The 72,089-nt window shown below is 32.2% G+C and overlaps 1 protein-coding gene across 1 annotated transcript; it reads right to left on the minus strand.

Annotated features, from left to right (window-relative positions):
- Positions 1 to 12,262: 12,262 nt before the first annotated feature.
- On the minus strand, positions 12,263 to 20,194 carry LOC145271296 (uncharacterized). The gene is made up of 2 exons (XM_080126846.1): positions 19,959 to 20,194; positions 12,263 to 15,469 (listed from the first exon to the last, which is right to left on the minus strand). The coding sequence occupies exon 2, from the start codon at positions 15,118 to 15,120 to the stop codon at positions 14,173 to 14,175; it is 948 nt and encodes a 315-aa protein (XP_079982972.1). The 5' UTR covers positions 15,121 to 15,469; positions 19,959 to 20,194; the 3' UTR covers positions 12,263 to 14,172.
- Positions 20,195 to 72,089: the final 51,895 nt, after the last annotated feature.

Raw genomic sequence — 72,089 nt, forward strand, 5'->3', positions numbered from 1 at the left:
TTAGTGCATACTGGACTTGCAATAATAAAACGGTCAGATTTCAAAGACCAAGTATAGCCATATGGGTCCATAGGCGCTAAAACTACATATTCATGCTAATACAGTAGACGATATGAGGAAAATTTCGTTGATGCACAGACCGGGAGGAAATATAATGTACAACGAAATTTGAACTGTTTTACCAGTAGAAACTGTGGGAGTTGACTTCTCTCAGCATTACTCGATTGTCGCCCTTTTACTCAGGAGAGCAACCTAGCTACGTCACTTCCTGTTTCTCATATTTCACCCTCTTTTCTGCTGAACACACAACCAGTCAAGATATGACAAACACCGCTCCGGTGGGGCCATGAGCCACCACCGCGTTCCTGACTAGAGAGTCAACCGAAAGTAACGTTACTAATCTCACTGAACTCTTATTCTTCCTATCACTCTTTCCTGAATATTTATGCAATAAATTGCATTTGTTTCGTTGATATATAACGGTATATTTTCGTCTTCATTATGCGACCTTTCGCCTTTTCAATTTCTCTACCATTAAATACATCCACCATTGCTCACATGGGGACGGGGTCGTCTAACTCACTGCAGACTGTCCTGTGTCCAACAAAACAGAACTTGACTGTGCTAGGATGGAATGTCGGGTCGTTACTATAGTGGCTTCCTATTGTTGTGGGGGGAAAGATAGAGCATATATGTATGTAGAGAGGTTAAACAGGTTAGGAATAGCAAGGAGTAGGGTGTCTGTGAAATTGTCTTTTCTAGCCACAGGGAAATGCCACGTAAAAATCTTTTATTGCCAATTTGAATAGAATTTACTCAAGTTATGCTATAAGGGTTTATAATCGATCGAAGAAAGCACTTTATCACCAGATGAAAGCTGAGTTATGATTGATGTCCAGATGTTATTTCTGAAGCGTGCAAATCTGATGAGGTTTATAAGTGTTTGAAGAAGTTGTGTGCGCAGCTATTTTAAGAGGAGTTGTTATTTTTAGATAAGTGAGTATTATAAGAATAGTGGGTGTTTTAAGATGAGTGGGTATTTTTAGATGAGTGGGTATTTTTAGATCAGTTGGTATTATTAGATGAGTGGGTATTTTTAGATGAGTGGGTATTATGGGATATGAGTAAAGAGTAATGGATGTTTTTTTTGTGTAATTATTGTATTCTATTTACAACAGAACCTCATGTTATTTGTCCTTGGGTTTCTTATGAGTGTTGTTGGTATATTTTGCATCGGAATTATTGTTTGAGAAAAACATGTGGTTTCCAATGAAATTTTTAATAAAATAAGAGGAAACAGCTATATGAGTGTGGATATTTTAAGTTGTATGTGGATTGGATAGAAATGTTGGGTAATGATATTTTATAAGGGGCGTGTGGAATTGCAAATGCAACAGAATAACTCACGATGATTTGATTGTGTGAGCAGTGTTGTATTGGTCAATGCTTTGAGTCTCAGTTCGGCAATAGCTGGCTAATGTGTTTAGATGGGGAAGGGTGAATGTTGCTATATATATATATATATATATATATATATATATATATATATATATATATATATTAAAGTTACAATGTTTTCTCGCCAAGATGCAAATTGTGTACAAGTTATAGATTTAATTGTCTCTATACCATAGCCTAAACAATAACTGTGTCGTCTGGTTCTTTGCTAACTAAGAAAATATCTGATTATTTTGCTTCTGTGTTTCATATGAGCTTTTCAATAAACTGTAACTCGTTTGTGAGTTCCATCCTTTCATATTTACAACAAGCAAAAGCTAATATGTGATTGATGATACAGAAACATGAATTGGTTTTATTTTTATTATAAACTTTGTTTTTACTTTATATAAACATTTAAAATATGTTTTGTCTTATCATAATAAAAACAAAACTTATATGTGATTTACAAAATAACATATTTTATTTCTTTTATTTTTATTTACAGATGTTCCTGCTTCATCACATATAATCTATTTTTAACATTCTCTCAATAATTGCTCACTTGTATGAAGAAAAGCAGAAGCAGAAATATATGTTATATTCTTATGAACCAGGTTTACTTTCTGTAATCTTCATAAGAACATATAAATTAAGAATTAAATATAAAAGTAAATGCCATATTCAAAACTACGTTAATACAATCAATTTTAGTGAAACATGCAGGTGCAAAGTGATGAAAAGACACATATTTGTGAAGTGTGTGGATATTCTTGTTCTAAAAAATTAAATTTAATGATACATATGAGAACACACACTGGGGAAAAGCCACATTCATGTGAAGTGTGTGGATATTCTTGTTCTGAAAAATCAAAATTAGTGGCACACATGAGAACGCACACTGGCGAAAAGCCATATTCTTGTGAAGTGTGTGGATATTCTAGTTCTCAAAAATCAACGTTAGTTAGACATATGAGAACGCACACTGGCGAAAAACCCCATTCTTGTAAAGTTTGTGGATATTCTTATTCGGAAAAATCAAATTTAGTGAAACATATGAGAACTCACACTGGCGAAAAGCCATATTCTTGTGAAGTGTTTGGATATTCTTGTCCTGAACAATCAACGTTTGTTCGACATATGAGAATACACGCTGGCAAAAAAACACATTCTTGTGAAGTTTGTGGATATTCTTGTTCTGCAAAATCAAATTTACTGAAACATATACGGACTCACACGGGCGAAAAGCCATATTCTTGTGAAGTGTGTGGATATTGTTGTTCTCAAAAATCAAATATAGTTAGACATATGAGAACGCACACTGGCGAAAACCCACATTCTTGTGAAGAGTGTGGATATTCTTGTTCTGAAAAATCACATTTACTGAAACATATGCGAACTCACACTGGCGAAAAGCCATATTCTTGTGAAGTGTGTGGATATTCAAGTTCTCAAAAATCATCCATAGTTAGACATATGAGAATACACACTGGCGAAAACCCACATTCTTGTGAAGAGTGTGGATATTCTTATTCTGAAAAATCAAATTTACTGAAACATATGAGAACGCACACTGGCGAAACCCCACATTCTTGTGATGTTTGTGGATATTCTTGTTTTAAAGAATCAAATATAGTGAAGCATATGCGAACTCACACTGGCGAAAAACCATATTTTTGTGGAGTGTGTGTATATTCTTGTTCTCAAAAATCAACGTTACTTAGACATATGCGAATACACTCTGGCGAAAAACCATATTCCTGTGAAGTGTGTGGATATTCTTGTTCTGAAAAATCAAATTTACTGAAGCATATGCGAACTCACACTGGGGAAAAGCCATATTCTTGTGATGTCTGTGGATATTCTTCTTCTCAAAAACCACCCTTAGTTATACATATGCGAACGCACACTGGCGAAAAGCCACACTCATGTGAAGTGTGTGGATATGCATGTTCTGCAAAATCAGACATAATAACACATATGAGAACTCACACTGGTGAAAAACCACATTATTGTAAAGTCTGTGGAAATTCTTATTCCCGAAAATCAGTCCTAGTTATACACATGAGAACTCACACTGGTGAAAAGCCACATTCATGTGAAGTTTGTGGATATTCTTGTTCTGCAAAATCATATTTAATGGAACATATGCGAACTCACACTGGCGAAAAACCATATTCTTGTGAAGTATGTGCATATTCTTGTTCTCAAAAATCATCGTTAGTTAGACATATCAGAAGGCACTCGACTGAAGTAAAATAAAAGGGAAAAATCATATTCTTGACCAGTTTTAGTGGATTAAACTGAACAGTGTCACATGTGTGGATATTATTCTTCTGTAAAATCAACGTTAGCGACACATATTAGAACTGACACTGAAGCAAAGCCCCATGCTTGTTAAGTGTGTGGATATTTTTGTTCTGTAAAAACACATTTAATCACACACATGAGAACTCTCACTGAACCGATTGAACCAACTCAGAGATCTTCACTATATGAAGTGGTTACCCGTCAGGTTTTCCACCACTATACATAAAACTTGATGAGCATGAAACTGCATAAAATCCGAGCTTCATGAGTGAGGAAGGTAGTAACTAAAACATAAATGGCGCTCGTAAAAAACATCAAATAACATATTCTGCAGGAGTCTACATTGTCAGAAAAAATTCCCTCAATTCCAAAAACAATGCCAGTCAAAAGCAAAAAATATTACATAAGCATGGTGATTAAAGAATAGCAATGTAAAAATAGAAGAGATGGAAAAAGTTGCAAAATAACTAGAGGACAAAATAGAAGGCAAGATACCAGCACATGCTTAAAGGATCCAAGCAAAGGATAACAGAAGGCAAAATATAATAATCTCTTCAGATGTAATGCTATGCTATTCTACAGAAACCTTATAAGAGAGAAAATCACTGTGGAAAAGTTACCAAAAAAGCAAGACCTAGAAGAGTATTGGAGGCTCCTGTTTGAAGATGAGGGATCTAGTAACTTAGAGACCAATTGGATCCTAGAAAAAATGAAAAACAAGCCAGAAATTCTGATAACATTTGGAATCAAATATAACATCTGGAATGGAAAAAATGTGGATAAGTTCCGGAATAACTAATAAAAAACTAGAACACATATTGAAAGTACGAAAAAAACTACAATTGACAACTTTCCATTCTTTTATATGTTCATATCTTTTATTTCTTAATGAATTGAACACACGAAACAAAACTGTTATCGATTTACTAAAAACAAAACAAATTTCATTTTTTATTGAATTTTTGTAACGAAAGTTAAGTTTTTTATCTTGATTTTTAGACATTTAAACAAAATCATTCTATATGTTGTAAAATAATCTTAAATATAAAAAATATTTTTATTTCTTGCAATCTAATAAAAAAAGATATATTTATAATGTTATAGATAGAGGAGAGGTGCGAATGAACTCGAAATCCGGGCCATCAAAAATGGAACCTGGAATTGCATGGCCTGATCCTATGACGCAAGTCGGTTTATGGGTCAGACCGTTGAATGGAGTAAAGTTCGAATGAACTTAAACCCTGACCGACAAAAATGAAACCCGGGAATAATATGACGTAATTCGGCCGCAAGTAAGACCAAAAGCAAACATCGAGAGGGTCAGAATGTGGGTCGATGACGTAAACTGGTTAACGGATTACGAGGTCGAAAATTCATAAAAGTCAAATGATAAACAAAAGAACGAGTCAGAGAGTGACAGCAGAGAGGGGAAGACAGACGACGCTCAACTGCCTGTCACGATCGCAACCACACCCTCTCCAACTATACTATCTCCACCACCACCTTCACCGCCATATTATGTGTATATGAATGTTTATTAAATAAACCAGGTTGTTTTATAACATAGCGTCCCGTTATTCATTGATAAATGAACAGCGGTCATTCCATTCACTAGACGACTGACAACAAACATATATGCATAAATGTCAAACGAACTATCTCTATATCTATCGAGATATTCAAAAATCTCGGATAGTTAAAATACAGGCTTGATGCTAATAAAATAGACGTCACCGCCATACCACCCAGTATATAACATATACAATTTGGTGCCGTGATCAATTTTTATTCCACAAGAATAAAATAAAATAAAAAAGAGGAACCACAAGAACGACCAATACCACTAAAAAACAACGAAAAAAGATAGTTTTATTTATTGCAATCTAATAAAAAGATATATTGATTTCACCATGTTTTATAATAAATGTGAATAAATTTTATGAATTATTGATTTAAAATTTTTTTATTGCAATCTACTAAAAGAATATATTGATTCCACCATGCTTTATAATAAATGTGAATAAAATTTATGAATATCTGATTTTAAAAAATCCTGTTAAATATTTAGTCCGATATTAGTTTTTAAGTCAAAGTAAAGTTTCATCTAATATTTGGATTTCTGTCACAATTTGTTTATTTAATTTAATTCGATTTATTTAATTTAATTGGTCGAAAACTGCTTTTTCGATATTTAATTGTTTGAACATTTTATACAATTCTTTTTCTCTCTATACGTACCTAGAGGATAATGTTTGATATTTTATCCAATCATTAAGATTTTAGAATAGGGGCTAATGGTTTTATAAAGTTTACATAAAATGAGAACCCATTTATATTTGTCATCAGCAGAAACTTAATGTTGAAAAAAGGTAAATGTTTACAATCAGCACATCAGAGTTCATCATCAATTATCAATAAATTTTTACAATCTACACAGCATAGTTTATCATCTAAGAATTCAAAATCTACTTTCTTTATTGTTATATTTCAAAAGACTATAAAAAATCTGCACAGAAAGAATTGATAAAAATAATTAAAATTTTCGAGTGTGTGATCATTTAACAATATAAATTTAATGTAAAATGAGCATCCACTTCGTGGTCAGTTAGTGATCAACAAGACATGTAATCGTTCGTAGTTTCTAAATGTTATGGCACAGGAAAGTAGGAGAGAATGCTCCTGTCAGATTTTGTTTTCTTTTTGGAAGTGGAGTAGAGCCGATACGTTTTTAAATAACTGTTAAGCAAAAATTGATAAGTTTTTAAATAACTGTTAAACAAAAACCGATATAAGTTATCCATTCACTCTAATCACACTAATTGCAAACTGTAATCTATTCAGTGTCTTCTCGGTGAATGCTAAAAGGGGTGTTTATTTTACCTTAGATTTATATAGGAAGTGATCCCCAATTTTTAAATACAAGTTATTTACTATTTTTAATTGCTTTTATTTTTTTATAATTGTTTAAACGTAATAGTAAAAAAATTAACGGATGTAATCTACACTGAGTTAGATTGTAAAGATTTACAAAATATATTTGTTTTTATTTTGATTTTTTGTATAACGTTAACATTTCTTGTTAAACAAATAATATTTATTTCGTCTATTTTCATAACAATTTTATTTTTAGAGGGAATTACCAACCATCTTTGTTTTATTTCTAAAATTCTAAACTACTTTTCGAATAATATAATTACTTGAGACAATTTCATAACTAACGAGAATTGCAACTTTCGGTAAAAATATGTTCAGCAGTCAACGGTGAATTGTGAAAATCAGTTGCTTGTGTAATTAACACATACGAAAAACTAGGTTACTTAGTTTTTAATGCTTGTTAATTGATCTAATAAATAAAGTTTTCATGAGCGGTTTACAAGAACCTATTTTCATGTTTTTGTTCTTTTGGGGGGATGGACAATCAATTATAGAACTTGTGTAGATTAACAGATGCTTCTGCAGTTTAATTAAGCATTTTTCCGTAAGTAATGCTCCGACAGTAAGAATACCGTTTAACATTTCGCACAAATTCTGTTTACATTAGGGAGCGTCAGGTATGGTGGTCGCCCCAACTGCACAAGTTCTATAATTGAATACCCCTCCCTCCAACAAAGAACGGAAAACATAAAAGTATGTTTTTATAAACTCATGAAACATTTTTTTAGATCAATTAAAAAACATTAAAATCACAAAAGTGAACCACTTTTTAAAAAAAAAACTTTTTTATTTCACATGTCCGCTCAGGATTCCTCTGACATGTGATAAGTCAGTTCACTACACGTGTGAGCACGCGAACGCATCATGATTCAGATTTGTTTCTCAACAATCAGTTTTATATTTCTTTTCAACGCTGTAGTAATTTTCTTTTCGTCTTCTTCCCAACTGACTGCAACACCCGTGCTCGAGATAAAAATGTCACTGCTGTCTTTTTATACTGCCGCCTCGAACTACAATAGCGCCTAAATTTGCATTTATCTTACTTATCGTACCAGCCAACCCTTGCCGCTTATTGCTGTAGTTCTCCATTATTACAACTTGAAAAATTCCTTTTTCACAGATTGTTTATTGTTAAATTGATGTATAATAACATTTTTCACCACATCTTCATATAAACATGTGTTTGGATTATTTGATGGTTAATTCAATGGATCATAGTCTCACGCGAGTGACACATTATTATACGCATTTTGATAATCAGATTTACTTGCTTTTTTTATAGTCCTAAATAATTGTTTGATTCGCAACAACCATGAAATTAAAATCCTTCACAAATAACATCATCCAATGTGCTGAAGACTACAAGTATCTAGGATCACACATCAGAAACTCTAATAAAGACTTTAACATTACTAAAAAGGCCATGGCCTAGACTGCGAGTAACAAAACTGATAAGATCTGGAAATCGAATCTTGCTCGCAAATTCAATATCCAAGTTTTCCGTGAGCCAATCTTACTCTATGGATCTGACAGTTGGACACTTTCAGCAAAACAACAGCGTCGTTTGGATGGATGTTACACACGTCTTTTGTGAAATGTACTCAATCACCCAACTCTATAAATCATATATGGAGACTTGTAAGCATTCAAGCATTTATTCAGCAACAGATTTTCGGCAGGATTAAGAATACAAGAAAGAAGCTGTCGATTTGGTAAATTCCTTTTTTCGGACGTTGATAGCAAAGATTGTTATCATACAATGTAAAAACGTGTGCATTTTAGTAACCAATCCAAGCAATGCTTAGATTTCTCTGTCGCTTTCTATAAACTTCAATAACGATCTTGTTAACCGACAAATGCTTCTTGAACCCAACACAGTTCCTCTCACAGTCAGCAGATTCTTCTTTTGAAGGACCCTAAAGGCGAATGACTCTAGGGCCCTTGAAAATGAGAGGCGAAAGAGAATGGCTCATAGATTTTGTATACAACAAGGCCATGGGAACGCATGTGTTGTATCTCTCTCTCTCTCTCTCTCTCTCTCTCTCTCTCTATATATATATATATATATATATATATATATATATATGTATATATATATATGTATATACGTAATTATATATATGTGTATATATATGTATGTATATATATGTATGTATATATATATGTATGTATATATATATATGTATATATATATGTATACATATGTATATATATGTATATATATGTATATATATGTATATGTATATATATATATGTATATATATGTATATACATATATGTATATATATATGTATATATATATGTATATATATGTATATATATAACGTGCATATATATATATAACGTGCATATATATATATATATATATATATATATATATATATATATATATATAACGTGCATATATATTTCTACCGTTTAATATCGTCCATGTAACGATGTTCATATAAATGTGTCGCTTAATGTATGCATAATAGTGCCTTGTCTTGTTAGTATATAGTGTCGGTTGTTTTCTGTACACGGGTATATACACACATAAACACTGTTCACAACAACAACAACAAATAACGCAAGAAAGTTCTTTTACAAGTTTAATTAGACAGTTTATGGCACACCAAACAAAATGAGAAACATACCTTACCTCTTTGTTCCTCACTCTCTCTACAGCCAAAATAAAACACTATAACAACAATTTATATTTTCATATATTATTTATTTCACATCTGTTACTTCTCTTTGAGTTGCATGCAATGTTCTTATGTTTTACATTTTTTCTAATTGCTTTCAGGATTCGCAAAGGCAAAACCTCATCCACGTCTGACCAACCCAGATTCTGCCTCTGTAAAATATGTCCGTTTTATTTGATTAAATTGCATTCAAACGTTCTTGGTTTATTTTTATGGACTAAATTTCAACTGTTATATCTTATTTTGTAACATATCTCATCATCACATTATTAGTTACTCTTACCACAATACGGATAAAGTTTATTTGATTCAACTCGATTAAAATTAAATTCATTTGGAATGATGATATCAGGAATATGCAGTGTTGTTCAGGCTTGTCCCATCTTACAATCTCTGACTTATTATCTTTCTTCTATAATATAACATTTAATGTTATCCTGTTGTTGTAAAGATCATCTGGCAATAGGACAGGAAAGTAATACACAGTATGTGATTCGCGCCCTTAATCGCTGTATGGCATTACTATTATAGACTAACACTTTTCTAAAAATCCAATTGTAAATAAACCCGATCTTGACTAGCTATGACTATTTTCTCATCAATGTAAGTTTCCCACGCTTGAGCCATTAAATGAAAAGCATTTATATATGGTTAAGCACTTCCAGGAATTTTCTGTAAAATATGTCCCTTATATTTGATTAAATTGCGTTTAAACGTTTTTTGTTTATTTTTATGGACTACATTTCAACTGTTATATTTTATTTTTTAACATACTTCATCATCACATATATTAGCTAACCTTACCACAGCACGGATGAAGTTCATTTGATTCAACTCGATTAAAAGCAAATTCATTTGGAATGATAATATCAGTAATATGCAGTTTTGGCTTATTATGTTTCTTCCAACCTGTATGCCTATAATAGAACACTGCCTCCATTTAATGGAATTAGTGGCAGTTCATGGTGTTGGAAAGATCATCTGCCAATAGGACTGGAAAGTCAGACAGTATGTGATTCGCGCCCTTAATCGCTGTGTGACATTTCCTGCACTGGTCATTCTATTGTAATCCATTTGTAAAAAAAAACCCAATCTTGACCAGCTATTCTTCATCAATGTTGGAGCCATTAAAGGGAAGCACTTCCAGGAATTTTCGTGCTCTTTTATACTGTTTCCGTTTTTGTGTTATTAAGCCTATCTTGATTTCTGTGGTCTTCTATTTTTCTGTCTTGCTGGTTCATTATATCTCGGCAGTATTTTCCAGTATGACGCCCCTCAAACATTTCAGCAAGGTTTGTGATTGACATTTGTTAGGACAAATTTCATTAAAAAAATATCTGTTTTTTTTTCGTATAGTCGCTTTTACAACAGTTTACTTTTTCAGAGATTGTGCCTAGGTATTTCATCAGAGTTTTGTTATAGTTTATTTGCTCGTAATGCAATCGTTTAGAGATTATGTCGTTTTTAATGAGTCTATACTTCGTCATATTACATTATATTCTTCGATTTAATCTATTAAATATTCATTAAGAATCCTGCTATTTAAAGCGTGTACAATGTTATATAGTCTATCCTGAAGTTTTTATATTAATATATCCGAATGAACATTCTTTGATTTTAGAGAAAAAGTATATCCACACATCATAGAAATGACTTTTCACAATGTGTGTTCTAATATGTCTCACTAGCGTTGATATTTCAGAACAGAATTAATCCACAATTCACAAGAATGTGGCTTTCTTCTATTTTTGATTTTACTTAGCGAGCTAACACTTGATTCCGTTACTATTAAAATTTAAATCCGAGGGCTTTTTAAGAATAGAAACTGTCTGCTTTATGACTGCTATCAGTATTTTGCTACCGCTTGGTCTCCCGAGATTGCTTCTATATATTTCTGAAGTTTTTTATTAGGCCAGTTGCTCCTGCCACAACCGATATAATGTTTATTTCTTCTAGATTTTAGATTATTTTTTAGGTCCTGATATTTTGTTATATTTACCCGTTCAGTTCTATCAAGGCTGAAATTATTTGGGACTGTGACACCGATAATAAGTGCAGTTTTTATGGCGTGATGATCTTGTCTACTTGCCTGTATGCCACTTTCCCATTTGATGTTATCATTGGTGGTTCATATGCCCAGATGCTCGATGACCTGCAATTTGCATCTCTTTGCAGATCTTCCAATGTAGGTATCTACACACTTTACTGTGGCGGACAGTGTAATAGCAATCGGCTGGAAGGATCTTGCATTCGGACAGCCGAGTGACAGAATCTGCATTGGCCAGCCATTTTTGATGATATGTACATTCTTTACCAGATTGTTGTTGTTTTAGATAATTGTAAGTTTTTTTTTCGCAACACCGTATTTATGAGAACATGAATATTAAAATAATGGACAATAATATAGCTTTCCAAATTTTTTATTTTACATGAAATCATGTGATTTCCTCGTAGGGATGATATCACATTTCATTACGATTAAAAAAATATCTGTGTTTTCTTTTGGTATAGTCGCTTTAATAATGTGCATTTGTTTTACAACAGTTTACTTTTCCAGGGATTGTGTTCAGGTATTTCTTCAGAGTTTTTGTTTTAGTTTATTTGCTCGTAATACAATCGTTTAGAGATTATGCCGTTTTTAAATGATTATATACTTCGTCATATTACATTATATTATTCGATTTAATCTATTAAATATTCATTAAGAATCCTGTTTGTAAGAGGAAAAAATAATGAAAAATGAATAAATAAAATAACAAAAAAAAATTAGAAGGGGAAAGTGTAATATCCCTAACCCCTCATCCCTTGAATGAACTCTTCCGTTAACTATAAATGCTGCGTAATTAACGCTATTTGTGACTTGCTTTCATTTGCGAATAAAATTTGAGTGAAAAACGAAGAGCCGAATACCTTTGTAAAGGTTTTATTCACAAAAGAAAGCAAGTCACAAATAGCGTTAATTACGCAGCATTTATAGTTAACGGAAGAGTTCATTCAAGGGATGAGGGGTTAGGGATATTACACTGTTATTTAAAGCGTGTACAATGTTATATAGTCTATCCTGAAGTTTTTATATTAATACATCCGAATGAACATTCTTTGATTTTAGAGAAAAAGTATATCCATACGTCATAGAAATGACTTTTCACAATGTGTGTTCGCATATGTCTCACTAGCGTTGAACAGAATTAATCCACAATTCACAATTTCCCCTATTTTTAATTTTACTTAGGGAACTAACACTTGATTCCGTTTCTATTAAAATGTATGTCCGAGGGCTTTTTAAGAATAGAAACTGTCTGCTTTATGACTGCTACCCGTACTTTGCTACAGCCTGGTGTCCCGGGATTGCTTCTATATATGTCTGAAGATTGTTTTTTATTATCCGAGTTGCTACTGTCTCAATCGGTATAATGTTTATTTCTTTCAGAGACCCCGTCATTTTTAGATCATTTTTTACGTCCTGATATTTTGTTATATTTACCCGTTCAGTTTTATTAAGACCAAAATTATTTGTGACTGTAACATCGATAATAAGTGCAGTTTTTTGGGCTTGTTCCATATTATTATTATATCTGGCTTGATGAAATTGTCTTTTATATATCTGCTTGCCTGTATGTCTTTGTCATAGAACCCTGTCACTTTTCCATTTGATGTTATCAGTGGTGGTTCATATTCCCAGATGTTCGACGACCTGCAATTTGCATCTCTTTGCAGATCTTCCAATGTAGGTATCTACACACTTTACTGTGGCGGACAGTGTAATAGCAATCGGCTGGAAGGATATTGCATTCGGACATTAAGTGGCTTGGGTTTCAAATAGCTGAATGACAGAATCTGCATTGGCCAGCCATTTTTTAGTCGGTGTGCAGTAATAATTAATCGTTCTTAATCATCTGGAAATATATTAAAATATTCACAAACTTCACATGAATATTTCAGATTTTTTGTTTTATTTTATTTCAGTCAAAGTTCTCAGAAATCAAGGGGCCCACGAGCTGAGGCTAAAACTTAAAGTCTATATGAGATGCATAGATATTCGAATGTTCCATTCTCTCAAGCACTGAGTAAAGAAATTTAGAACATCATTTTCTTCTCCCAATTAACCATTTTCATACATTGTAGTATATCTTTCGTTTTGGTCTCTTGGTCTTTCTAGATTCCAGGACAAGAATTTATCTAGTCTGGTGGAGTATCCAGCTTTGTGCTATTACTTGAGGTAACATCACTTGAAGAAGGTGCGCCATTCCTCGTAAAAGCTAATGTGGGTAAACCATAGTGAGGAGATCTTATTTGGGCAGCGAATACTATGTGATTTTTAATATTTGATCAGAGTTTACTTCTAAAGAAAAGTATCCTCATGCCAGGTTGTTCTGACAAACCCCTGTACAGAGATACCTTAGACACTCGAGAACAGTGTCTAGTAAGCATTCAAGTTCTCTCCAGTTTTCCCCGGCGTGAGTTCTCATATGTCTCACTAACAATGATTTGTCAGAACAGGAATATCCACACACTTCACAATTTGCCGTTTCTCTTTTTACTTTTTTTATTTTACATTTGTTAGTTTGAAGAGATCCTGGGGCTAACACTTGATACTATTACCGTTTAATATTTTATCCGAGGGCTCTTTTAAGAATAGACACTGTTCCGTTTATAGCTGCTATATGTATTTCCTTACAGCTTGGTTTTCTAGGGATTGCTTCTAGGTATTTCTGAAGGTTCTTTTTTACTAGGCCAGTTGCTCCTGTCACAACTGGTATAATGTGTATTTCTTTAAGAGACCATGTTGATTTTAGATCAGTTTTTAGTATCCAGTGTGAGTTCTCATATGTCTAACTAACTTTGATTTTTGAGAACTTGAATATCCACATATTTCACATGAATGTGGTTTTTCCCCAGTGTGAGATTTCAAATGTGTCAGTAAATGTGATTTTTGAGAACAAGAATATCCAAAAACTTCACAAGAATGTGGCTTTTCTCCTGTGTGAGTTCTTATATGTATCATTAAATATGTTTTATTAGAACAAGAATATCCACAAAATTCACAAGAATGTGGTTTTTCTCCAGTGTGAGTTCTCATATGTCTCACTAACATTGATTTTTCAATACAAGAATATCCACACACTATACATGAATTTGGCTTTTCTCCAGTGTGAGTTCTCATATGTCTCACTAATCTTGATGCTTCAGAACAAGCATATCCACAGACTTCGCAAGTGTGTGGTTTTTCCCCAGTGTGAGTTCTCATATGTTTTACTAAAGATGAATTATTAGAACAAGAATATCCGCATACCTCACAAGAATATGGCTTTTCCCCAGTGTGAATTCTCATATGTTTTTCTAAATCTGATTTCTTTAATGTAGAATATTTACACACTTCACAAGCATATGGCTTTTCCCCAGTGTGCGTTTTCATATGGTTCATTAAAGAGTATTTTTCAGAACAAGAATATCCACATAATTCACAAGAATTTGGCTTTTCTCCAGTGTGAGTTCTCATATGTCTACCTAAATTTGACTTTTTAGAACAGGAATATCCACACACCTCACATGAATGTGGCTTTTCCCCAGTGTGAGTTCTCATATGTGCGACTAAAGATGATTTATTAGAACTAGAATATCCGCACACTTCACATGAATATGGTTTTTCTCCCGTGTGAATTCTCATATGTTTTTCTAAATCTGATTTTTTTAAACTAGAATATTTACACACTTCACAAGAATATGGCTTTTCTCCAGTGTTCGTTTTCATATTTCACCAAGCTTGACATCTACACCCTTTACAGGAATGTGGCTTTTCCCCAGGGTGAGTTCTCATATGTGTCACTACTTTTCAGAACAAGTATATCCACACACTTTACAAGAATATTGCTTTTCTCATTTGTGATCGAAATGTTTTATTAAATCTAATTTTTAGAACTAGAATATTTAAACACTTTACAAGTCAGGTGTGAGGGTTTATATTTTATAGATTCTATTAAATAATTGTGTCCAGTATATTAAATCATCCAAAAAAGTGTCGCTGTAATCTCTCAAATAAAATAATGACTCTTTAAATAATATTCCATAAAAATTCACTGACGGCAGTCACTCAGGAACATCTGAAAAAAAAATACATGAAATTCAATATTTTTAGTATCGGCATCAACATAAGAATATTCTGTTCCTTAATTATTATGGTAAAGTTACAATTTCATGATTATTTTAATCTAAAAAGTCATATGAAATACATTAGAAAAATGTTTGTTCATTATTATAGTGAAGTTACATCATTATTAATTTACTATAAAAAGTTATAGGAAATACATTAAAAAAATGTTTGTTCATTATCACAGTGAAGTTACAACATCATTATTAATTTTATCTAAAAAATCATATCAGATACATTAGTAAAATGTTTGTTCATTATTATTGTGAAATTACAACCTCCTGATAAATTAAATATAAAAAGTCATCTGAGATACATCAGAAAAATGTTTGTTCATTTTTATGGTGAAGTTATAACCTCATGATTAATTTAATATAAAAAGTCATCTGAGGTCCATTATAAAAATGACTAAATATTTTCTAACTTTTGCTTCAGATGTAGTTTAGTTGAAATTATATCTGGCGTTTTTATGATTTACATCGTGATGAAAAGATATATATATATATATATATATATATATATATATATATATATATATATATATACATATACATATAATATTCCACATACATATACATGTATCATGATGTATATATACATATAATGTTTTATGATTTACATCGTGATGAGAAGATATAAATATATATATAATATTCCACATACATATACATATATTATCTTTAAAAAACGAAAAACAATTGGTCTACAATAAAACAGGCCCTTCTTGTAAAAGAAATAAAGTATGGGTGTTGTTGTTGTTGCCAACCTCATCAGGGTAAGAATGGTTTTGGGAACGGATACCCCCAATCTCCTCATGTTAAAAATGGCTTATGGTACAGACATTCCCAACCTCTTCTGGTCACCTGCAATATCTCCATATCAGGGAGGTCTTTCAGAATAGACATCCCACCCTGTGAGTGAGGAGGGGAGTGGGGTTGTCAAGATATTTGCTCCATATTTAACCTTGATAATCGCTGTCATGATACCTAGGCGCAAATTACAAGCAACATTCAAGTTGTCATGTTAAAGAAAAGTGTGTCTATAATTTGTCTATCATCAAACACATGCATGCAATATTAGCGTGTCATTCTGAATTCCAAAGCAGACAATGAAAAGTAAACAATGGTAACCATAAATAAAAATGTTATGCTTCACGGTTGTATGGTTTGCTTTTTTGCGAAGGTAATGTGTGCATAGGTATCGAAAAAATGTAAAAAAAAAAAAAATAGAAATGAAACGTCCCATTATAAAACTATTGGTTCCTGTAGAGAGAGCGGCCATATTTGTAAAGGTCTGACGTGTTCCTTTTTGTAAGGTGTGTATTCTGGAATTTTAGATTTTTATGTTTTTAGCCAAGGAGAAAAAGCCGGATTTCTGGTAGGGAGAAAATATTAATTTTCGAATCGGGAAGTGAAAGGATAATTTTATTTCTATGTGTATGATCTAGTTAAGAAGTGTGTCAGGGCAATATAATAATAATGTGTATATTTCTTCTCAGTCTTGACCAGAAGTAACTTTAGATTTAGAGGGTAAAATAGAAACTACTTTGTCTAAAGATGGCGTGATTCTGATGAAGTTGCCCCTAGGATGTACTATAGAATTGTTTTATAACGACTAAATGTATGAAAAATGTCGTTCTAAAGTAACATAAGATAGTGGCTAATAATGTAGACATAATAAATTTGTATGTTGTTTCAAACCTACAGTATTTCGGGCCAAAGGAGAATTTCTGCAATCATTTTATTATATAGAAGATGTACTTTTTAGATCAAACTGTAACTACTGATATTTCAAGGGATAGGTTACGTTATAAAGTAATTGCAAACAAAAATTTGTTAAAACCATTTAAATTAATTTGTTTGCAAATGTAACCCAATCCTCATACTATTAAATTTTGTTAAATATATTTTTTTCATAGATTAAAATATAAACCTTAGTGTAACAACTGTAGGCTGAAATAGGTAATTATGATAAAAGACTTCCAATAAATTTGCACCAACATAATTGAGTATTTACATATTAAATGCCACATATTACCGGTAAATCTAAAAATCAAAATTATTTGGATAAATCTTTACTAACAAACCAGACGTAGCTTAACCCCTAAGAAAAATCCAAATTGACTTTTTCTTAGTTAGTACGTTTCAACAGCTCTTAAAAATATCATCACTAAAAGAATTTTAAAATAATATATATTTATGATATCAGAGTAGAGTGATCAAATTCTTATATATATCTATTATAAAATGAGCACCTACTTCATGGCTAGTTACTGATCAACCAGATATGTAATTAGTTGCAGTTTTCAATGTTTGCAGCAATTGACGGGGGTGGGGAGGAGCTCATATATTCTGGTTTCTAACGTTTTTAAGGCGGGGTTAGAGCCCAAGTGTTGTTAACCATTCTGTAGTTTTTTCCTAAAAATGTAATAAATCAAAGATACCGTAAACATATTGTTGTTGGCTTTCTTAAATGTTACTATGCAAATTCATATTTTATATTTAAAATAAAATGGGGGGGGTCATCTTGTTTTTAAATTTCAATTTAAAATTCAGAGTGGGGGCATTTTTTTACTCATACATTCTAGTTTTTGTTGTAAATAAAAAGTACCTCCCATCATTAGAAATAAGGTTATTATTCAGAAAGTATTAACATAAGAAACGAGGTATTTGCTAACTAATTCGTACTTTCAACTAACAATTTACGAAATACGAAATGCATTTTTGTGTTATAACTTATTTACTTTGAAAGAATTAATATCGAGGCTTATGTTAGAAGAAGAAAAATTATTTAAAACAAACCTGTCATCAAAAAAGTCCCGATAATCCTTCTAAAATCGAAAAATTAACACAATACTGGAAGTAAACCACCAAATAAGTTTCAGGGTGACAGCTTTTGCAAAGTTTTGATACGTCCAACGAGTTTTACGGTATATTTATTAAATTGTTAAATGAAAGTACAGAATAGTTAACAACGCATTCGATTTGACATCAAAAACAATATTTATTAAATTGTTAAATGAAAGTACAGAATAGTTAACAACGCATTCGATTTGACATCAAAAACAAATTAAGAAATCAAAAGTTGACATGGGTTTTCTCTTCTCCGTCTTCCACAAAAATTGAAAACGATTGCGAACGATTACAGGAATCACTGACTGATAACTGATCATTAAATGGGGGATCATTTCACATTAAATTTATATTGAAAAAGGATCCCTTCTCTAAAACCTTACATATGCATTCTTTTTGTTTGTCATTTCTTTAGCAGATATTTCTTTAAGGCTGTTGTAACATAATAGCCTAAAATAAAGCCATTTTTTAAAATTATTTTTAAAGAGAAAAATACGCTGAGTTTAATTGTAAAGATTTACTAATACTAGTCGGAGATACTTTTTTTTATTCACATTTGTTATAACGCATGAGAGAATCACTGAATTTAATTGGATTTCAATAAAAAATAAACTAATAGCCTAAAATAAAGCCATTTTTTTAAATTATTTTTAAAGAGAAAAATACGCTGCGTTTAATTGTAAAGATTTACTAATACTAGTCGGAGATACTTTTTTTTATTCACATTTGTTATAACGCATGAGAGAATCACTGAATTTAATTGGATTTCAATAAAAAATAAACTAATAGCCTAAAATAAAGCCATTTTTTAAAATTATTTTTAAAGAGAAAAATACGCTGCGTTTAATTGTAAAGATTTACTAATACTAGTCGGAGATACTTTTTTTTATTCACATTTGTTATAACGCATGAGAGAATCACTGAATTTAATTGGATTTCAATAAAAAATAAACTAATAGCCTAAAATAAAGCCATTTTTTTAAATTATTTTTAGAGAGTAAAATACGCTGGGTTTAATTGTAAAGACTTACTAATATTTTTTCTACATTAAAAAACTGCTAATTGGTGATGGACAATAAATATGTATTCATTTTATGTAAACTTTATAAAAGAAGTCGATCCCTATTCTAAAATTTTAAACATTTGATAAAACATAAAAATTCAAACAAAATTCTCTAGCGTAAAGAATTTTTTTAAAATTTTTAATCGAAAAGCGTAAAGAATTTTGTATTTTTTTATTTGTAATCTTAAAACAACGAAATGCCGAAAAAGTAGCTTCTGTGATGAGTAGTTAACTTCGAATCAAATTATTATTTTCTCAGAAATCACAAACGTTTTTTTAAAAAAATAAATAAATAAACATTTTTTTTGACAAAAATTTTAATATCAAATTGAATATATTTTTAGGAATTTTTTTCCTAGTCGGAAATACTTTTTTTTATTCACATTTGTTATAACGCATGAGAGAATCACTGAATTTAATTGGATTTCAATAAAAATAAACTTGTTTTAATTTTTAAGTTAAATTAAAAGTTATAAAATCCATTTTTTTAACGTAAAAAAGAAAGAAAGAAAAATATACCAACTTACCTTTCATTCCAGGAATTAAGTACGAAAAATAATGGGATGAATTCTTTGTTCTTTTGTGTTCAAAACAGAAAATTTGTTTTGTTGGGATTTCTTTAGTAAATTGATACAACTTTTGTTTTGTGTGTCCAATTCATTAAGCAATTAAATATATGAAAATATAAAAGAATAAAAATTAAAAGATAAAGAACACGATTTGAAGGTGAAATTATTAAAAGAAACAAATCAACTGCTAAAGAACAAAGAACTTAAGGTCATCGTAATAACACGGTGTCATCATTATTTCGTTCCTCGTGTAAAAATGTATGTTAATTAGTTAAATGTTCGAAATGTTTTCCTATAAAAATGTTTTACTAGCAAGTTTAGATAAAAAATTGTCAATACTTCATGCTAAATTCTTCGGAGAACTAATGAAAAACATTTTTTTTGTGTGTGTTTCTTGTTTTTATAGGTTTACATTTTTTTCATGGTTAATAAACTTGTGTGTCACCAAATGTTTTGGTATTTTGAAATTAATTTATTTGACTGCTGAGATTTGCACACATGTTCATGAAGAGGCATTACTCTAAAATGAAAGTGTAGTACCTGTTTCTGATTTATGTACTCATAGCAACCACGTTTTACATTATCATTACCACGACAATTTAAAAACGTGCTTTGCTTGTTGAAATTTGTTAAAGTTCAGTTGAGTCTTATTAGTTGCATAATCCGGTACTTGTACAGTTTAATCAAGATATCAAAAAATGAAAATATGGATAAAAGTTTAAATTGTACGTATCTATTATGGAATAATTTCTCCGAAAGAAATTCTCTTAACTTCAGCAAGTAGTTATTTTTATTTTTTTTTTAATTTTTATTTTATTTTATTTTATTTTACAGCGAAAAAAACAACAACAATTTTTATTATACCGAGCAAAAGGTTCGATATTTTGGAAGAAAAAGCTAGTATTAAAGATGGGAAAGGAGGGTCGGCCTTTTAAATTGAGTTATCTCCCCATGGCGTGTTCCGCAAATTTCAAAATGTCTATCTTATGAACTGTGAAAAAAAAAAACGCGTGTTTTTTTCCGCTGTAAAAAGAATGAAGAAAAAAAAAACTCGATTTTTTTTGCTGAGATCTTCAGTACGATATAACCTTCTTTTTTTTCGATATTTTTATTTATTTATGCCTGGATTAAACTGTACAAGTGTCCATAATCCTGTAATTTTGCCACCTTAGAGGCATGACTCCCAAAAGTGTTACTTTTCCCTTAAACGATATATAAAGGGAAAATATTTTTTTAAAAGCTGACGAGTTAATTAATTATCGATTTTTGTTCTATTGTATTTTCGCATATACTCACACTGGCGACGAGGAAGAAATGCTAAGGCTTTAAAAAGCAAATGTTTCATGAACATGTGTAATACTTAAAAAAAAAGATATAAATTAGTAAAAAGCCAGAATTTCACGAATCTTTATCGATTGAACACATGTAGTTTTTATTTCTTTGAAAGAAAAAAGATTATAACGGATATGTATGTATATTTCTACTTTTCTCTAAGACAGGATTTAAAAAAAAATGGTGTTTCGTGTAATCACATGACAAGAAGTGAAATTATGGGCAATGGTGGTTTAATAATTTTCCCCAACGGTCACTTTGCCGGCTGACCAGAATTCGTTGGAAGAAATGGGCAAACAAACTCTAAAAGCTATTGCATTAAAAATTAACAATCAACCCTCAATGTATCTGTTCAAGCTCATGTTCCATGTGAACGTTACGCTTAGGAGTTCAAACATAGTATATTCAGGAAACGTTTTATCAGCCATAGCTATTGGTGGTTTAAAAGGTTTCTTGTAATTATTAAAGGAAAGAAACTTAGTCTTGCCAGCATTGATTGTTACTATCCATTTTTGCCCCTCTTCCTTCTTGAGAAGACCCTCGTGCCATATCCTGTCAAAATATTTCGATAAATCAAGGGTTACTGTCCTAAATTAATTATGTTAAGTATTCGTCCGGTGATACCATATGTTCTGGGTTTCTTGAGAAGACCCTCGTTCCATATCCTGTCAAAAGATTTCGATATATCAAGGGTTACTGCCCTACTTTCCCTGGCTCATCCAATTCATGATAAATACGTTCAGTGATTACAGTTAGGATATCAGCAGTGGAACCGTCTTGCCTAAATCTATATAATTCGTTACACAGAAGTTTAGCAACTGTAAGGTGGTTGACTAGGGTTTGATTAATTATGGGCTCAAATATTTTGGCTAAAAGAGGGAAGGGGTTAATTAAGTGATAAATTAACGCGTGAAGTAGTAAAGCCGGGATGGGATCAGGTTCACATGTTTTGATTGTTGAATGTTGGTGGAATTGTTGCCTGCTTATTATTTACTTGACTTCCTTATTTCTGTGCTTCTATGCATTTTCTGATAGTTTCTCTCAGCTGTCGCTATTTCTTTCTTGCAATTACTTATAACTTTTATAAACTTTGGTCTACGTGCACTGGACTTGTGTCGAATAAATCTGTGGTGCACAAGTACAAGTAAACAATTGGAGAGAGTACCGGTTTGCTAGGTGAGGTGTGTCAGAAACTTCGTGAAAATATTGAATAATTCGACCCCCTGTCTTTCCAAGCTAATAACTACTCGAAAAATGTAATTCAAGTCCTATTTTTTTTCAATTAAAGGATCAAGGACGAACGTTTCATAAAAAAAAAAAAAAAAAAAAAAAACGTGATTTAAAAAAACAGGTTTTAAACTTTGGACTTTACAGGTAAATTTCTAAAAAACACTTCTTTTTTAGTTGTAAATTTGAATATATTATTTATTGATCTTTTATCTTTAATTTGTGGTATATCAAACTTTGGTGAGTAAATTAATTATTTACTTTTTAATAGGCATTACAAAATGGGGGCGTGAATTAATTCGACCTCCTGTCTTTCCAAGCTTATAACTACTCGAAAAATGTAATTCAAACCCTACGTTTTTTTTCAATTAAAGGAGCAAGGACTACGGTTTCATTAAAAAACAAAAACAAAAAAAACGTGGTTTAACAAAAGGTTTTAAACTTCGGACTTTACATGAAAATGTCTAAAAAACACTTTTTTTTTTTAATTTGAATATATTATTTATTGATCTTTTATCTTCAATTTGTGATATATAAAACTTTGGTGAGAAGATTAATTATTTACTTTTAAATGCACATTTCAAAATGGGGGGAGGCGTGAATTAAAAAAAAACGTTTGTCTAAAATATTATATTCGGTTTATTGGAAAGAGCATCAAATTTCACATCGTCCCTGAAAATATCGTAAAATAGAATCAATAGAAAAATTGTGATAGATTTTTAAAGTTTAAAAATTGAAAATTACTGACCTCGTAAAATTAAATTAATCTCATTAATGTTTTTTTTTTTAAATAAAAAAAATCTATTACTGTTTATATAAATTTAATAATTTATTTTGGAAGTATAATCCATAAAGAAAATAAAAACCCACTTTTTAAAGAGAAATTACGAGTTTTTTTGTATATTTTATTCGCAGTTTCGTGTTAGGGGTGTCAAAAATTCCTATAAAAATTCTGATAAACCTAGCGGTTTGCTATAGAACCTCTGTTTGAATCATCTGATGGCCTAATTTGCACATTGTTCTGTAGGGGGAGAAAAGATTTTTTCCCCAGGGAGCATCTCTAATAAGCTCCCTGATGGCTTCCCAGTCAGTTTTCGTATAGTACTTTGTCGTTTAGAGTAATGGCTCCTCAGCTTGGGGTGGGAGTTTGTGGCGATTTTTACCATTATCACAGCGTGATAAGTATTCACAAATGGGCTATGGCCATTCTGAAGTAAGCTGAGTTATATCGAATTCATTAATACGGACTGTAAGAATTAACTATTTTTATTTGTTATAATTTACGATAATATATAATTATAATCGACTTTCATAAAATAACAAAAATAAAATCATGCATTTCTATTTTATTACAGAAAACCATGAATTTAATAAAGGATTTTTTGCTGTAAACAAAATAATAAATTCCCTCTAAGATTTAAAAATGTGTGTGTGTGTGCGTGATTTTCCAAATGTGAGAGATTATATATAACAAATTCCACAGCAAACAACGTCACATCCCACAAGAGCTATGGCAGTCAACGAACCGGAAATCCATGACTCGAGTTTAACCCTCATTTGGGCTGATCAGTTAGACACATCCGGACTCAGGATTCGATATATATATATATATATATATATATATATATATATATATATATATATATATATATATACGTGTGTGTGTGTGTGTGTGTGTGCATGTGTGTGTCTGTGTGTGCATGTGTCTGATCATTATTTGATTGATACTGCTAACTTTATTCCAAATATTTAAAGAAAAATAATCTGTTCATTATATTACGTGACAATAAGTACTGAACACTTGATTAAAATTGGTAAATTCCCTGATATTTGGGTGAATTTCTAAAGGGAGGAGTAAAAATATTTATACGTTTTTAGCATCGGCATTCATTTTGCACGTACCTATCACTATTGTTGTTATTCAAGTGGATTTGTTTTATTTCTCAGTATGCGATAATCATGAACACATTGGATCCGTAGTTTTGGTGTAGCTAAGTAACGAATGTTTAGGATTTTGTAAAAAGGAAGCACAAAACCATTTATTAAAATTATTTATATATAAAAAAACACAAAGATCACTTGGCATTTCATAGTAACGGCGCTACAGATTGGTTAGCAATCAAATTCATATCGTAGGAGGAAATAATGCAGGGGATTATGCAACGCATGAGACACAGACAAACTAGACGTAAATTCAAGAATCAAAACGTGCATTTAACTTGCAATAATAATGATAATGCTAAACATGGTTGTTATGAGTACATAAAAGCGGCAGGTCTGAAATCACAAACCAGAAACAGGTACTACACTTTCATTTTCATTTACTGTCAAAACTTTTTTTACAAACGAGTTATTGACAGTGATAAAGGATAAAACATATAAAAAACATAAACAAATGAACAGCAATTTCACGTTGATTTAAATTTATTGTCAAAAATTTTTTTTCTACACACAAGTTTATTGAACAAAAAAAGTAGAAACTTAAACAAAAAGTTTTTATGAGTTTACGATTCTGTGACAGTTTAACAAATTTAACGTTCAATATGGAAAGTACTTAATGGATTCGGAATTATTACATTAAAAATGCCCGAGAACGACACATTTACATTAGCTATTTCAATGCATGGGATTACACAACTGATGACAAGTAAAGACTGCGTTTATCTCGTTAAACTAATGATAACCTGAATCATGGCACACATCAGAACTCAAAACACAAACAGATACTTCAAGTTAGTCTTTGTTCTCTGGGTTCTGATTGTGCGTCTAACAAATAATTAGCAGGATTAAGTTTGAAATCAGAAGATTATCGTAAGTTTAACCGAATCAAGTTAGATAAGTTGCAAGTTTCATAATGTATTTAAAACCAACACAAAGTCAAGTATCTGCAGAATGTCTTCTTGGTTCCTCCTCTTCTCTTTTCTCTCTCCCAACAATCGAACACAGCATATAATAACAAAACTCTAAAGCACGTCTGACAGCACTGACTTCTGCCAACAGTCTGCCCCTCCTCTTAACAACACAGGCTTTTTATATCGCAAAATCGTTCACCTCTATTTGCATATTCTTCTAACTCACGTGATCACTACTCTATAAATAAGAGTCTTGACCATTTCTTTTCTTTCTTTTTATTTATTTTTGGTGACCGACCCGCACGTGGTCTATCCAGGTAAGTCACGCATTTCTCCACAGTATTTTTGTTATTTAACTGACCTTCAGCTCTTCGGTGCTCAACACAAAATGCAAATGTCTGCGCCAACTTCTATGATATATAGACATCAGAGGAGATCACCACTGGTTAATTCCTATTTAGGGGAGACAATCTAGTGTTTCATCCCAATAGAACTTTGTGTTCGTTGTCCTCAATAACTCTTGGTAAGGAACCATAACTTTCACTTGTGAGAAGCATACGTCACCTGGTTCACGAGTCCAAACAAGGATCTAACCCCGTTGATATTTGTTGAGGTAGGGAGTTCAGGATCGATTCTGTCATTCTTTTTGTGTGTTTAACTAAAACCTCTGCACACTTTCATATAGTGACACTTCTGGATTAAACACAATCCTTTTTTGGCACAATGATTTATATAGTCAATACTGTGCAAAAACGAAGATTCTAATGAGTTATCCCATAGGAGGCCGTATATCGGGTTTTACGAGTCATATCTATAGTAATGTCATCAAACCGACGTGTGCATCCATCTCCTGATTCATGGAATCCTTGAAGGACTCGGCAGCACCTTTATCGGCCCCATTCGGTAATTAACGTCCCATGTGGCTCGAGATAGCGATAAACTGTGGTACTCATTCTACACATCTAATAACGTTTTTTTCTGATGTGTGCAGACCTTATTGAATGGAGAGTTGTGATGCCTTTCCCTCATAGTGGCATAAAAAAACGTCTGCATTGTGGACCCATCCTTGTGTTTGCATTAGTAAACACCAAGTAGTACTGATACCGGTTCTATTATCCCCAGTGCGACGTCTCTGTATATTTCATGCTTTGCCTTTTTTTTCAGTGATCGGGATGAGAATTTCTGTTGGTGGTAATTCCGTGGGGATTTTTATTTCTAATCGCTTAGATCCATTATCTGTAGTGGTTGATGTGGACACGTGTTGAACACACTTGAGTTAAAGTGTTCCTTTAGTCATTGTTCCAATTTCGGTCTGTTGGATTTTCTTGTCGTCAATGAGATGATTTCTGATTTCTTCGGACCAGACATTCTGCATGGACATCCACATGAAGCTAATTCTCTTATATTTCTCAAATAGTCATTCCATGATAGCGACAACAGAAAATTTGTGAGGCGACCAATTTTACCTCTTACAAAGCCATTTGTGATTAATAACTCCCAGATTTGTTTTCCCACACATGCACGGCCTTTCATATCCCTTGTGTAACCGGTCGTCCGTTATATTCCATATCAATGAGTGGCTGACAGGTTTTCATCTTGATACCCCAGGAGTATCCGGATTTCTGGCTCACTCTAACGTGTCGGGGACTCTGATGACTGAACTGACTCACAAGTTTTCTCAGTACACGTCTGAATGAGTTGCATGAGTTTCAGACATCATAGTCATCTCCACTGTAACTGAGAGGGTAACTCTAAGGCACCCACTTTAAATTGCTCCCCATCCCACTAAAGGTGCGGTATGTTCGTCGGCTGTGTTGTATAAGCAGAAAATTATCAGAGTCAGCCGTAATCAAAATGTCTTCCTACTTTTCTATACTTGTCGTTTCCGTTTTGGGCCCTCAAATTTATGGCATACCTTTTTGACATACATTACCCCCCCCCCGCAAAAATGGTCATGACTCCACCTGCTGGACAATCATTTGATTCATCAATCCTCTCAAATATGACGGCTACCTGCAACCGTTGCAACGTTTCGTATATCGTGGGTGTTAAAGAAGTCTTTGCCTCGTAGTTGTGTTGTTTTTAGTTCGACCTCTGTACACCAGATAGCACGACGGTGTGTGGCATCGTTAAAGGGAGAGTTGACTTCTCTGTCGCCTGTAGACAGACCAACCGTGAGATCATCTGCTCTAATGTAGTAAACAAAGCAACATTCGGTATTTTGAAGCCCAGCTATCATCTGCCCGGCAACCATATCGCCTAAATATTTCCCTTACAGCCAGAAAGTCTTTTCGTTCGGACGGTAAGGCATGAGTTCCTGACTTACCCTTGTTCTGTTTCATGGAGTGGAATTTCTGTCGACAATCCTCATTAAAAGTAACCTGTTTTTTTTCCAGTGTATTTCATTCTAGATCACGGCTGGGTCTTCCAATTTGCATACCCCCTTTTATCGAACCTAGGTGTCTATAAATTAAGGCGACTATGAAACATCTCTTCCCTGTGGAGTTCTCTTTTTGTTCCATGGTATTTTGGGGGTGAATATTTCCCCTATGCCAAATGTTGTTTTCACTTTAAAGTTCGTAGCGGCATATAATGGTGGTGTAAATGTCTGCTATCTCGCTGACACGTTATACTTTAGCGAAGATCACCACTAGTTATCTTTATTTCAAGGGGGAAATCCAGGTAGTCTCATGTTGTCAGGGAGAAACACATCATGACTATACAGAGTTGTTTATTTGAAATATTCAGTGTCGCATTTTTTTTAAATTGGTTAATTGTTATCTTTTCCCCAGTGAGTTCTCATGTGTCACTAATGATGGTTTTTAAGAACAGGAATATTTACACACTTTACAAGAATATGGCTTTCCCTCTTTTTTTTTTTCATTTTTCTTAAACTTTTTCTTCTAGGGGATGGGACATCCAACCAGATGTCTTACATTTACCCCTATTTTAGTGAGTCCAACCAAGAGATCTTTTCAGGATTCTAGCCGTCCCTTTCAGTGCAATCGTTTGTATTTCACTTGCACTTGGTTCACCGGGTATGCTTGCTATGTACTTTTTAAAGTTCTTTTTCATAAGCCCAGTTGCACCTATGATGACTGGTATAATTGAAACGTCTTTTAATTTCCAATTTCGTTTAATATCATACATAAGTCCTTGATACTTTGTAATCTTTTCCCTCTCAACTCTGTTAAGCCCCGTATCATTGGGTACACTGACCTCTATTACGGTCGCTTTTTTGTTTGCTCTGTCCCAAATCACTATATCTGGTTTAACAGCTGCATTTTCAAGATATGTAGCAGTAGGGATTATGTAGTCATAGTGAATAGTGTAGTTGTCATTCCCAACTGTTCGTTCGGGTATATGTTCCCAGGAGTTTTTACTACACTGAATGTTGAGTTTCTTACATATCTTCCAGTGGAGACCGCAGAAATCAAGGGGCACACAACCTGGGGCTAACACTTGAAATGATACATAGGTATTTGAATGTTCCATTTAAGTTCTTTAATTCTCAAACACCGAGTTAATAAGGAAGTTGAGAACATAATTTTCCTCTCTCCAATTAATCATTTTCATATATTGTATATCTTTTATTTTAGTCTCTTGGTCTTACTGAATTCCAGGACAAGAATTTATCTATTCTGGTGGAGTATCCAGTTTCGGGCTGTTACCTTACTTGGAGAAGGTGCAACATTCCTCGTAAAATCTTATGTGGGTTAGCCATAGTGAGGAGATCTTATTTAGTCAGGGTTTACTTCTATGGAAAAAGTACCCTCATGCCAGATTGTTCTGACAAACCCCTGTACAGAGAGACCTTAGACACTCGAGGACAGTGTCTAGTAGGCAAGTTCTCATATGTGCTACTAAATTTGGTTTTTGTCCACCCAGAAAAATAAGGCTTTTACCTTTGATGCCTTATTTTACTTCAGTCAAAGTTCTCAGAAATCAAGGGGCCCACAACTTGGGGCTAACACTTGAAATCTATGAGATACATAGATATACAATGTCCTATTTATGTTCTTTATTTCTAAAACACTGTTAATAAAGAAATTGAGAACATAATTTTCCTCTCCCCAATTAACCATTTCATACATAAATTTATCTAGTCTGGTGGAGTATCCAGCTTCTTACTGTTATTTGAGGTAACATCACTTAAAGAAGGTGCACCATTCCTCATAAAAGCTAATATAGGTTAGTCATAATGAGGAGATCTTACTTGGGCAGCGAATACAATGTGATTTTGAATATTTGGTCAGGGTTTACTTCCAGGGAAAAGTATCCTCATACCAAACCCTGTACAGAGAGAGCTTAGACACTCGAGCATAGTGTTTAGTAGGCATTCAAGTTCTCACCACTTTCGCCTTTTTAAATTTTACTTTTATTAGTTTGAATAATTTGATTTTTCCCTTTTTTGTTTTATTTTACTTCAGTCGAAGATGGCAGAAATCAAGGGGCCCAAAACTTGGAGCTAACACTTGAACTCCTTATGAGATACATAGATATTCGAATGTTCTACCATTTTCATCCGTTCTAGTATATCTTTTATTTTGGTCTCTTGGTCTTACTAAATTCAAGGACACGAATTTTTCTCGTCTTGTAGAGTATCCAGTTTCGTGCTATTACTTAAGGTAACATCACTTGTATAAGGTGCACCATTCCTGATAAAAACTAATGTGAATTAGCCATAGTGAGGAGATTTTATTTGGACAGTAAATACTATGTGATTTTGAATATTTAGTCAGGGTTTACTTCGCTTTATTTATTTTACTTGTTAGTTAGAAGAGATCAAGGGGCTCCTTCCTGTGGCTAACACTTGCTTCTATTATTTTTTTTGTATTTTACTTCAGTAAACTTTAAGAGATCAAGGGGCAACTTCCTGGAGCTATCACTTGATTTCATTATGATTTAAATTTATATCCGAGGGTTCTTATTACAGTGTGAGTTAACATATGTGCTACTAAATTTGATTCTGCAGAAAAGGAATATTTACACACTTACACGATTATGGCTTTTCCCTTTTTTTTGTTTTCACTTCAGTCGAACTTTTCCTGGTGTGAGTTCTCATATGTGCTACTAAAGTGGATTTTTGAGAAAAGGAGTATCCACACACTTCACAAGAATAAGGCTTTTCCCCAGTGTGAGTTCTCATATGTTTGACTAACGATGCTTGTTCAGAACAAGAATATTTGCATAGTTCGCAAGAATGTGGTTTTTCCCCAGTGTGAGTTCTCATATGTGCTACTGAAGTTGATTTTTCAGAACAGGAATATCCACACACTTTACAAGTATATGGCTTTTCCCCAGTGTGAGTTCTCAAATGTGCTACTAAATGGGATTTTTTAGAAAAGGAATATCCACACACTTTACAAGAATGTGGTTTTTCCCCAGTATGAGTTCTCAAATGTTCTACTAAATTTGATTTTACAGAAAAAGAATGCCCGCAGACTTTACAAGAATGTGGCTTTTCCCCAGTGTGAGTTCGCATATGCGCATCTAACGATGCTTTTTGAGAACAAGAATATTTACAAACTTTACAGAAATATGGCTTTTCCCCGGTATGAGTTCTCATATGTGCTATTAAAGTGGATCTTCTAGAAAAGGAATATCCACACACTTTACAAGAATATGGCTTTTCCCCAGTGTGAGTTCTCAAATGTTCTACTAAATTGGATTTTACAGAAAAGGAATGCCTACAAACTTTACAAGAATGTGGCTTTTCTCCAGTGTGAGTTCTCATATGTGCAACTAAATTTGATTTTTGAGAAAAGGAATATCCACACACTTCACAAGAATGTGGATTTTCCCTAGTTTGAGTTCGCATATTCCTCATTAAGTTTAATTTTTAGAACAAGAATATCCAAACACTTTAAAAGAATGTATATTTTCCCCCCAATGACTTCTTATATGATTTTTTAGAAAGAAAGAATATCCACACAAATTACAAGAATAAAGTTTTACCCAAGTTTGTTTTCTCAAATGTCTCACAAACGATAATTTTTCCCGAACAAGAATATCCACACACTTAACAAGTATGTTGCTTTTCACAGTACGAATCCTGATTAATTGTGATTTTGCAGATAAAGATTATTTATACATTTTACAGAAACTTTTTAAAACTTTTTATTTCAATTTATTTAAGCTGATGATATGTCCCATACCATATCCAGAAATTGTTTTGCATTAAACGCTTTCCCGCTCTGTGTCCTTACGTTTTAGTAGACCCTATTTTGAAGAAAAAGAAAAACATTTCTTAAGAGTGTAGCTATATCCAGTGTTAGTTCTCCATGTGTCATTAAATGTGATGTTTAAATAAAATCATACACTTAACAAGAATGTGGTTTTTTTCCCAGTTTGATTCTCTTTTGTCCCAGTTTGTGATTTGATATCTTATCAATTTTGATTTATTTGAAAATTGAACACATTCTTAAAAATCAGTATCGCCTGCAAAATAGTTATTGTTTTCGAAACTATTTCATTAAACTCATTAAATATCTTGTATAATAACTCATCTCAATAATATTACTGTAACCTCAAAATAAGGTAATAATTAGAAATAAATGCTCCGTTTATATTCAATAATAAACATCTTTATAGCATAATGTTTCATGTAAATGATACTCCGTTAATACTCAACAGAAATCGTTAAATCAGGAACATCTGCAAAAATAAAAATAAAATTCAATATTCTGTTCACAGTGGCATCAAAGAGTTTACTTTGTTTGGAGGAATGTAAAATATATATATAAATTACAAAAAGTCCATCAAAATCTTTCCTTTCTTTGCCTTCTTCATATATATATATATATATATATATATATATATATATATATATATATATATATATATATATATATATGCATTTATAACTACTTCATTTACTCAGATAAAATTAATATACGAAAGTAGAAATTTATGCATAAATTTTTTTTTACTTTAACAGTGCTCAACACGTAGGTAGAGCTAGTTATATATATATATATATATATATATATATATATATATATATATATATATATGAATTTGATAAAAGTTCCATTATAGCATATTTAAAAAAAAAGTATCCATGCATTAATATGGGAGGGGAGACTATCCTGAGCTGGGAATGGGGCAACGGACTTATATTAAGTAGATATTAATAAGTCCTCCTCACTTGTTTTTTTTTTTAATGGAGAGTAGATAATACATGTGGGTGTGTTATCGGCATCTCCAGTAACTCTCACTTCTCCCTTTTTGTCCTTCAGTCCTCATTTCCAATGAGTGATTTTTCTGACAAAGGGTGAAGAAAAAGCTGCTTTCCAGGTCGGTAGTACTTTGTGAACAGTAGCCTGAGATGTCGGAAAATTTCTGTTTCTATGTCTATCCCTGTGGTCATGTCACTAGTAAGGGTGCTGGGGGTAAACCTTTCATCTGGGCTTACATTATAAACCTGATAGTCAGGGACCCGAATCTTGGAGTAACCACTAAGGAGGCTGTCCTATGAGCAGGTGCAAAGTACCGGGGCTGCTGTATTGCAATTTGGTGAATGGATTCTGGAGCATACAGTAGTTTCTGGTAGGGCCTCTCGATGCCATACTAATGGGTAATTGTTACGGCTTTACCTGATGATGTGCTACAAAAAATTGTCTTTTTTCTCGCTTACTTTCCCTCTCTTTCCTACTCCAACCAAGTCTATCGACCTGTTCCACAAATCACAAAACCTCAACATGACTAATCTCCAGAAAAAACACACAGAATAAACCTAGAACTCCATCCTCCAACGTAGATCCCTACTACCATATCACCTTCCATAACATCAGGGGTCTATGTGCCAACCTTCCAGAGGTTGAAACACAATTACAGGAGACGAAACTGAACATATTCTTTCTAAGTGAAACTGGCATAGGGCCAACCACTTCCCTAGACGAATTCATAATTAAAGGATACTCTAACTTAACATCTAAATCTTACCCCTAAGATCGCCATGGGCATGGAATATATGCCTACATTAAAGATGGCTTACCATGTGGTAGGGACATCTCCAGAGAAGACCCTAATTCACCTTATATGTGCTTCCGGGTTGTACTAGCTTACGCCACTGCATTTATATTTGCCCTCTATCGCCTCCAAAACAGTGGGGTTACTGTCTTTAAGTGCATATCTTCAAAAATTGACCTCATCATGTCTGCTCATCATTCGACGAACATTCGCATTTGCAGTGACTTCATAATGTGGAATGGCTGATAAGACCGATGATGAGGGGAGGTTGTGTCATGATTTTGCCATTGCCTATGACCTCGGTCAGTATGAAAGCCTTCTAGACCTTTTCCTCGCAACTTCCCCTGCGCTATGTTCATGTTCCACTCTGTCTCCTCTGACCACTCCGTTGTAGCAGTTAAGATAAAAATGAAATGTAATAAGTCTTCAGACGTACCTCTTCACCATACTGTATATCAATACTGACTGGGATATCTTCTGTACATTAATATCTGATCTACGTCTGCATTCCGTGTTAAAAAGGATTTGTCCTCTATAGTATCAGACCTGACCGAATGGTTAACTGTAGGCATATACCGATTCATACCATCCAAAAAATTCCAACAAAAACCTAACAGCCAGCCATGGTTATCCCCAGAATGTGCTGCAGCCATTGCGCACAGAAATAATTTTTCAATAGCCACGTAATAGCATACGTAATAGATGTACTGAGACTAAAGCTGCTTTCCGGACTGCCAGCAATCACTGTAAAAGAGTAATAAAAAACGCAAGAGAGCTATATGCTCAGTCAGTTAAATCCAAAGTAGCTGAGCAACGGCTTGATTCCCACCAGTTTTGGCAAATAGCAAACAGGATCCTGAATAGAAGCCTGCGTTCCATCCCAATCATCATCAATGGACCTGAGGTCATATCGTCAGCATCAGACAAGGCCAAAGTATTTGCCAAAAACTTTGCAGCTTATTCTACCCTATGTGACGAAGCCATCAACTCCCCATATTTCCTCCTATAACAGACAACACGCTATGCAACATCCAAATATCAGTGCGTGAGCTCGCCAAGCTAATCAAGAACCTGATGAGCTGAACAGTACTGTATGTGGATGACTATATATATATATATATATATATATATATATATATATATATATATATATTAATTTCAATTTTAAATTATTTACGCATTTTATTTTCTGTCCAATTTCAAATGAAAATGCCTCCCGTCATTAATAAAATTTTACTATTTAGGAAGCCAGTCTTAACATAAAGAAGGTAGTCTTTGAAAACTAATTAGTACTTTAATTAAACAATTTAATAAACAAAAGGGGTATTTTCTAGTTTAGACGCAAAAAAAAAACAGTAGAAAAAATAAAACCAATATATTACAAATAAATGTTACAAATGGCGAAAAACTCTAACTGGATAAGTTTTTGTGTTTTATATTAATTTTGACGCGTTTATATACTTTAAAAAGTTAATTATTTTGCAAAAATTAGTGATGAAACAAAAAAAAAATGGAATTTATTTGGGTGATAAACTACGCTTAGTGAAATTATAAAGATTTAGCAATAGTTTTCGGCCCTCTTGCACTTTAAGGAAGCAAATGTACAAGGAAGAAAAATGGGACATAAGTCGTATAACACCGGTTGAAAGAATGCCATTTTTTTTACATAGGCATCACCACATTATCAAGGCCCAGAGGCCACTCAAGGATAAGGGTTAAAGAGTGTACAGTAGAAATTGGACAATATAGTAATCATTAGTAATGAAAATTTGGTAAATTTGATAACTTATATGGAACGGCTCATCAAGAACTTATTTACGTTAGACTTGAAGACAAACATATTGTAGTCAGCCTGAAAGCAGGAAAACGGAAGACAATTCCACAGGCGTGCAGTTCTAAGAAAGAAGCTTTGTTCATGGAATCTACGTTTAGGTTTAGGCACAGATAAAGAGTGGGGGGGAATTATTGATAGTGCTTACAGCTAGACGAGTGTTTCTTGTGAAAGTTTGGCGAGGGGGGACCATAGATTGAAGCTCAGTCGAACACTTTCCATGAAAATAAAGATACATCAGAGACAAACTCGCAACATCTCTTCTGTGAGATAGAGGTTGCAAGGAAGAGAAAAGGACATCTCCTATGAGGCTACGAAGTCTATTTTGAACTCTATCAAGGCAGGCCAAGTCCTTTCTAGCAGCTCCTGCCCATATGTGGCAACAGTATTCCATCCTTGGACGTACCTGGCTCTTATATAGATAGAGAATAGCATACCGGATCGATAGAAAGATCCCACCATTTTTCCAGCGGCCTTGGCAACAGATTTGATGTACGTGTTCCATTTAAGATCAGGAGTAATGGTCAGGCCAAGAAGCTTGTCAAAACTTGAGGCCTCCTGAAGACGAGAGCCATTCATTTCAATTGATGCCAGATGTGGATCACAATGTAGATGATATAAAGAGAGAAGCTTGGTTTTAGATGCATTAAAAGTAACCAGCCACTCCTTACCCCATGTACTACGTGCTCAAGATCAGAGGAGAGAGAATTGGAGAGAACTTGGTCGTTTACTGTCTTAAATGTGCTACCATAAATGGTAGTGTCGTCAGCATAAATGTCTACAAATGATGTAAGGATGTGATTTGGAAGATCATTAATGTAGATCAGGAAAAGAGTTGGGCCCAGGATGGACCCCTGAGGGACACCGGCATTAATACTGTGAGCTTCTGATTTTTGCCCATCAACTACTACTCTTATGAACCTATCAGAAAGAAATGATTTAATAATTGAGAAGACATTTCCAGCAATACCATAGCTAGAGATCTTATGAAGTAAACATTTATGCCATACCCTATCAAAGGCCTTAGATATGTCAAGAGCAATTGCCCTAGAAAGGTTGCCTCCGTAGAGAGATTTGCTAATCCTATGAGATATAACTGTAAGCACATCTGCTGTAGATCTAGCAGAACGGAAACCATATTGAGTGTCACTAAGAAGGTTATTTTTGTTGAGATGGTTGATTACTTCTGTATTTAACACAGATTCCAGCAACTTACTCATGACGCACAGGAGACTTATTGGCCTGTACTGAGAGGGGGATGAGCGATCACCTGAATTCTTAAATACAGGGCATACTGATGAGATTTTCCAGGGAGATTGGAAACTATTCTCCTTAAGACAACGTTTAAACAGTTTTGTAAGCATGGGCGCTATTTCAGGTTGAAGTTTTTTGAGTACTATAATTGGAATACCGTCAGGGAGTTGCTTTACTGGAATCAAGGTTTTTGATTAGCTTGGCAACACCACGTACATATATACGTATATCACATAGCCTGTTTTCTGATACAGGAGGAAATATTGGGGGTTGGCGGCCTTGATCGCAAAGGGTAGAATTAGCTGCAATGTTCTTGACAAAGAGTTTGGCTTTGTCTGATGCTGACGAGATTACCTCAGGTCCATCGATAATAGTTGGGATGGAGCACACGCTTCTGTGCCATTTGATTGGATAGCGAAATATTGACGTCATTTTAGAAAGAAAATGTAATATTGAAATTTACAATGTTAGAAAACAAAATTTTTTTGATACTTCATGGAAAACATTGACTCTGTGTATATATTTTTGTTTAATGGATGCTACCTGAAAGCGCATGCACAAAAGGTTTTTATTGGTTTATAAATAAATAAATAAATACAAGCATGATTAGTAAAACAAAAAGTTCTATGAGATATATATGACGAAAGTGAAAAAAAACTTTTTGCGCATTTCAGGGAGCAACCATTAAAAGAAAACTGTTTACACAAGGTCCATGTTTCCCGTTAAATAATTTTTTTTTACATACAAATAAACAATAATTTCAACTGTTAAATTCTATCAATATTTTATAGTAATGACGGGAGATCTAATTAACTTCTTTAATTAAAATAAAATAGGGTGCTAGTGCAGAGAGTGATCCACGTATTTCCAAGTTTAATTAAAGTTTTATGATATATTTTTTATTCAATTGTAAGGTTGAAGTAGAGAATAGGTACAAAACACCCCCCCAATGTTGAGAATGGCTTTTTAAATAGTAATGTTATTATTTACGTCCGGGTCACTCTCTGCACTAGTACCTAAAATAGTTCACTATAAATAGGCGATCAAATTGCGTTATTTAAATATGACTAACTTTTTTAAATTCTTTACAACATTATTTTTATGCTAATAATTATTAAATACTTAGTAATTAAATTCATTTACAATAATTTCTATTGTTAAATTCTATCCATATTTTATCGTAATAACTGAAGAGCTAATAAACGTTTTTAATTTAAAATAAAAGTAAAATAGTTCACCATGAACAGGTTATCTAATTGTGTTACTTAAATGACTTTAACTCTTTTAAAAATTATTTTACATTAATTATTTTTATACTATTATTAAATACTTATTAAATTCTTTAACAATAATTTCAATTTTTAATTTCTATTTTAACTTAAACATTTTAAAAATTATTTTACAATATTATTTTTATACTATTAAATATTAAATACTTATTTATTAAATTATTTTAAAATAATTTTAATTTTTATTTTCTATCTTAACTTAAACATTTTTTAATTATTATACAATATTATTTTATACTATTATATATTAAATACTTATTTATTAAAATATTTTACAATTATTTTAATTTTTAATTTCTATCTTAACTTAAACATTTTTTTAAATTATTTTACAATATTATTTTTATACTATTAAATATTAAATACTTAGTTATTAAATTATTTTATAATATTATTTTTATACTATTAAATATTAAATACTTATTTATTAAATTATAGTACAATATTATTTTATACAATTAAATATTACATACTTATGTATTAAATTATTTTACAATATTATTTTTATACTATTAAATATAAAATACTTATTTATTAAATTATTTTACAATAATTTAAATTTTTATTTTCTATCTTAACTTAAACATTTTTTAATTATTTTACAATATTATTTTATACTATTATATATTAAATACTTATTTATTAAATTATTTTACAAAAATTTTAATTTTTAATTTCTATCTTAACTTAAACATTTTTTTAATTATTTTACAATATTATTTTTATACTATTAAATATAAAATACTTATTCATTAAATTATTGTACAATATTATTTTATACTATTAAATATTAAATACTTATTTATTAAATTATTTTACAATATTATTTTTATACTATTAAATATAACATACTTATTTATTAAATTATTTTACAATATTACTTTTATATTATTAAATATAAAATACTTATTTATTAAATTATTTTACAATATTATTTTATACTATTAAATATAAAATACTTATTTATTAAATTATTTTATAATATTATTTTCATACTATTAAATATAAAATACTTATTTATTAAATTATTGTACAATATTATTTTATACTATTAAATATAAAATACTTATTTATTAAATTATTTTACAATATTATTTTTATACTATTAAATATAAAATACTTATTTATTAAATTATTGTACAATATTATTTTCATACTAATAAATATTCAATACTTATTTATTGAATTATTTTACAATATTATTTTTATACTATTAAATATAAAATACTTATTTATTAAATTATTGTACAATATTATTTTATACTATTAAATATTAAATACTTATGTATTAAATTATTTTACAATATTATTTTTATACTATTAAATATAAAATACTTATTTATAAAATTATTTTACAATATTATTTTTATACTATTAAATATTCAATACTTATTTATTAAATTATTTTCCAATATTATTTTTATACTAATTAATATAAAATACTTATTTATTAAATTATTTTACAATATTATTTTCATACTATTAAATATTTAATACTTATTTATTGAATTACTTTACAATATTATTTTTACACTATTAAATATAAAATACTTATTTATTAAATTGTTGTACAATATTATTTTTATACTATTAAATATAAAATACTTATGTATTAAATTATTTTACAATATTATTTTTATACTATTAAATATAAAATACTTATGTATTAAATTATTTTACAATATTATTTTTACACTATTAAATATTAAATACTTATTTATTAAATTATCGTACAATATTATTTTATACAATTAAATATTACATACTTATGTATTAAATTATTTTACAATATTATTTTTATACTATTAAATATAAAATACTTATTATTAATTTTTTTACAATATTATTTTTATACGATTCAATATTAAATACTTATTTATTCAATTCTTTTAAAATATTATTTTTATACTATTAAATATAAAATACTTATTTATTAAATTCTTTTACAATAATTTGAATTTTTAAATTCTATCAATATTTTATAGTAATGACGTCAATATTTCACTATCCAAGCAAATGGCATTTTTTCAACCGGTGTAATACGACTTATGTCCCATTTTTCGTCCTCGTACATTTGTTTCCTTAAAGTGCAAGAGGGCCTATTTTGTCTAGATTGAATTTTTATTAATTTGTGATGGCCGATAAATGTGTATTTATTTGCAATAAAGTTTATAAAAAAGAAAGTGATACCCATTCTAAAATTTAAAATATTGGATTAAACATTAAAAATGAAAAGAAATTTTTAGCAACATAATAGGTAAGTGTATAGAAAAAAAATAATTTTTAAATGTCAAAACAATTAAATATCAAAAAGCAGTTTTTGTGCTTAATTGTGTAACAATTAAACCAACTTCGAATTAAATTATTGTGTGTATGGTAATTATTTTTATTATTTTCTCATATGTTATAAGTTTTACTTAAATAAACGCATTTCGTACAAAATTAAAAATTTTATTTGTCAGATTGAAATATATATTTTAGAAGTTTTACTTTTTTTATTCACGTCGTATGGCGAAATTGATTTTTTTTTTTTTGGATTGCAATAAAAATAAACGGTTTTAATGTTTCAGTTTATTGGAAAAGTTATTGGGATGTGATTTTTTTTTCGTGTATAAAGAAAGAAAAATATAATAACTTACCTTTCATTCCACGTAAAAAAAAACAACAACAACAAAAAAAAAAAAAACGGGATGGATTCGTTTTTCTTTTGTGTTCAAAACAGAAAATTTCTTTTGTTTGTTTTGTTTGATACAACTTTTGCTTTTTGTGTCCAATTCATTAGGAAATAAAATATATGAAAATATAAAAGAATCAAAATTAAAAGATGAAAAACAGGATTTAAACGTGAAATTATTTAAAGAAAACAAAAAAAACAACTGCCAAAAACAATGAATTTAGGTCATTGCAAAACGGCGCAATTATTATTTTGTTCCTCGTGTAAAAATGTCCGTTCATTAGTTAAATGTATTGAATTGTTTTCCTATTAGATTATATTGTTGGCAACTAGACAAAATACTATTTAAAAAAACACCGAATATATGTTAACTTATGTCACGGTAACATATAATGAGCGAATTTCTAACATTATTTTGTCTAGTTTATTATTTATAACATCTTTTCCTGAACTTACCGTGTTAAAGAGAGTGTCAGGCGCCATTTTGAATTTTCCAATACATCGGTAAACACTGTATGGTTTTCGAGCTGAATAAACATGTTACATTGAATAAAAACACGAAAAATATATCCAGTTAGGTAGAAAAGTAACTTATCTTGCCTTTGATAAAATTTATTTGTTATATATTTGTTTTTTTTAACAACTTTTTCGAATGTACAGTAATACAAACCCGGAATTCTTTATTGAAATTATCTTTTGTGTGTCCAATTAATTAACAAGCGTCAATTTCTGATGAGTCTTTTTGTAATTGTGGCTGCAGAGAGAACTGTCGCTTATAAGGTGAGCTTAGTAGGTCACTTCCACATATCCTTCGCATACGCCTTTGTGATGTTTGTTTGCCGTTTGCCTCATGCATCTTTTTGGATTTCGCCTGATTTTTCCCAACAAATTGCCGAATTGTTTTCCTATCAAGTTTAGAAAATATTTCTTAATATTTAAGAGTTGTTGGCATTTCGGTGCTAGTGCACTTATTGATCCGCGCTATTTTTTAAATAGTATTTTCAAGTTTAATTAAAGTTTTACGATATCTGTTTTTAGTAAATTGTTTGGTGAAGGTACAGAATAGGTACTTAAAACCTTCCCGCCCCTATGATGAGAATGGATTTCTAAATAATAAATGTTATTACTTCAGCACGGATCAATAAGTGCATGAGTACCGAGATTTCTTTTATAAATTGATATTTTGTATATACTGTTCTTGGTAATTATAGCGATAACGCTACAACAGAACACCGACCACTCTAATGAAACCCGTCGCAATTTTACCGTTTGCATGGTATTAACCCCTGAACCCAGGGACTATTTTCCGCCATTTTACAGCTTCTTTTTACGCTACGCGCGAGCGCACGGTAACATAAACGACTGCTACTGAATGAGCCTTCACGTAGAAAACTGCCTTTTTACATGGCGTACGAATCTTGTGTGGAACATTTAAAATTATATGAAGCAGAAGAAAAGCACCAGGTGTATCAGAATTTTGAGGGAATTTTTGACACCCTAACACGAAACTGCGAATAAGATATAAAAAAAACTCGTAATTTATCTTTTAAAAGTGGGTTGTTTATTTTCTTTATGGCATATACTTCCAAAATAAACGATTAAAGTCGTTTAAAAATAATAGAAATATTATTTTTTTTATTAAAAAAAAAACAAAAAAAACAGTGTTTACAAAGTGCCGGCGCGCCTTCATGCAGACATTTTTTTACGTAATGAAATCAATTGAATTTTACGAGTTAATTTATTTTTCAATTTTTAAACTTTAAAAATCTATCAAAATGTTTCTATTGGTATAATTTTTACGATATTTTCAGGGGCAATGTGAAATTTTATGCTCTTTCCAATAAATCGAATGTAATTCAGACAAACGTTTTTTTATTTTAATTCACCCGTCCCCGCAATTTGAAATGTCTATTAAAATTTTAATAATTAATTTATGTACCAAAGTTTTATATATCACAAATTGAAGATAAAAGATCAACAAATGATACATTGTAAATTAAAACAAAAAGAAAGAAGTGTTTTTGAAAATGTACCTGTAAAGTCCAAAGTGTAGAACCTTTTTTTTTTTTTTGAAAAACCACGTTGATTTCTTTTTAATTGGAAGCCTATGTTCTGTGTATATTGTTCAGTAAGTAATGGACAATGACGACAACTGTTTCTATTTCATTCAATGTTTTCTTTTTTAAGATTTAAAAAAAAAAACAATTTCACTCGATAAAAAAGAATGAAAATATAATAAATAAAAAATTTATTTGAGAAAAGAAAAAAAAATCCTGGAGTGTCTTTTTTTTACAAGCAAGATCTTTTAAGTAAAATTTGACTATTTTTAAACTATGGAAACACATATTTCTTCATGGACAAGGCTAGACGAGTAACGCGAACGTGTTGTTTTTACTTCCTTCTGTCCATCCGTTCCAGTTTTCAATAAAAATGTAAAATACTTGCGTCATGGCACCTTTTTCAAATAGGCGTTTAAAAAATTATTTTATTTAAAAAATAAATAGATTATAAATATAAATATGGATCAATTCTGAACAATAACGAATGGAACTACACATTGGTAAGTAATTTTTATAGGTAAGTGATTTTTTAATATCTATCGATTTTTTATAATCGACGTAAGTTTAATTTCGTTTATTTTCTTCAAATCTGTTTTAAAGAAAACCGATTTAAAAAACAAATATTGCATGATTTGCTATTAAACCTGTTATTTTTTTAAAGTTTGGTTTTTCCTCCTTTAATTGAAAAAAATAGGGGTTGAATTACATTTTTCAAGTAGTTATAAGCTTGGAAAAATAGGAGGTCGAATTATTCAAAATTTTTCACGCATTCGTAAGGTCGGTTACTGACACACCTAGAAAACACTCCAAGTGTGTGTGGGGGGGGAGATAATGTCGGGAAGACATTTTTTCGTCAGAACATAGAATTTTCAATTTGTTTTTCATTGGCGGACAATTTAAAATTCCAAGAAAAAGTTGTCTAAAACAAAATTAGAAAAAATACATTATAGGCCTTGTGAAGGGAATCTTTTCTTTTCTTGTGTAGTTTTTTTACATGGAGGTCACCACTTATCAAGGCCCGAATCCACTCGGGGATAAGAGTTATTGTGTGTACAGTAATCAATAAGATAGTATTGTAGTAATCATTAGTATTGGGGGTTTTGATAGAGTGTCTTACTTAAGGGGGTGGTTTGTCAGGAGTTTGTTTATGTTGGACTTGAAGACGTCCAAGTTGTGGTCAGGTGTGAAACAGGCAAGCGGCAGAGAGTTCCACTGGCGTGCAGTTCTAAGAAAGAAGCTTTGCTCATGGAATCTAAGTTATGATTTAGGCACAGATAAAGAGTGGGGGAATTATTGACAGTAGTTTCAGCCAGACGGGTGTTTCTCGTGAAAGATTGGCAAGGGGGGACGAGGTATTGGAGCTCAGACTAGCACCTGCCATGGAAATAGTTTTTAATGCATATATATAGTTTTTAATGCATATATGTAGTTTTCAATGCATATAAAGAAATTTTCCACGAGCACCAAACATTTTTATGTTTTTCGTTCTTTTTCTTGAGGGGGGGACTCTGTACTTCACGGGGAACGTGGATCCCGCATAGATGGTGTTTTTATTTAATGATTGCTCTGTCAATGCGTTTTCTTTCACTTTCTTCGTATATATCACATAGACTTTATTTTTAATCTTGCGTGTATTTATTTTATTTAAAAAAATTTTTTTTCTTTGTGTGAATTTGATTCATAATTTTATTTCGTTCTTGTTTTTATTTTATTTTATTTTATTTTAATTTTTGTATTATTTTTTCTATTAAATATTTTTTTGTTTAATTATTTTTTCATATTCAAATAATGCTTTTGCCCTCATTTTTTGCCTCAGTAGCACATTCAGAAAGTTTTCGTGATTAAATAAACTAAAGAAAACCTTTTGCGCATGCGCTTTGAGGGAGCAATTATTAAATAAAAACAAAGTACCGGCGATTTAATTATAGAACGTGTGGCTTAACAGGTGCTTCTGCAGTTTAATAAACCGTTTTTCCATAAGTAACGCGCCGATATTTACCGATTAGAATACTATTTAACATTTTCAGGAGATTTTACTGTTTTCTGTTTACATTGGGGATGAGCTGGGGTGGTGTCGAGGCGTCCTTATTTGGTATCAACATGTGCTTCTCGGTTAATTTTCAAGTCAGAGCTGTTCTTTCAATTAAGTAGTTGTTTCCATATTAAACAGTAAATGGTTAAATATGCCTGTTTATATGAGAGCCTCAATCTATCAAGGTCCGGTAGCTACTCGAGGATAAATGTTATTGAATATAAGGTGGTAGTCTAGATATCGGTCAGGGTGTAAATTGATGGACACAGTTTAACAAGAACTTGTTTACGTTGGATTTGAAGACTATCATGTTGTATTCAACCGAGAAGCAGACCAGCAGAACAGCGTGTCACAGGTGGAGAGTTCTGTTACAGAAGCTTTGTGCATAGAATGTGAATTTAGATTTAGGCACAGATAGAGAGTAGGGGAAGCATATACAGTGGTTGTAGAAAGTCGCGTGTTTTTGTGAAAGGTTGGTGTTATATTCCTAAATACTTAGGAAATAAAGACAAACGTGAGTTACACCGAGTGGTATGTGTAATGGGGTTTATTTATAATACAGAAACGTAAGGCTGCTCGCCTAAGGTAAATAGAAGTACATAGTAACAAGTATGGGGAAGAAAGTCTGATAATCAACACGTAAGACTATCCGTCTTACTGCGACTGCTTGTCTGCCGCTGTCTGCCGCTGTCTGCCAAACAGTCCAATATATATATACAGTTTGTAACCGGTGTATAGCCAGTTATGTTCCTTCACAACACCTCCCCCTGAAGCTGAAATCTTCCTGATTTTAGCTTAAATACCTCTTCCTTTTAGGGTCAGGGCTTAATCTCCTGGTAACTTTTCTCTTTCTTGCGCTTTTCCTTCTGCTCAGCGTTACCCGGGGTAAAGGTTTCTGTCCAGCCCGTATGGTCGGTTCAGGCGAAATATTCATTGTTTGCGGTACACACGCTGGTTTTGGTATATCAAAAATATCGCACAATGTTTCCATTGGTGTCTCTTCCACATTTGGAGACAGTCTGGGACGTATTTGATTTCTGTGTCTTTTGCAGACAAAACTTAATCCTTGGATGGTATAGACCATGCTCCCAATCCTTTTTTTGATAATACCTTCAACCCACTGATTTCGTCCATTTTGAAAATTTTTGAAATATACATTTTCACCTGGGGAGAAGCACTTGGTATTAAGGTTTTCTTTTTTGAAAACTTTCTTTTTCTCTGGTAGCAGCCTATCGAAGACAGATCTTATCTTTCTTGCAAACATTAGCTCAGCCGAGGAAGAATTGACATTATTATTAGGATTTGGTGTCACCCTGTAAATTGCTAAAAATGTTTGAATACATTGTTCGTCTGTGTCCGTAGTAAGATTTTTCTTAAGTGCCCTTTTAAACGTATCTACAAATTTTTCGGCCAACCCATTCGATCGTGGATGGTACACAGGTGTTGTCATATGTAGAATATTTAGTGAGTCACAGAATTCTTTGAATTCATGAGCAGTAAATGCTGTTCCATTATCGCTCACTAAGGTTTTTGGCACTCCAAAACGGCTAAAAATTTCATTAAGCACTCACTCACAGTGTTTTTTGCTGTTGGATGTCTAAACTTAAATATTTCTGGCCATTTTGAAAAAGAATCTACAATAATCAAGTAAAAATAACCATTTATAGGTCCCGCATAATCAATATGCAGACGTGACCAGGGTAGGTCCGTCTTTGGCCATGGCGTCGTTTTTACTGGAGGATCTCGAGCTGCTAATTGACATCCTCTGCATGTCTTGACACATTTTTCAACTTCCTTGTCCATACCAGGCCAGTACACATATCCTCTCATAAGGGAGTTCATTCTCGAAATGCCCGGATGACCTGTATGAAATTCCTTCAGAATTTTCCTCTGTAACGTTAGTGGAATTACGATCCTCTCACCATACATGAGCACATCTTCACAGATGGAAAAAGGCGTTGTTTGATCTACCTTTTTATTTTTTTTTATCCATCCCAATTGATTTTTCATTTTCTTAATGAAAATGTCATTTACTGCCTCTTTTTTTATTTTTCCGAAAGTTACCGGAAGTTCACGTATCATATTACACATTGAACTTGTACATTCACTTTCGTCTTTAAGCGCAGCAATTACCGTTTCTTCGAAACTTTCGCTTCTTTTAGGGATCAACCGTGATAATGCATCTGCGTGTCCTAACTTTTTTGAGGATACATGTTCCATCTTAAACTGATAGTTTAAGAGGGTTACAGCTCATCGCTGTAATCGATTCGCAGTATGTGTGGGAATGCCTTTCTTTGATCCAAATATGGTAAGTAGGGGTTTATGGTCGGTTTTCAAAATAAAAGATCGTCCATGGAGAAATCGATTGTACTTTGTAATTCCAAATATTATCGACAGCGCCTCTTTTTCAATTTGGCTGTAATTTTTCTCCGCTGCAACCAACGTTCTTGAAGCATGGGCGATAGCTTTTGTCCTACCATCCTCATACTTGTGAAGTAATACAGCGCCAACACCGTAATCACTGGCGTCCGTTGCTAGTATTAGTTCCTTTTCTGGATTGAAATGTGCCAATGCTAAGTCTGACAGTAGACATCTTTTGATATTTTGGAAAGCAGATTCACATTCCTTATTCCAGTTCCATTTAACACCCTTTTTCAGTAACTCGTTAAGAGGAGCTCTTAAATTATGTATGTTAGGGATGTAAATTGCATAGTATTGAACTAATCCCAAAAACGATTTTAATTTTGTCACTGAATCTGGAGCAGGCATCTTTTCAATTGCTTCAGTCCTTTGTGGATCCGGTCTTCGACCCTCTTTGTCGATTATTTGACCTAGATATTTAATTTTTTTCATAAAAAAAATCGCATTTTTCTGGGCTCAATTTAAAACCAAATTCCTGTATTCTTTTGAATACTTCTTTTACATGCTTCTTATGATCTTGCAAATTTTCACTTTTAATTAGGATATCGTCAAGGTAGGCCATTGAAAATTCCAACCCTGCCAGCATCGTGTCCATAATTTGCTGGAAAATAGCAGGAGCAACCTTTAATCCAAAAGGAAGCCTCTTTAGCTTAAAAATGCCCTTATGAGTATTTATGCCTAAGTATTTGGAGCATTCATCGCTGATCTTAATTTGCAAGTAAGCATCTGAGAGGTCTATCTTAGAAAAAAATTTTCCTCCGTTAAGCTTAGAGAACAGATCTTTTGCGGACGGAAGGGGATAATTATGGTCCAATAGACAGTCATTTAAACCCGTTGAAAAATCTCCACAGACCCTTATTCTGTTATTTTTTTTCTTTACATACACGGTTGGACTTGCCCAATCTGTGTGGTTAACTTTTTCAATGACTTCCAGTTGTTGAAGTCTATCCAACTCTTTTTCGATTGCGTCCATCGCTGAAAAAGGCACATTCCTTTTAGGTTTGAATACTGGAGTGGCATTTTTCTTTAATTCAAATTTTGCCTCTGTCTTAATACAGAGTCCTAGTCCTTCGGCAAAAACATTGGGAAATTCAGTTTTCAAATCCTTCAGGAAGTCTTCCCTTTGGTTTGCTTTTTCTGCAGTTAAAACGTTACAAAACGAATTTATGGGTTTCTCCCATAAATTAAACAGGACAATCCAATCTACCCCAAACAGGCATGTATTCTTTCCTGGTACGACGTACACTTTGGATTTATGAGTCTGGTTAGCGAATGTCACTTTGCATTTTAATTCTCCCTTGAACTCTAATCTTTTGCCGCACACACTTCTCGCCGTCTTTCTGGTTTTCGTTAATTCAGGTCGACCTATTCTTTTCCATATATCTTCATTTATAATACTAATATCTGCACCGCTATCCAGAAGCAATGTAACCAGATGTCCATTTATCCGAACATCAACATATTTCCGTCTTTCGCAGCTTTTTTCTTTATTCATGCGAAGCGTATTTACATTATCGGTCCCTTGTCTTTTCTTCTGGGCACAGTATGTTCCCCTGTGACCTCTGAGACCACATTCATAACATATTTTGTTCCTAAACCAGCAGGTCTTATTGTTGTGTCTTAAACTACCACAACATTTACACTTTAGCTTTGGGTCTTTGTATCCTTTAAGGATCCTGTGTTCTTGGAACCTGGACTTTCTTGTGGTCCCTTGCCTTTTTACTTGCTGCACCTTAAAAATATTTTTCTCTTCAATGCGAGTGTTGTCTTTCTTTATGTTAATCAGACGTTGACACTCTTCAGTGACTTTTTGCAATGTTATGTTAGGATCCGCCTCCATAATTGTTAGGATCCGTGAACGTATATCTTTGTCCCTTGGTGCTGTGAGACCTTGTACAAAGATTAAACATTTAAATTGGTCTGCGGAAATTTCATTCAATTTAAATGATTCGCATAAACAGTTCACAGTGCAAGCATATTCTAGATAGTCTTCAGCTTCTGCCTTCTGAATGTTCAAACATTTGTATCTAGAGTGAAATAGGCTATCCCTTTTATCAAATATTTTCGACAAGGTACTAATTGTTTCCTCGAACGAAACCTCCTCCGGTTTTTTTGGTAGAATTAGATTTGCATACTTGGTGTTTTCATCAGTACCCAGTTTTTGTAGTAGCAGGGTAACTTTTTCCTCATCGGTCCAGTCTAAACATCTTTTCGTAAAAATTGTTTCGTATCTTCTGTAGTATGCAGGGAAAGTAACACCAGTATCCGGGGAGTAACGAAATTCCGTTAGTGAATTGTAAATACCCTCGGCAGAAAAATTAGTCTTCTTCCCGGTCGACGTTAGAATTAGCTTTTCTAAATTCTTTTGCTGTGTCGACATTTGTCGTTGTAGTATGTTTGTTTGTTCTTGATGTGCCTCTAAAGTTTTTTGTGTTCTTTCTTGTTGTTGTTGCAGCTGTTGCTGTAGCTGTTGTTGTTGAATTTGTTGTTGTTGTTGTTGTTGTTGCGCTAAAAATTGTTGAGTCATTTTTGTCTGTTCCTGGATGCTAAGGGCTAGAGCCTTAGTTAACTCTGCTAATTGTTCCATGTTAGCTTCTAGTACAAAAATGTCTTTTCGAATTCTACACAATAATTCCAAAGAAAAATCGTAAATTTACGTATATCGTAAATTAGTAGCAATATGCAGACACAACACGTTTCAACAAAGTTCATCCATAGTAATTCAACAGGCTTTGTAAAATAATTCTTTTTTTTTTTTTTTTTTTTCAACAACGTAAGTTCATACACAAAATATTTCTTACTTCCCACGACAAATAGTTCCAATTATTTATATAAAGGCAATAACAAACAATTAATTTTCCAAAAAAAAAAATATATATGGCTGCCGTTCCCACGTGGCATAAAATGGTACAATAGTCGTTGTATTTATATTTTTTCTTTCGAAACTCGTAATCCTTTAGTGTAGTTTCGAATTCAACTTGCGACCATTTTTTTTTTTTTTTTTTTTTTACTTGTCAAAATAAATATAAATTCCACTTTACCTTGAACATGTTTCTATAATTTCTTGTGAGTTCTTTACGAAGAAAAATCCGTACTTTTCGCTACTTTAGGTAGGAAAATTTTTTTAAATTCATTGACGCACGTGGTCAAAAATCCTTGTGTAGTTTTTTTTTTTTCGTAAAACAAAAAATCCTTGCATTGTACACAGTCCTTGGTACGGTAATTTATCTCTGTTAAGAGAAAGAACATCCTTTCGTCGCCATTGTTATATTCCTAAATACTTAGGAAATAAAGACAAACGTGAGTTACACTGAGTGGTATGTGTAATGGGGTTTATTTATAATACAGAAACGTAAGGCTGCTCGCCTAAGGTAAATAGAAGTACATAGTAACAAGTATGGGGAAGAAAGTCTGATAATCAACACGTAAGACTATCCGTCTTACTGCGACTGCTTGTCTGCCGCTGTCTGCCGCTGTCTGCCAAACAGTCCAATATATATATACAGTTTGTAACCGGTGTATAGCCAGTTATGTTCCTTCACAACAGTTGGCAAGGGGGTACCATAGATTGAAGGTAAGCCGAGCACTTGCCATGAAAATAAAGATAAAGCGCAGATAGGCTTGCAACGTCACTTGTGTGTGAAAGAGGTGGTAGATACGCGCATATTCTACTAGGTTTTGAAACCAATTTCGACCTCTATCAACGCTTGATAGGGTGCGCCGAGAATCTCCTGTCCAAACCAGTTTACAAAAATTCTGGCGAAAGAACTAGCCCATTAAATTATCGGTTCATTTGCCTCCGGCTACTTTTCGCCAAAATATTTGAGTCCATTATTAACCAAGCTCTAGTCCATTGCCTTACAGCTGGCAAACATCTGAACGACCAACAATATGGATTTAAGCTATCCTGTTCTACAGCAGATATCCTGAACGTATACACAATACACATGACAAAGCAGGGGAGAGTAGAGTAGTAGCCCTAGATATATCTAAGGATTTTTACAGGGTATAGCACAATGGTCTTCTCAGAAAAATCAGATCACCCGGTTCACTGAACGAACACTTAACATAATTAAATGCTTGTTACGTAAGAGAAGAACCCAGGTTGTCCTCGGCGGTCATACATCTAAACAATATTATATAAATGCGAGTGCACCTCTGCAGTTTATCCTTGGACAATTATTATTCCTAGTAGTCATAAATGATCTCCCTGATAAAATTGTTTCGGAGATGGTTATATTTGCTGATGACATCCCACTCTAAAACATGAACGAGGGGAAAACAAATAAACACATATCTAAGGAAATGAGAGAAACACTAGAGGAAGACACCCAATCTGTAGTGGAGTAAGGACAAAAATCGATGGTCACACATTTAATGCTGCTAACACTAAGCTTGTTTCCCCTCAATAATTACAAGAAACCTTCTCAAGCACCAATAGCTATGGCTAAAGATACATTAATGGAAACTACTTCTTTCAAACTACTGGGCTTAACGTTCACAGGGGCGAGGAGTTGGAACAGATACATTGAAAGCATTGCTAAGGCCGGTGTGAAGAAGGGGAGCTCTCTCTAACGTGCTAAAAAATTACTTACGCCAGAAAGTATCCTGTATCTCTATAAAACCACCATTCGCCCATGTATGAAGTGTTTTTGTCACATTTGGTCTGGTGCATCTGCTACTAGTCTCTCGCTCCTGAACAGGGTTCAGAAGTGAGTCGCCAACCTGATAGATCCTGAACTGACATCGAAGCTGTTCCATCGACGAAATGTTGTATCCCTCTGACGAAATGTATCCCTCTGCCTGTTTTACAAGTATTTTTATGGTGGATGCTCTGACGAATTACAAGCCCTTGTACCCCCTCGACGTACATATCCTTGACAAACTCGACAAGCAGCCAAGTCCCACTCCTACACAGTAGATATCCCTAGATGTAAGAGGGGCTTATACTCTCATATTTTCTTACCCAGAACTGCTAGATTTTGAACTCCCTTCTGAGTTCATGTTTTCCCAACAGTAGTGACATGCAGAAGTTCAACTGTAATGTGAATAGACATGTTGCTGCTCGGCTCCCTACATATTATTCCTGTCACTACTGTCCCCGATAGTAGCCCCTTACATCAAAGGTGCACAGTGCCATTGTTTGCAGTGAAAAAGGAATAAAAAATAAGATGTTGCAACAGTACTCCATTTTAAGGCGTGCCTGATTATTACAAATAGAGGGTTGCATCTTAAGTGAGATACCTACTAGAGTGTTGAAGTATTTCATTTATTTTTACATGGTAGTCACCACTTATCAAGGCCCGGTAGCCACTCGGGGATAAGGGTTATTGCGTATAGAGTAATCAGTTGGATAATATCGTAGTAATCGTTAGTAATGGGGATTTGATAAAGTGTCTTACTTAAGGGAGGGTTCATCAGGAATTTGTTTATGTTAGACTTGAAGATATCCAAGTTGTAGTCAGGTGGGAAACAGGCAAACAAAAGAGAGTTCGACAGGTGTGCACTTCTTGGAAATAATCTTAGTTGATGGAATCTACATTTAGGCACAGATAAAGAGTGGGGAAAATTGTTGACAGTGGTTTCAGCTAGACAGGTGTTTATCGTGAAAGATTGGCGAGGGGGGACGAGAGATTGGAGCTCAGACGTGCACCTACCATGGAAATAACGATAAAACAAAGACAGGCTTTCAACGTCTCTTCGGTGGGAGAGAGATTGCAGGGAAGAAAAAAGGGCATCCCCCACTAAGGCACGAAGTCTATTTTGTATTCTGTCAAGGCAGGATAGGCTGTTTTTAGCAGCTCCTGCCAAGATATGGCAGCAGTACTCCATCCTTGAACGTACTTGGCTTTTATATAGATAGAGTATTGCATCAGCAGTGAGATATCTTCTGGGGCAGTAGAAGGGTCCCACCATTTTTCCAGCGACCTTGGCAACAGACTTGATGCACGTGTTCCATTTCAGATCAGGAGTAAAAGTCAAACCCAGAAGCTTGTCAAAACATGGATCCTCCCCAAGACGACAGCCATCTATTTCAATTGATGCCAGATGGTGGGGGGCAGAGCGTTGATGATGTAAAGATAGGAGCTTGGTTTTAAATGCTTTAAAAGTAACCAGCCCCCTCTTCCCCCACTGTACCATGCGCTCAAGATCAGAGGAAAGAGAATCAGACAGAACTTTGTCATTTACGGCCTTTCATGTTTTGCCATAGATGATCTTGTCATCAGAATAGATGTCAAGGAATAATTTAAGTATGTGTTTTGGGAGAGCATTGATGCAGATCAGGAAGAATTGGGCCCAGGATGGACCCCTGAGGGACTCCAGCATTAATACTGGGTGCCCATCAACCATTAATCTTATGAGCTTATCAGATAGATCTAGCAGAACGCAAACCATATTGCATGTCACTAAGAAGGTTATTTCTGCCGAGGTGGTTGACTACTTCTTTATTTAATATGGATTCCAGCAGCTTACTCATGACACACAGGGGACTTATTGGTCTGTACTGAGAGGGGGATGACTTACGACCTGAACTCTTAAATACAGGCCATACTGGTGAGGTATTCCAGGGTGTTGGAAAGCACTTCTTCTTAAGGCAACGCTTAAACAGTTTTGTAAGTATGGGGGCAAGTTCTGGTTGAAGCTTTTTCAACACTATAATTGGAATTCCGTCAGGGCCAGTGGCTTTACTGAAATCAAGGTTCTTGATTAGCTTGGTCATATCACGCACAGATATTTGTATGTTTGTAACCATTTTTCAACGATCTTGGCAACAGATTCGATGTATGTGTTCCATTTAAGATCAGGAGTTTAAGTCAGTCTCAGAAGCTTGTCAATACAGGGAGCTATCTCAAAATGGTGCATTGAAATTAACCAGCCACCTTTGTCTGCATTGCACAACGTTCTCTAGATAAGAAAATATATAATCAGAAAGATCTTGGTTATTGCTACCATTGGAAGTGTTGCCATAGATTGTGGTGCTGTCTGCATCAATGCCTACGAATGATCTAATCGAGGACCAGGAAAAGAGTTGAGAAACCCTGAGGGACGCCAGCATTAATGCTATGAGTTTCTGATTTTCGTATATTAACAATTACGCTTATAAGCCTATCAGACATAAAATATTGAATAATTAAGAAAACACTATTAGCTATTCCATAGTGGGCGATTTTCTGAAGAAGACCTTCATGTCAAACTCTATCAAAAGCTTTTTGTATGTCTAGAGCTATTGCTCTAGAAATGAGACTCCCTGTCAAGAGAGTCACTAATCCTGTGTTATACAACCGTTAATACATCAGATGTAAATCTAGCACAATGGAAACCGAATTGCATGCTAGTGAGGAAGTTATTTTGGGGAGAATATGTTTGCAGAATCATAAACTCATAAAAACCGAATTGCATGCTAACACTATTAAATAAATAAATATCAATATTAATAAATAAATAATAATAAATATCAATATTAATAAATAAATATTAATATTAATTAATAAATAACAATAGTAAATGAATTTTAATTATTAAGTTATTAACAACAATATTAAATGAATTTTAATTAATTATTCACTGATAACAATATTCAATGAATTTTAATTATTAATTCACTGATAACAATATTAAATGAATTTTTATTATTAAGTTACTGATAACAATATTAAATGAATTTTATTTATTAAATTACTAATAACAATATTAAATGAATTTTTATTATTTACTAACTGATAACAATATTAAATGAATTTTTATTATTAAATTACTAATAACAATATTAAATGAATTTTTATTATTAAGTTACTGATAACAATATTAAATGAATTTTAATTATTTACTAACTGATAACAATATTAAATGAATTTTATTTATTAAATTACTAATAACAATATTAAATGAATTTTTATTATTAAGTTACTGATAACAATATTAAATGAATTTTTATTATTAGGTTACTGATAACAATATTAAATGGATTTTTATTATTAAGTTACTGATAACAATATTAAATGGATTTTTATTATTAAGTTACTGATAACAATATTAAATGAATTTTATTTATTAGGTCACTAATAGCAATATAAAATGAATTTTAATTATTAAATTATCGATAACAATATTAAATGAATTTTAATTATTAATTAATTGATTACAATATTAAGTAAGTAATGATTATAAAGTTACTGATAACAATATTCAATGAACTTTTATTAGTAATTTACTGAACACAATATTAAAGGACTTTTAATTAAGTTACTGATAACAATATTAAATGTCACAAATATTTTATTTGTAGAAGGATCGACGAGATCAACTAGTAATTTTTGGGAGAATATTTACCTCACAGTGTGTGTGTGTGTGCGTGTGTTTAAGGGTCAATCACGTAAGAGAAGGACACATATTTGATGGTTTATGGAAAAATGTCTGATGAAATGTTTTGCATATTTTTAAAAATCTCCAACTCCCAAATCAATCAATCAGTCATAAACTCCAAAATCCACAATACCAGTTATAATCAAAATTTAAATATTAAATATTGTTACTTCATTTGATTGACTTTAATAATTTTATGTTCACTTTTTTAAAGTGGATCCAGAATTCATGAAAAAATAAAGAAACAAAAGGTGTCTCCTGCAGAGCAAACAATAAAATATTAAAAAAAAACAATTTAAAAAAACTACAATAAAAATTAATAGTGGAAATGTTTTTTATTACATCATATACTAAATAGTAAGGGAAGGTGGTTGACGCTTTTGTTTTTGTTCCTTGGCGGGGTTTCAAGCACTTGAGCATTTATTCAATATCATTTGATTGACTTTAATAATTTTATGGTAACTTTAATAATTTTATGGTAACTTTTTCAGAGTTGATCCACAATTCATGAAAAAATAAAGAAAGAAGAAAATATAAAAAAATAATCAAAAAATGTAAAAAATTAATAAATTACTGAACATTTATGTCCAACAAAGTTGTCTCCTGCAGATCAAACAATAAAATATTAAAAAACTACAATAAAGAATGAATAATCGAAATATTTTATTATTACAGCAAAGTGTAAAGACAGGTGATTGGCTTTGGTTGCTTGGTGGGTTTTTAAGGACTTGAGCATTTAATTAATATTGTTGAATAGCAGATTTATAATCTCAGGTTGTAAGCACTCCATCATTTATTCAATAGCCAATTTCTTTGCAGGCAACAGAATATAAGAAATAAGGTACATAATCTGAAGACATATGTTTTGTTAATTAATCAAACCAATGCTTTTTTTGTTCAATGTAAAAACGGGCGTTTTGTTAATTAATCCAATCAATGCTTAGATTTCTGTGTCGCTTTCTACAAATCTTAATAATGATATTGTTAACCAAAAACTATACCTTTATACCAAAACACTTCACCCTGATTTCTCCTTGTTCTTCTTTAAAGTACCATCCAGGAAAGAATTTTGCATAGATGCTGCTGACAATCAAGCTGGAGACGAGCGTGTATTGTAGTGTTCTGACGTAAATATATATATATATATATATATATATATATATATATATATATATATATATATATATATATATATATAGGATGCGTCTTGTATTTGAGAACATCACTTATTTAATCTCTTTCATCTATTATTTAATCTTTTACTTTGTTTCTTTTCAAAAGTTAATTATGGCAGATATTAATATAACTCAGGAAATGAAAAGACAGGTTGTAATAGATGTCAATAATGGCAGAACACAGTGATTTGAAAATTGCACAATTTCTAAAAGTTGTCTGATCGTTTGTCTTTAAAGTTCGCTAAGACAAACATTAATTCGTTCAAAGAGTTCAGAACATCATTGATGAGAGCCCTCAAAAGTCAATGAGGTCAATTGCAAAAGATATTAATGTCTCACAAGTCGTATGTGATGAAGAGAGTCCAGTTTATCTCCGAGACCACCAAAGAAAATCGGTTGGTAAGATCCAAGAGGTTTTTAAGCAAACTAAAACATCATGTTGGGCAACACATACTTTGTTTTGTTTTAGACGAACAAGATTTTGATCAAAACCAAAGAAATGACAGATGAATACGTGTTAACCCTTCTGAAGTTCCAAGAGTCATGCACACAAAATTTCCAGCAACTGTTATGGTTTTGGGGGTGGTTAACAATGAGGGACATGTGATGCCACCACATTTCTTTTGTTGTAGCTGGGATGGTTAGCAATGAGGGACATGTGATGCCACCACATTTCTTTTGTGTAGCTGGGATGGTTAGCAATGAGGGACATGTGATGCCACCACATTTCTTTTGTTGTAGCTGGGATGGTTAGCAATGAGAGACATGTGATGCCACCACATTTCTTTTGTTGTAGCTGGGATGGTTAGCAATGAGGGACATGTGATTCCACCACATGTCTTTTGTTGTAGCTAGGATGGTTAGCAATGAGAGACATGTGATGCCACCACATTTCTTTTGTTGTAGCTGGGATGGTAAATTCAAGCGGAAAATAAGCATTAACCTGATATCTTATGCATTGAAGCTGAGAGGCATTTTGAAGATTCTAATGATCCATTTAGAGGCAATTGTTCGAATATATCTGTAACTATTGAGTACAATTGTTTATGTAGTTGTTGAATTTTTTCCTCACTGTTAATTCTCATACAAATAAATACACTTGAATTCGTTACAAAAATATCACGTCTGTCTATTGTTATTTTCGCATCAAATATTGATATAGTGTGCAAGAATATAGATTTTCGTCTTTATTTTGAATAAATTATAAGTAATCAATTGTTCTTTTTATAATTTCAGTTGTTTTTAACAACAGTTTGGTCTTCTATTATAAAAATATCTATTCAGGATAGTTTAATCAAACAAGAGTCGTTTCAGCATTGTTTTAAGTAATACTGTTTTACTTGAAATTCTCAGATGAATAAATGCGAATTCTTAGAAGAAGACCATTAGGCAAGAAAATGGCATTTTCTAATTGTGTATCTTTTTCATATGCTTCTCTAAACGTATTTTATGAGAACAAGAATATTCACATATTTTGCAAGAATATGGCTTTTTCCCCAGTGTGAGTTCTCATATGTCTCACTAACTGTGATTTGTCAGAAAAAGAATACCCACACACTTCACAAGAATGTGGCTTTTCCCCAGTGTGAATTCGCATGTTTCACTAAATGTGATTTAACAGAACATGAATATTCACACACTTCACAAGAATAGGGGTTTACCCTTTTTTGTCTTATTTTACTTCAGTTGAAGTTCTCAGAAATCAAGGAGCCCACAACCAGGGGCTAACACTTGAACTCTATATGAGATACATAAATATTCGAATGTTCCATTAAAGTTCTTTATCTCTCAAGCACTGAGTTAGTAAAGAAATTGAGAACATATTTTTCTTCTCGCCAATTAACCATTTTTATACGTTGTAGTATATTTTTCATGCTGGTCTCTTGGTCTTACTGGATTCTAGGACAAGAATGTATCTAGTCTGGTGGAGTATCAAGCTTCGTGCTATTATTTGCGGTAACATAACTTGGAGGTGCACCATTCTTCGGAAAAGCTAATGTGGGGTAGCCGTAGTGAGGAGATCTTATTTGGGCAGCGAATACTATGTGATTTTGAATATTTCGTCAGGGTTTACTTCTATGGAAAAGATATCCTCATGCCGGATTGTTCTGACAAATCCCTGTACAGAGATACCTTAGACACTCGAGGATAGTGTCTAGTAGGCATTCAAGTTCTCTCCCCAGTGTGGGTTCTTGTATGTTTCACTAACGATGATTTTACAGAACAAGCATATCCACAAACATCGCAAGAATATGGTTTTTCCCCAGTGTGGACTCTTGTATGTGTCATTAACGATGATTTTCCAGAACAAGAATATCCACAAACTTCACAAGAATGTGGCTTTTCCCCCGTGTGACTTCTCATATGTTTTACTAACTTTGATTTTCCAGAAAAAGAATATTTACACATTTCACAAGAATATGGCTTTTCGCCTGTGTGTATTCTCATATGTGTCACTAAAGATGATTTTCGCGTAAAACAATATCCACAAACTTTACATGGATGCGGCTTTTCTCCAGTGTGAGTTATCATATGTGTCACTAAATGTGATTTTCGAGAAAAAGAATGTCCACACACTTCGCAAGAAAATGGCTTCTCTCCAGTGTGCGTTCTTGTATGTTTCACTAACGTCGATTTATCAGAACAAGAATATCCACAAACTTCACAAGTATATGGCTTTTCCCCAGTGTGGGTCCTTGTATGTGTCACTAAATGTGATTTTGAAGAACAAGAATATCCACATACTTCACAAGAATAGGGTTTTTCTCCAATGTGGGTTCTTGTATGTGTCACTAACGATGATTTTACAGAACAAGAATATCCACAAACGTCACAAGAATGTGGTCTCTCCCCAGTGTGACTTCTCATATGTTTTACTAACTTTGATTTTCCAGAAAAAGAATAGTCACACATTTCACAAGAATATGGCTTTTCGCCTGTGTGTATTCTCATATGTGTCACTAAAGACGATTTTCGCGTAAAACAATATCCACAAACTTTACATGGATGCGGCTTTTCTCCAGTGTGAGTTATCATATGTGTCACTAAATGTGATTTTCGAGAAAAAGAATGTCCACACACTTCGCAAGAAAATGGCTTCTCTCCAGTGTGGGTTCTTTTATGTTTCACTAACGTCGATTTATCAGAACAAGAATATCCACAAACTTCACAAGTATATGGCTTTTCTCCAGTGTGGGTTCTTGTATGTGTCACTAAATGTGATTTAACAGAACAAGAATATCCACAAACTTCACAAGAATAGGGCTTTTCCCCAGTGTGGGTTCTTATATGTTTCACTAACGATGATTTTACAGTACAAGAATATCCACAAACTTCGCAAAAATATGGTTTTTCCTCAGTGTGGGTTCTCGTATGTTTCAGTAAAGATGATTTCTTAAAAGAAGAATATCCACAAACTTCACAACAATGTTGTTTTACCTTAGTGTTAGTACTCATGTGTTTTACTAATAATGATTTTTCAGAACAAGAATGTCTATACATTTTACTTGAATTTTGCCTTTCTCTTTTATTCCAAATCACTTATTAGTTTGTATAGCTGAGGAGGAGTTTCCTAACAAATGCCAAACATTTACTTACTATCTAATACATTCCAAATATTTTTAATGCTGACTTCTGTATAAGTGCAATTGTTTTCCTTTAATGTGCATGTGTTTTGCCAAACCATATTTTACAAAAAAAAAGAATATTATCAGATTTCACAAAATGTGCTTTTTCCAAATGAGTTCTCATATGTGTCACTAAATGTGATTTTTATAAAACAACAACTTATTAAAAATATGGCTTTTCCCCAGTTTAATTTCTCATCTCAATTAAATTCTAGTTTTTATTATCTTGATTTATTGTAAAATGAAGCACATAATTCACAAAAATTACCTTCTAGACGTGTTATGTGTTCACAACTATTGCAGAAAATTCGTAAATAATATTGGCCAGTAATTAATAAATAATAAAGTCCAGTATAGAAATCTTTCCACAGATGTCGCTGTTATCTTCCATATAAAGTAATAACTATTTATAGCATAATATTTAAGAAAATCATATTTTACTAAAATCCAATGATAGCGTTCAATCATGCTTAAAGAAAATCATATTTCATTAAATTCCAATGATAGGGTTAGTACTCATGTGTTTTACTAACAATGATTTTTCAGAACAAGAATGTTTATACATTTTACTCGAACGTTGGTTTTCTCTTTTAATCCAATTCATATGTGTCACTAAATGTGATTTTTATAATAAAAGATCCACTTAATAAAAATATGGTTTTTCTCCAGTTCAATTTCTCATCTCAATTTTATTCTAGTTTTTATTATTGTAAAATCAAGCACACAATTCACAAAAAAATAATATTACTTCCAAGACGTGTTATGTTTTCACAATTATTGCATAAAATAATATTGTCCATATAAGGTAATAAATATTTATAGCATAATAGTTAAAGAAAATCATATTTCACTAAAATCCAATAGATAGCGTTTAATCTTGTTTAAAGAAAATCATATTTCATTAAAATCCAATGATAGGGTTCAATCATGTTCAATGAAAAGGATATTCCATTAAAATTCAATAGCAGTGTTCAATCATGTTAACAAAAATTATACTCCATAAAAATTGATGAATAGGGTTCAATCAGGAACATCTGCAAAACAATAAAATTCTGCATTTTAGTATTTGCATTCACATATTTTTATTCTGCTTATTGTTGTCAATATTATTGGATTGAACTCACAACCTTAGATTAATTTCATCCAAAACATCATAGGAGTCATGTTAAAAATAACCTTTTCCAAACATTACACTGAACCAGTCGATACAGGTGTTGCTTATAATATAATAGAGTTGAAATTCTATCTGGAGTTTTTATATGATTTTCATCGTGGTAATAAAATACACACACATGTATATATGAATGTGACAATGAGAGTAAATTACAAAAATCCATGAAATATTTGCCTTCTTTAAACACATACACATATGATGATAAAGAAATGAAATTCTATACATTTTACCTTCTTCAAACTCATACACATGATTCATATATGAACAAATGCAAAGTGATCATGAAGAACCAGTCGATACAGTACCCATATTGTCATTTATTATCCTCTTACAGAACACTTTAATCAGTCATTAAATTGACGTTATGTGACTGAGAATTGTATGCGTTTCACATATCATCTCTTCAGGAAATGTTAAAATATGTTGCAATTAAATTTTTGACACCAGTTTTAAGGACATTTTAATAATTACTTTTTAAAAAACAGTAAAAACTTTTTAGTAAATGTAAGACAATTGTAATTCTGGTATATTTTTGTGAGTGAAATAATTTTCTGTTTGAAATTTTACACATCTATGTTAGATCTTTGTTATTTCCATTCATATATTCCTGTATATCTGCTTCTGTTTATAATTTGTTTTATGGTGAACGTCAATTAACCGTTAATCTATGAACCCCAAACAAAAAATTATATCAATTTAAAAGCTTTTTAAACTTGCAAAAAGGTTATTCCTATTCTATAAAAATACTCTACACGAATATTGTTGTCAATTGTTTTCAATCTTTTTATCATAAAAGAAAGACTTTTTTTTATATTTTTCAGAAAATATTTGAAGCATTTTTGTATTAAAACGTTAACTTACAACTGATAATAAATCGAGTTAATTTTGAAATGCTCAAGTTTATACAACTTGCATTTCTTAGTTGAACAAAAACATATGTTTTAAGTCTTATTTGTGGTGTATGTAATTCTTAGAAAATTTGGGAGAGAGGGAGAAAATGATAGACGACATTGTAAAACATAGGTTATTGATGTGTTTATTGCAAAGTTAATTAAAACAATTAAAATGGATTTTTTGTCAAACATAACTCAATCCCTACACAAACTAACATCGTGCTGTTATAGTTTATAATATTTATATACTTTTAATACCGTTGGCTAACTTCATGGTGAAAAAGGGAGCAGCTATGCATAAGTCTTCCCTGCCAGTAGATAGTCTCTCCATCATCAAGACTCCTACAGTACCTCCACGTTGTCCAGACACGGTAACTTGCGGCCCCAGGCTACCCCTGTAGGAGATCTCAGAGTAGTAGGAGACCCCAGAGGTAGTGCGTTATATCTCACCGATGTATGGACACACCCTAGCACACTAGCAACCCCTGCCCTACTGTCTTGTGGGTGCCCTTGCTTAAGCGAAAACTAAGGGAAGCAACTCCAAAATCAAACACCACTGCCTTGTGGGGTTTATCACAAAAGGCTAAGAGATGGGAATTCTGACTTCAAATTTTACTGCTGCCTTGCAGTTTTCCTTAAAAGGCTATGGAACCTCATCCAGAAAGAAAAGGTGTAGTAGCGGATACGATAGGGCGACTGTTTACCTCAGTGAGATTACTTTTGGGCAGAAGCTGCACTTACTCTGCTGCCAATCGTCGAGGGTTCACTCCACTGGAAATGAGCATTTGAGGTTCAGAGGATACTTATCTGATGCACAACAGATACTACACCTAAACTGCGCAAGCAAGTTAGGAGCCAAAATGGAAAGTCCTGTACTGAAGGATAAAGCACTGAGGCCCCAACTAGTCATTGTCAAGGCTGTCGGACTGCATGATGATGATGATAATGATGCGTTTAAGATTTAAATGAATGTATTGATATTCATAGAGATAGTTTACTTGACGAAATGTAGCATCCCTCTACCTGTTCTAAAAGTATGTTAACGGTGAATGCTCCGACGAACTGCAAGCACTTGTACCCTTCTTGACGTAAAAAAACCCAACAAACCCAACAAGCAGCAAAATCCCACCCCTTCACAGTTGATATCCCTTGATGTAAGAGAACCTTTTACTCCATTAGTTTCTTCCCCAGAACCGCTAGATTTTGGAATTCCCTTCCAGGTTCCTGCTTCCTCAACTGTACTGACATGCAGAAGTTCAAGTGTAACGTGAACCGACATTTTGCTGCCCAACTCCCACATAGTACTACTGTAGCTTATGACCCTGATAGTAGCCCCCTACATCAAAGTGGCGATGTGCCTTGTTTGGGGTGAAAATGTAATATATATATATATATATATATATATATATATATATATATATATATATATATATATATATATATACATTCATAGAGATAGGTTATTTGACAAAATAATTTTAAAATGTAATGCAATCATGATAATGTTAGATAATTTTTAATATGTATTTTATTGGATTCAAATAAAAACGTTAGTGTAACAACTGCTGACTAAAATAGTTAATTATTAATAAGATACTTCTAATACACTGTTATTTACTTTATAAACCATTTACATTCACACCAAATAAAGAGCATTGAGACATAATTGGATGCTATGTGAGAGAGAGGCATACAAATAAAGGCACCGTAAGTAATTAAACTAAATGTAAAAAATTGTTTCCCACTTTTTTTACGATCACTAATGTAAACAGGTGTTTATGTGAAACACTTTACGTGCATGCGGCTAAATGAATAGTTTTGTTTTTTCATCCTAAAATTTGTTTTTTTTAAGGAGAATAAAAGGAACAACACTGGGTTACGGTGTAGAGTATGGAGTGATGTCCCTTGAAAAGGGTTGACAGAGTTTGGACACGTGTTGAGTCTGCACGTAAATTCTCCTCTTGTGAAACAATGTCGGACAAACCAGAGTAGAATTCTACAGATTGATCATCCCCACTCAGCCGGTAAACCCACTATTGAAGTGAGTAATGTTTTGTTGTGTTGCTCGGTATTGCGATGTTGTCATGTGTTTGTGTTTGTCAATAAATATTTGTCTATTGTACTTGTGTTACATTTTGTATTTATTTATGCTGGTAGGTAGTTTTGTATGAACCTTAACACTTACCACAAGGGATGACAGCCTGTGTGTTCTTTGGGGAGGGTGCATATATTAATCATACATTCTAGTTTTTGTGGTTTTAAGTAAAAAACACCTCCCATCATAGGTAATAAAATTTCAATTTAAATTATATTTTTTGTTGTTTAAAATAAAAACACCTCCCATCATAGGTAATAAAATTTCAATTTAAATTATATTTTTTGTTGTTTTAAATAAAAAAACCCTCTCCTCATAGGTAATAAAATTTCAATTTAAATTATATTTTTTGTTGTTTTAAATAAAAAACACCTCCCATCATAGATAATAAAATTTCAATTTAAATTATATTTTTGTTGTTTTAAATAAAAAAACCCTCTCCTCATAGGTAATAAAATTTTAATTAAATCCTATTTTTTGCTATTTTTAATTAAAAAGAAATACCTCCCCTTATTAGTAATAATATTATTTAGAAAGCTATTCTTACCATGAGAAAGGAGATCCTTGCTTATTAATTTATACTTTAAACTAACGAATAAATATAAGGAATATTTTCTGTGTTATAACTTATTTACTTTTTAAAAAATTAGTACGTTACTTTAGAAGAAAAAATGGTTGATACAAAATGGTCATCTCGGACGTTTCGATAATAGTCTAAAAAATTGCGAAAACAAAAAAATACTCATAGAAAACCAATAAGAATCAGGATGACAGCTTTTGCAAAATTTTATGTCAAATGATTTTTACAATATCTCTTGTTTTTTGGTTTTTTTTTTCATTTTTAAGTGAAAGTACAGAATAGTTAACAGCATATGACATCTAATCCCCATCTAAAAAACGTAAGAAACCAAAAACTAATATGAATCCCCCGTCTCCTCCCCCTGCAACAAAAATTTGAAACTGCGAACGATTACAAGTATCATTGACTGCTAACTGGTCATAAAGTGGGTGCTAATTTTACATTAACTTATATAGGAAAGTGATCCCCACTCTAAAATTTGAAATAATTATTATAAATTCATAATTCCTTTAGTGGGTATTTTTAAGGCTGTATAAACTTAATAGTCGAAAAATAAACTCCATTTTTTGGGGGGAGGGATTTAAACTATGCTGGGTTAGATTGTAATGAGTTACGGATATTGTTTTCTACATCAAGTAATTGCTAATTGATGATAATTGATCATTTTATGTAAACTTTATAAAAGAAAATTATGCATATTTTAAAATATTACAAATTGGATGAAACATAAAAATTTAAAAGGAATTCTTCAACGATATAATAGTTTTTTTGTTTTAATCTTAAAACAATGAAATACAAAAATAGTTTTTAACAAAAAACTTAATTCGATCAATTTCAAATTAAATTATTTTTTTTCTCAGAAATCACACAAGTTTTACAAAAATAATCATATTTTGGTGCTAATGCATTTACTGATCCGCGCTATTTTTTAAATCGTATTACCAACTTTAATTAAAGTTTTATGATACGTTTTTTTTTATTTTTTATTCAATCGTACGGTTAAAGTATAGAATAGGTACAAACACCCCTCCTCATGTTAAGAATGGCTTTTTAAATAATAACGTTATTATTTCAGCACGGATCAATAAGTGCACTAGTACCCATATTTTAACAAAAATCTAAATATCACATCGAATAAAACATTTTAAAGATTTTTTTTAAATCATACTATAATTATCATATTTTATGGATTTTAAATCATACTATTATATTATATTATTATTATCATTATATTTTATGGATTGCAAAAACAAAAATAAATAAACTTAAAAATATATTAAATGTTATAGATTAGATTTTTTAGTGTAAAAAAAAGAAAAAAAACAAGATACAAACTTACTTTTCTTTCCAGGAATTCAATTCGAATAAAAAAGGGATTGTTTTAATCATACTACTATTAATATTAATATTAACTAATAAATATGATGATATCATATTTTATTAGATTACAACAACAAAAATAAGTAAACTTATTTTAATGGTTAAGATTATATTAAAATTTATAGATTAGATTTTTTAGTGTAAAAAAAAAGAAAGAAACGATACAAACTTACGTATATTTCCAGGAATTCAATACGAAAAAAAAAAATCGGGATGAATTCGTTTTTCTTTTGTGTTCAAAACAGACAATTTGTTTTGTTTGTTAGGATTTCTTTAGTGAATTTACCGAACTTTTGTTTTGTGTGTCCAATTCATTAAGAAATAAAATATATGAAAATATAAAAGAATTAAAATTAAAAGAGGAAAAACACGATTTAAACGTGAAATTATTTAAATAGAAAACCAACTGCTAAAGAACAAAGAACTTAAGGTCATCGAAATAACACGGTGTAATCATTATTTCGTTCCTCGTGTAAAAATGTCTGTTTAATGGTTAAATTAGGCACCGTCAAAACTGGGGGGGGGGCAGGTCAGTACTTTTTGACGGACCGTCTTTTTAAACATCGACCAAAAATCAGGTAATTATCCGATCAATACGAAATTTTCAGCGATTATTAGGAGAAGAATGAACTTTATAACAGTGTACTTATTTTTCATAAACGATATTTATATATATATTTTTTTTTTGCTTACACCCCCCCTTGTTTTGAAGTGGGAACAAATATGCTTAAAATAATCATCTGAAACTGAACAAAACATATTGTGTTGTTGTAAGGGACAGAATTATAGATTAAAAAAAAAAAACTTGTTTGCATACCTTATTTTGACGTCTGAATATCAGAACTTCGATTGTGTTTAATTGTCCCGCTTTTGAGTTTTGAAGTGTGAAATTCGGTGAATATGTTAAGTAAAATAATTAATTTAAGTTAAGCAAAACAACAAAAAATTGTTTTAATATTTATACGAAAAAAGCCATTTTAAAATTTTTGATAAATAAATTAACAATTTTTTTTTAGCGAGCCGAATAATGCATGACCATTATTAAACAGGGCATGCTTTGAATAATCGATACAAAAAAAAATTCGATACATATTGTGCCCTTTGTGTTAAAAATAGCATAATTTTTTTCGATCCCGTTTGAAAACGTTTGCCGCCTTTCGACTACGGTGGACCAAACACGCTGAAATAATTTTTTTTTATTCTGCTTTAAATTGCCCCCCTCCATTTTGGGGAGCCTGGCCCCCACACACATACACATTAAAAACCAAACTCATACAAATGGTCACTCATCTGGTACTGGCCAGCCTCAGCTTAATAATACATTGAAATTTTCGTCACTGAAAAATAAGTTTTTTTGGCCTGTTTGGTCTTCCATAGTTTTCTCCTTATCAACCGCAAACGTAAACAGAATCCCTCTAGACTCTACATCGACGCGAAATATCTGGTTACCTATATGAATAAGTGGAATTATTTGAAATTCAGGTACTTATATTATAATATTTTTGCATATTCTCTTAGAAAATCATCCTAAATCTTAGTTAGACAACAAATAAATAAATTAATTATTTCAAAAACCTTTTTTTTTTAAATATATAAGTACGTTTTTTGTGCAAGACAAAAAATGTCAATTGTTAACTTTTTGGGAAAATTTAACATTTAAAATTTAATTAAAAATAGTAGAAAAAGTTTTATATTATTCTGTTTTCTATATGATAAAATTCAGGGTTTTATCTTTCTGGAAAAAAAAAGTTACTCAGAAATAATGGATTTTAATAAATGTAATTTAGTTTAAAAAAAACAACAACAACTTGATTTTGCGGCCATTTTTGGCGGTGCCGAATTGTTTCCCTATCAAGTTTAGATTGTATTTGTCGATGTGTTGGAATTTCTTTATAAAATGTCTTTTCTGTTTTGTATGTCTCATTTATTAAAATAAATAAGATACATGAAGATTTAAAAATCAGGTTTATTTTATTTTATTCCTATTTATTTATTTTTTGAAGACTGAACATTTCATTAATAATTGAATTACTCAAACTACTGTTAACATCCAAGATGAGAAGTGTAGTCAGAATAATCGGTAGATTTACCGTTTATTTGTACAAATAGCCTCGAACCATATAATCACTAAAAGGGACTCTTAAAGGTCAACACCGGTATCGAGCAGAAGTTTGTTTACATGTTTCACAAAGTTTAAATGGTTAAAATATAATCACGTAATTATTGAAAATGTGATCATGTGATTAAAATTTTATTTTTTTAACCACGGTGTTTAACAAATTAAAAAAATCATGAAAGATGAAGTTTTAAAATGATTAAACGTGTTTTATTTTATAATTTAAAATGAAAAACGTTGAACAATAAAAATAACATTTTCAATACTTATGTATTGTTGGTACTGTGCTGAAATGATAATGTTATTTTATTGAAAGCCATTCTTAATATGGGGATGGTGTTTTGTAACTATTCTATGCTTCCACCTTACAATTAAAAAAAGAAAAAAAAAAGATGTCATAAAACTTTAATTTAACCTGAAAAACTATTTAAAAATAGCGCGGTACCAAAAATGCATAAGCACCAAATTTTGGTTTAATTTTACAATAGATATTTTTCTCGGATGCATATGACGGCAAATGGTACCGCGCTATTTTTATATAGTTTTTATTTTTTCAGTTTAAATTCAAGTTTCACGATTTTTTTTATTATATAAAGTTGTAATGTGGAAGCATAAATTAGTTACAAAACACCCTCACCTCCTCATATTAAGAATGGTTTTCACAATAATAACGTTATTATTTCAGCTCGGCACCAAAAATACATAAGTATCCAAAATTTAATTTTTATTGCTCAATGTTTTTTCATTTTAAATTATAAAATAAAATGGGAACTTGTACATTTTAATAATGACATTAAAAATGAAAATAGCGAAAAAAAAAAGGTTATATTGTACGTATCCATTATGGAATGAAGTTCTCTGGAAAAAAACTTTCACTTAATTTGGTCAAGTAGTTTTTTTTAACAAAAAAAACAACAACAATTTGTTATGATACAATACCAATTTTTAAGAAGAAAAGCTATTATTTAAGATGTGAAGGATGTATCGGCACTTTAGACTGAGTTATCTCCCCGTGGCGTGTTCTAAAAATCCAAACACGGCCATCTTCAGCGCGCTGTCATATTAACATGTTTTACCGCTGTAAAAAAAAAAAAATTATCTGAGTTTTTTTTTTCAGAGAACTTCAATCCATAACGGATACGTACAATATAACATTTTTGCGATATTTTCATTTTTTTTAATGTGTTGATTAAACTGTACAAGTGCCAATGAAAGATATTTAATCATTTTCATAATTTTGGTAACGAAAAATACCTGTGCACTTCATTCAACTTTGTTTGGATGACCAATTTTCGAGGTGATGGGTGGGATTCAATCAATAGACACACTAATTCTGCGGTAGTTTTCCAGAGGTTTTCATTCATCAATCAATATCGACAGAAGACACTTTCAGTTGTTGAAGGGGACAGCTCGGCAGATTTATTACGCTTACGAGATTGATATGTTCACAGCAAACGTTGGTAATGTATACATGCAGATTAGATTATATCAGAACGTTGCGATTGAAGTGGATGATAAATTGGTCGAGAGAGTTGACCTTTTTGTGGTGTGTATAGAGACGGGCGATTGGGAAAACAGAAACAAGGACGTCCTTACACACGTCTGTGATAGCGGAAGACATACGGGAGGTAACTGGGAATTAAAGTGGTTTTCTGCTCTGGGGAAACGACCTAAATAATCATCGTTAACCCCGACGTCAGGTAAGTATGAAGGTATTTATGTGCTCCCCCACCGAGCAAATTAGGCGCAAGGCCGATTCGTAAAGTGAGGAGTGAAAGGGAAATGGGGACCAACTCCCCTGGGAGTAGGGGAACTGGATAGTGACAATTGGTATGGAGGGTTGCCCCTACATTAACCAAGGTCTTTGCTTGACACTTGCTGCCCAAACCCCGAAAGGCCCGGGCCTGTTGTATTTATTTGCTCCTCCACCGAGCAGATTAGGCACAAGGCCGATTTTTAATGTGAGGAGTGAAGGGGAGGGGGAAGGGAAAAAGGGGACCAGCTCCCGAGAGGTGGGAAATGGGAGCTGGTTAAAGGTCAGATATATGGGTTGCCCCCACATCTGGTCTTTGCTTGCAGTAGGTATTTATTTGCTCCCCCACCAATTTTTAATGTGAGGAGTAAAGGGGGAGGGAGGGGAAAGGGGACCAGCTCGCATTTCCCACCTCTCGGGAGCTGGTCCCCTTTTTCCCTTCCCCCTCCCTTTGCTTGCAGTATCTGTTACTACACTTTGATCTTGTCGCCCGTGCCACGAAGGGCCCGGGCCAGACTTACGTCAGGTAAGTAAAAACTCTATGGCGGTCCACTAGTGTTTTTATAATATACGTCCATACTCACCACACCACTGACAATAATCAATAAAATACTAAATGTGTTCCACATAATTCTCACCAATATTAATATATCACAACATTTTATTCACCAATAACAAAATTCATAACAAAAATATTACTATCATTTAAACTTACAAACATTTTCACAAAATACCTTAATTCTTAAAGAAACTTATATTTTACTGTAATATTCAATGTCAAGGTCGTTAACATGTTAACAGCATAAATTCACAATCTTTTCAATGAGAACCAATCCAAACGAATAAAAACTTGTAGAATTAAAACCAAATCACAAAACCAAAAAACAACCACATTTTTATTGAATCAAATCAAACAATGTTGTCTTTGTTTAATTATATCGAAGTAGGTTGAAATAAATAGAAATAAAAATTACGATCTGAAGAGTTGTCTTTCCTTACTTGAGCGGCATTTAAAAATGCCAATAAATTCGATTTCTTTTTATATGTTCATCTCATGAAATAGTTTTTGATTAATATAAATTAAAGTTATTTAAGGCAATCTTTACTGTAAGGCTGCGTAATTGTTCCGCCAGATAGAAAGGCAGCATCTAAACAAGTGTAGTCGAGTCTAGCGCACATCATCATCGTAATAAAGACACGAGGAAATTAAAAAAAAAAACAAGAAAAATCGGTATTATGTTACTTTAAGGTTAACCTCACATTTGTATAAAAAAAAAATAGTTTTTTGTAGTTTTCGGTGTGCTTTCAAAGAATATGGTAACCGTTTCCATCGCAAATTTACCGTTTGCATGCTATTAACTGGGACTATTTTCCATTTCACAGACCAGCCTTCGTTTACGCTACGCACGATCATAAACGAAGGCTGTTAAAAATGCACTCGCGTACCGAACTGCCTAGTCACAGTGTAGTATTGGCGAAAATTTTAAATTAGACGAAAAACAAGTAGTTTTCCAAATATGAAGCCATGTAATTCTATGTTTTCACGGCTGCTGGCCGTTTTGTACGCGTAAGCGCGCGCACATATCCTATAAGGATAATCAAGAAACTGTATTCCGTTAGGGAAATAAAGAGATACATATGTACTGCACATTTAAATAAAAGAAGGAAAGTTTATTAACGTATTTATAGGGAGACAATGTGTAGTGTTTATCGTGTTCAGTCGAGGAAGAATCTCTCTTCTCGTATATCCGGTGACCAATGTTTTCAATCAAAGGGGCATAACTCCCAGAAGAGTTACCTTCCCCTGAAACAATATTTAAGATAAATAAGCTGAGATGATTTTTTTTTAAATCTACCAATATATATATAAAATAACATTATTAAAACAAAATGTAGTTTTTATGCGACTATTAAGAGAATCGTTTTTGTTTTCATATCACAGTTTTTTTTTTCGACTACATTACAAAAAATGAAAATGCAACAATAA

The sequence above is a fragment of the Euprymna scolopes genome, chromosome 46 (assembly GCF_053919585.1).
Source record: "Euprymna scolopes isolate OS-2025 chromosome 46, ASM5391958v1, whole genome shotgun sequence".
NCBI lineage: Eukaryota > Metazoa > Mollusca > Cephalopoda > Sepiida > Sepiolidae > Euprymna > Euprymna scolopes.

Excerpts from the sequence above, each read along its gene's own strand:
- LOC145271296 (XM_080126846.1), bottom strand. The coding sequence starts at position 15,120 with ATGAAAACGAACACTGGAGAAAAGCCATATTCTTGTGAAGTGTGTAAA.